This window comes from Tauraco erythrolophus, chromosome 4 (assembly GCF_009769465.1).
Source record: "Tauraco erythrolophus isolate bTauEry1 chromosome 4, bTauEry1.pri, whole genome shotgun sequence".
NCBI lineage: Eukaryota > Metazoa > Chordata > Aves > Musophagiformes > Musophagidae > Tauraco > Tauraco erythrolophus.
Genome location: NC_141468.1, coordinates 37,633,559 through 37,705,647, shown reverse-complemented (window position 1 = coordinate 37,705,647; position 72,089 = coordinate 37,633,559). Strand labels below are relative to the sequence as shown.

The 72,089-nt window shown below is 36.9% G+C and overlaps 1 protein-coding gene across 1 annotated transcript; it reads right to left on the bottom strand.

The window, feature by feature from the left end:
* Positions 1 to 33,575: 33,575 nt before the first annotated feature.
* SLC16A7 (solute carrier family 16 member 7) lies at positions 33,576 to 66,008 on the bottom strand. The gene is made up of 4 exons (XM_009977483.2): positions 65,795 to 66,008; positions 38,957 to 39,100; positions 36,513 to 37,319; positions 33,576 to 33,847 (listed from the first exon to the last, which is right to left on the bottom strand). The coding sequence occupies exons 1-4, from the start codon at positions 66,006 to 66,008 to the stop codon at positions 33,576 to 33,578; spliced, it is 1,437 nt and encodes a 478-aa protein (XP_009975785.1).
* Between the last annotated feature and the right edge of the window lie 6,081 nt (positions 66,009 to 72,089).

Genomic DNA, 72,089 nt, shown 5'->3' with positions numbered 1-72,089 from the left:
CACTCTCGAAGTAGAGAGAACCTCTCTAAAAAGTACTGGATTCAGATAAACCAAAACAGAGAACATCTTCAGATGTTTAAACTTTTAAAAGTTTATAGGGAACTGGAAAGTAAAGTGTGGTGGAGAAGTGATGGATCAGTATGATATGTCACCTTACTGCTGAGGGGACCAGACCCGTTCAGCCTGGAGAAGAGGAGGCTTTGAGAGGACCTAGCAGCACCTCCCTAGAGCCTATAAGAAGATGCTGAAGAAGACAGAGCAGAGGTCTTCACAGTGGTGCATGGCAGGAGAATGAGGGAAAATGTTGACAAATTGAAACAGGAGAGCTTGGGACTGGAAAAAATTTTCACCATAAGGACGGGCAGACGATAGAGCCAGTGGTCCAAGCAGGCCGTGAGGTCTCCAGCCTTTGAAGTTTTCACAGCATGACTGGATAAAGCCTTGAGCAACCTGTTCTTACGCCAGAGATGATGGTTAGGGTACCACAAAGCCTGTGGCTCCTGTGGGCTGAGATTGGTGGGGGCTGCCCATGAGGGCAGCAGGGCACGGATCCCACAGCCAGGGCCGGTCCCACCGCACTTGCCAGGAGCAGGGCAGCTGGTAGGAGCTGGAGCAGCCCCAGCCCTGGCATTGAGCACCTCCCTGGAGATGAGGATGGGCTGAGAATGGGCTGTGACATGAGTGGGTCCGGCTTGGCTGGGCTTAATGTCCAGCAGGATGAGGCTGCAGGGAGCTGAAGACAAGTCCTGCTGTGGCATCCTGGAGACAGGAACTGAGGGCATCAGGAGGCTGCACTGGTGTCCTGGGACCTGTGCAGGATGGAAGGAGCCCAGGGGCTGAGCAGGAGCAATCAAGGCGGTGGGTGCCCTCAGGGCCCACTACTGTCCCTGCTTTGAGAGGAAGATTGGACCACTGATCTTTCAGTCTCAATTATTATATGACTCTATGACCTGGGAATGGCCGCATAAAACCCTTTTCCTAAAACGAAATGTAAACAAACAAACAAACAAAAGAAATGTTTAAATACTGAACTTTGTAACTTTTAATAATCAAAGAACAGACTTAGCAAGTGAAGTCACTTTAAGCAGGGTATATTGACCATAACCTATTTGAATGGCAGTGACACAAATGGCAAAATATCATAAAATATCATAAAATGCATAAGAATGACTGAACAGACCTAGTAATGAAGAAGCAGTGCTGCCACTTAGAGAGCTAAAGCAAATATAATGAACACATTATAGATGTGTTAATTTGTATTATATTTGTAATATATTTGTATTAAAACCTCAGATGGAGTATGTTTCCAAAGTAGGAAATGTAATATTAGGAATCAGCCAAGTGATTGTGCATCTGGCAAGCTCAAGGTACAAAATTCCTAGAAATAATTGGAAGAACTAGTTATTCATACAGATAAATAACATAAAACTTAGTTCAGCAATAAAATTTTAGACTGTTGCTTGAAGCAATTAATCACAAAGCCCGATTCTATACACTGAAACTGGTTGAAAACTGGTTCATAATCATTTAGTGAGCACAATTTACAAAATTCAGTTAGCTGCATAAAACTGAAAAGGAAACAAAAATATTCACTATATTACTGATTAACTTCTAAGAAACTAATTATGGGAAAATGAAGAAGAGTTTTAAAGGAGCATCAAAACGAGTAAAGTGTTTACATGCAACACTGAGAACCTCTAATGATGCCAAACCCTCCAAAAAATAATGTAAATCATCTTTAACAAGACCACAAAAATGGCAGCATGTGTAAAAAGAAGTGTTCATGAGGATCCTAAAACTAAAATGACTACCTACAATGATGGGAATTTTGGTCTAGAACTATAAAAGTAGACAGACTATACAAAATTAAATGAAAAGAAACCATAATACATGAATTTAAAAGGCTATTTATGAGCAATTTAGTAACAACAGCAAAAGTAAGTAAAAATTTTTTGAAAGACGTTAGAAGAGTCTCATAGCAGACAGAAAAGCCAATAGATGACCAAGATACAGTACTCAGGAAAACAAAAACCTTTCATTGAAAATAAGTATAAACCAGAAATGTGTATAACGTTTTGCAACAGGTTGAACACGCTTAAAAATTTTCCTTCATGTAATCTATTCCCTGTTCCTCAGGGGTCAGTACTGGGACCAGTGCTATTTAACATCTTTGTTGGAGACATGGACAGTGGGATCGAGTGCACCCTCAGCAAGTTTGTAGACGACACCAAGTTGTGTGGTGTTGTGGACACGCTGGAGGGAAGGGATGCCATCCAGAGGGACCTTGACAGGCTGGAGAGGTGGGCCTGTGAGAACCTCATGAAGTTCAACAAAGCCAAGTGCAAAGTCCTGCACGTGGGTTGGGGCAATCCCAAGCACAAGTACAGGCTGGGTGGAGAATGGATTGAGAGCAGCCCTGAGGAAAAGGACTTGGGAGTGCTGGTGGATGAGAAGCTCAACATGAGCCGGCAATGTGCACTGGCAGCTCAGAAAGCCAACCGTATCCTGGGCTGCATCAAAAGGAGCGTGGCAAGCAGGTTGAGGGAAGTGATTCTGCCCCTCTACTCTGCTCTCGTGAGACCCCACTTGGAATATTGTGTTCAGCTCTGGAGTCCCCAACACAAGAAGTACATGGAGCTACTGGAACGAGTCCAGAGGAGGGCCACGAAGATGATCCGAGGGCTGGAACACCTCTGCTATGAAGACAGGCTGAGAGAGTTGGGGCTGTTCAGCCTGGAGAAGAGAAGGCTCTGGGGTGACCTTACAGCAGCTTTCCAGTACCTAAAGGGGGCCTACAAGAAAGCTGGAGAGGGATTTTTTACAAGGATGTGTAGTGATAGGACAAGGGGAAATGGTTTTAAACTGAAAGAGGGCAGATTTAGGTTAGATATAAGAAAGAAATTTTTCACTCTGAGAGTGGTGAGGCAGTGGAACAGGTTGTCCAGAGAAGTTGTGGATGCCCCATCCCTGGCAGTGTTCAAGGCCAGGTTGGATGAGTCTTTGGGCAACCTGGTGTAGTGGAGGGTTTCCCTGCCCATGGCAAGGGGGTTGGAACTAGATGATCTTTGAGGTCCCTTCCAACCCTAACCATTCTATGATTCTATGATTCTATTTTTATGTGATGAGTGGAGGATCTGTTTCAAATTGTAGTATGTACTATTTTAATAGAAATTAGTAACATTAATAGTAGCAATTGCTACAACCAGATTTTTTTTTTCCACAAAAAGCTAAAAGAATCCATTTTCAAACCACTAGCAGTCATTTGTAGTTAGTGGTGTGCGTACTCAGTTCATTAAGCTGGCTTCAGTACGAAAGAATGGCAGTCAACAAAAAGTGATGCGAGTTATCAAAGCGTTTAGGGGGCTTCTCAAAATTATAGTTCAATAAATCTGACTCATATACCAGAAAAGCTAGCTGAAAATATACATTTGACAATGGTCAGAAAGAATATTGGGAAATATGGACATGTGGCCTGAGTATGGCAGCTGTTCCTGTGTTTCTGTACGCTTCTCATGAAATTATCCATACTACTACTGAATTTTGCAGAGAAACATAAGAAAATCAGCAATACAAAAGATGTTAATGCATTCCAAATCATTAAAAATCACCCAACTTATTGTAACGGATCCTTTTTCACTGTCTGAAACACAGAGAAACTTCAGTCATTTAATGTACCTTGGATTTACACTGGCAGATATAGCAACTGGATTGGGAAAGTGATTGGATCATTTTGCATATAAATTTGAATTGCATTACCTGTCTGATGTTATAATGAAAGGAAAGAAAGTCAGAATAACCTTTTGTAAAAAGAAAATACAGTCATTTCCTTCAATTTTTATATCTACTATAGGCTTTAGAAGTATGATTTAGTCATTGTGATGTCCTCACGTGTCACTAGAGGAGAGAAAATTAAGTCTCTTATTTGCTAGTATTTCATATTTTATTCTTCTCTTTTTTATATAATCTCTGTCTTAAAGTACTTGAATAAAGTTTGGATATGTTCACCAAAAAAAAAATGTTTACCAAGATGAAATGAAAAAACATCTGTTGTTTCAGCAACAATTTTAGGTTCTCCCGTGATTTCAGTCAGGAGCATGGGGATACTTCGAGATCGCGATGTTACTTCATTTTCCAGGGAAGAACATGGTGGTAGTAGGTGTGAAAATGGAAGCTTTTTCAGAAAGAAGTAAGAAATCGTGACTGCAGAGTAAATTGCTAGAGACTGAATGACTGTTAACTGCGTTACCCAGTTGTTGATTTACATGTTGTAGACTTAAAATCAATTTTACAAGGAAGTCTAAGAGTCTGAGAGGAGATATATTTAATTTCTTTAAGAGTTTTTGCTTGCTCAAAGTATTTCTGTTTTCCCTTGAGGTGCTTACCAACAGGGAATATTTGTGACTAATATCCACTTTTCTTGAGAATGATTTTTTGACTCTATGTGCAAGAAGTACATACAACCCTTTTTCACATTTCAGCCTTTCATTAAACAAAGTTTCTTTCAAAAGCCCTGTTGGTCGTGCGGATCTCACAAATATTTAGGCATGGCTATATGGTCTACTGGACAGTGGGGGACAGAGATGGTGAGTTCTTGCATTCCTCTATATGCATGTAAAAATATAAGGGGGATTTTTACTTTTCCTATTACATTCAATTTTTACAATTGCGTATCAATTAACTAATTTATTTTATCAGCATAGCATGTAAGGTCATTATCAGTTCTTTCCTCAATTTATCTGCATGCTATATTGATTTCCATCCACTGTAATAGTATATCCTACATCAATTTATAATATTCAAATCTGTTGATGAAGATTTAATATTTAAAATTTGCATAGTTAGTAAAAACAATTATTTCTTTTCTAGGGTTTATTTAAATTATGGATTAGTTTGATAAAAAAATCAGATTAGATTTCTATCAATCAGCAATGAAAAAACTTGAGAAGGTAACTGCCTAATTGTTGATCTCAGTTTAAGCACTATTGTGCTTCTGTTACCTTTGTGAGGAGATGTGTTTTGCCAGTTACACTTTTTTTTTCTGCTTAGTAATTTACAGAGCTGTATCTTGTAACATATTCTGATTGAAAGTTCTAGGGTCTAAGGTCCAATGAAAATAAATCTGCTCACAAAAAAAAAAATATATGCTTTGGTTTAATAATAATTTTGAATACCCACACTATTTCAGAAGCCTGTCAAATTAGCGAAAAATGACAGATTGAATTTTCAACACTGATCTTGACATCTACACTTTACAGTTTGTGATGTCAAACTAAGTTGATAAAAGAATGTAGGATGAATTCTATATAAATCTTTTGAAATAAAAACAACTGTTATATGAGATTAACAATAACCTGCGATCTACAAACAGTAGTAAAGGAATATTTACCACAATTTTCTGAATTATTGGAAACCATAATTACTAGGGTGAAAAATTCAGGATTTATTCTATTTTGTTTTCAGCTTTAAAGCGTAACTTTTAAGCACGTGAATTGCAGTTCATGCATCTAATCTGAGGTCATTATCTGAAAAAAAAAAAAGACAGTCCTGTGTTTACAGCAGAGTGTCTACTTGACATGTACATAATATGAATCTTTATTGAAAGGAACAAAAAGATTAGTTAGATAACTTACTAAAGTCCAAAATTATCACTGAAACAAAACAGTATACAGTAGCTGCTTACATATAAAGTTGGTTTTGTGGATGATTTTGATCTGAGAATTCTCCAGATTTCTGCACATCTGGCTATGGTGCATGCACCTACAGGTTTGGACTTGACTTCTGCCTAAGCATCACTGAATTCTGAAGACTATAGGAATAACCCAAAGGTCACTTGAGTTGATCTATAGACAACTTTTCCACACGTCTAATGACACTAACAGGAATGAGGCCTTCACGAATGGAAGGCACAGGTTCTTACTATTACCTACGCTACACATCCTAGTGATTAAAGCCTCAAAGCAGTAAGTATATATTTACTTCCTTACTTGAAATTGAGAATTCTAAATTTATATTTGTCCCTCTTGTTTCCTACAAAATCTTTACTAGGCTGGACAGCCTCATCCTCTGGAAATAGCATGAAATGTGGTGGTTTAACGGTTAGGCTAATGACTGTCTTCAGTGCTGCTAGACACAAGTCCCTCAAGCACTTCTGCAATTTGTATTACATAGCTATTGAATGAAAAACAAAACAAAACAAAACCACAAAAAATCACACACACACAAAAAAACCACAAACCAAATAGCTGACCAAAATCCAAGACTCCCCTTGGTATGGAATGCATAATATAAAACTATAGACTCATATGCTTTTTTGTTCTCATCTTCTGTCTACAGGACAAGGATACTGCATCACAAGAGTTACACGAGAGAGATAAAACAGTTTTATTCCCCAGATAGTCCTTCTGCTGGAAGTTAAAAACTTTCCTAGGAAGCATATCTTTGAATTTCAGTTTCCCTTGGAACATTGAACCAAGGTATCGCTCTCCTTAATGATCTTTTAGATAACGGTATGAAAAAAAGTTAAGCTTCTTGTACCACTGCCATCAGAAAAACAATTAATTCAGCTGAATTCTGACTGACAATGCTCTGAAAGAATTTCAGGCTCCAGTTTCTAAACAGTAGTTTTTGCACTTGAGGTATGGTACTGAGTAGGGCTCAGTAGCCTGAGTCTGATGATAAAACCAGAATAGAAGGAGTAAGTTAAAGGCATAACATCTGTCTTGTTTGACTTAAAGGCATCTAAGTGTTTAACTGGATGTTGTCTAAGAAGATATTTGCATGGCTATCTTCTAATATGTAATCAGCTTTTCTTAAATGTAAGGGACAAAAAATGCGGGACAAAAAATTTGTACTACCTTAAGTGATAGGCTGCTCAAATTATTTCAGGAAAAAGATTTTTCTTTTCCATTTAATCCAGCACCAAGTGGAGATTATTTCATGTTCTGACCCAAAGGAAAAATGTTGTTTAATAACTGCTACTACTAATTCCTGCATCATGCATATTTTCCTAGAGGGTCTCCAATCCAAATCGAATGCCTCCACCTTTCCTTCCTTCCACACGTCATTTATAAGATCTGACAGGATCACAGCCCAGACTAATATGGCTGCAGGGCACGTAAATAAATATTTAACATCTACTAAACGACAGATTTTTTTTTTCTAATAACACTGAATTTTACAAATGCAAGTCAGAAGAGTCTGCAGATGCACCATAGCACTAAACGAGGTTCCATTGGAACTTACTAATGTTCTCTCCAAGTGGAAAAGCAAGCAAACATGGTCTTTAGAAGCTGGCCAAATCACACCATTTCCAGTGCTAACAGCTCTTATTACTGACAGGACAAACTACACCTGTACTCTGGAATGCCTCTGAAAGTCTCACTACTGCATGATCAGGATAATTTATCATTTTCTCTATTTTTCCTAAATAAAGAGCATGGAGAGATGATGAATTCATGTACAACAAAAAACTACAGTTATCCAGTATGTTTACATAACTTATTATTTCTGGATTAATAATCTGCTTATGACAAGTTTAATTTATATTTACATTTTCAATAGCCTCTTTCTTCTATATGTGAAAGATGTAAAGGGATACGATCTTGACTTTCTCTCCGTGAAGTTTACTGAAATTTCATTTTCATCTACAGGGAGCATCTACTAAGAAGGCAGGAGATACGTGCTTTACAGGGGAAAAAACATATATCGCTATTGTTTTTATTAATGGTGAATTAATTCCTAACGAATAACAGAAAAATTGTCATAAAAGATTGTCAGAAACAGAAGACACGTCTAAGAATATATCCCTTAAAAGAGACTCCTAATTTCCTTTGCAGATTTAAAAAATATTTTGCTGAGGCCAAGAATGTGCAGGTCAAATCACTGATCAGTCAGACTGGGAGCAGTGTTGGAGCAGACTGGGAGGGCGTAATGTTAAGGGGTTGCTGAATCCACACACAGTGGATCCTCCAGTAACTGGCTCAGACACTCCTTCTGTCCAGGAGCTGGGCCTGCATCCTCGCTCTTCCCAGTTGCCTCCTGCACTGCCTCCAGCACATGTGCACACGTATTGCAATGGCTTTAAACTGAAAGAGGGGAGATTTCTATTAGATACAAGGAAGAAATTTTTTGCATTGCGGGTGGTGAGGCACTGGAACAGGTTTTCCAGAGAAATTGTGGATGCCCCATCCCTGGAGGTGTTCAAGGCCAGGTTGAATGAGGCTTTGGGCAACCTGATGTAGTGGAGGGTTTCCCTGCCCATGGCAGGGGATTTGGAACTAGATGATCTTTGAGATTCCTTCCAACCCAAACCATTCTATGACTCTATGATTCTGTGATATACACACAGAGACAAACGGTTCTCTCAGTCAACCTCCGGATCCCATGGCCTATCCAGGTGCTGGCACCACAGACACATGGGCCCCCAGCTAATAGTCCACCCCTGGCACTGGCACTCAGCTCCTCCCTCTAAACAGGCACACACCCTAGAGAGCCCAGCACCCAGGAAAATCACTAGATACAGAGTTTAGTGAGAAGCCAGGACAGATCATGCTGGTCAGGGGCAGGCATGGCCAGATAGATGTCCATCCCAATGCCTGTTTTCGCAGGACTGGCTCCTTTTCTCCCCTTCTCTCTCTGTTTTCCCACATTTATTCCTCCTCAAACAACTGCTATCCTTCCCTTTTCCCACCTTCATTACTTCCCCTAAACATCTTATAGAAAGTCCTGTACAAGCCTGAAATACTCTTCCTTGCACCAACACAGCAAGCCCTGTACCCCTGGGCAATACTCCCATTCTGTGAGATGACCCAGAGATCCTCCTTGCTGACTTATGGTGTTGGGTGTCCCTTGGCCCGTGAGTCTACATCTTCCCTGGGATGACCCTGAGGCCAAGCCAGGACCTGTGTCTCTGACTGGGGCATTGGTGTCCCACCACCACCATATCTGTGTGCTCCTTCTTGACCATGGGGATGGGCCTTTCAGCATCCCATGCAATCAGACTGGTTAACGTAGGCAGAGTCTGCAGAAACACACGAAGAATGGTGGCACGAAATCTCCATATTTCTTCCACTCTTCCAAACTGAGAAAATTACAAGTATATCTGAATCTGTAAAGGTCTTATATAGGACTCTCTTTTTTAATAGATTTGAGATCTCTTTATCTTTCCACAAATTAAGTTGGCTGACAAATACAGAAGTATCCATGCCTTGCCCTTTACACCTGTTTTTTTAGATTAGTTAAAAGGAGAAATATAGTTTGCAAATGTAATATTCTGGTCCTGTCTTGAAAGTGATTTTTTCATCCCCATCAAATGCAACAGATGAGACTGCGTTTTCCAAAGTAAATCACAATCTTATATTGGAGAGTCTACGTGGAACCCCTCTGGGACATAAAAGAATGCTCCTAGAAATATTAACATTTTTTTATCCTCTATTTACATTTGCCTATTCCTTGAAGTATTAGATAAGAATAATTATTCTCTATAGCTTTTCTAGCTATGACTTTTTTTTTCCCAGTATTTGAGGTTTTTTTGAGTTTATTGAGATTTTGATAATCAACTTTTCACTTCTGGCTTATATGTTTACTTGTATGCTATGATATATATTGTAAACATATTCTGTTCTTACTAATAATTAAGGGTCAAAGGTATTAGATTCCAGTATATCAAATGTTTCAGAGGCTGATTAGAGTCAGTAGTAACAAATTTAAAAAAAAAAAAAAAAGTAAAAGAAGTAAAAAGAAAAAATATCTTCAAGTAAAATTGTAGATTTAAAATTAAACCGTTAGGTGAAAGAAGATGACGCATAAAGAAAAAGCCATTTTTGTATAAATATAGTTCACTAAAATTAAGGAAAGTAACCTCTTCACATCTGAGTTGGTTGATCTCTTATTCATTAATTAGCTAATAAAGGAGATTTTCTATTAAAAGTATTTTTGTGTAGAGCATGTTCTTTAGGATCTTATTGAGATCCAAGGTAGTGTCTATTATTCATACCAATCAAAAACAAAGGTCAGCTCCAAGGGGGCTGTTTAGGAAGACTTACATCTTTTTAAATAAGCAGTATACTACATTCATATACCATTCTGTAATAATTTCATAGAATCATAGAATCATAGAATGGTTAGGGTTGGAAGCAATCTCAAAGATCACCTAGTTTCAACCCCCCTGCCATGGGCAGGGAAACCCTCCACTACACCAGGTTGCCCAAAGACTCATCCAACCTGGCCTTGAACACTTCCAGGGATGGGGCATCTACAACTTCTCTGGGCAACCTGTTCCAGTGCCTCACCACTCTCAGAGTGAAAAATTTCTTCCTTATATCTAATCAAAATCTGCCCTTTTTCAGTTTAAATCCATTGCCCCTTGTCCTATCACTACATGGCCTTGTAAAAAGTCCCTCTCCAGCTTTCCTGTAGGCCCCCTTCAAGTGCTGGAAGGCTGCAATAAGATCACCCCAGAGCCTTCTCTTCTCCAGGCTGAACAGCCCCAACTCTCTCAGCCTGTCTTCACAGCAGAGGTGCTCCAGCCCTCTGATCATCTTTGTGGCCCTCCTCTGGACCCGCTGCAGCAGCTCCATGTCCTTCTTGTGTTGGGGACTCCAGAGCTGAACACAATATTCCAAGTGGGGTCTCACGAGAGCTGAGTAGGGGGACAGAATCACCTCCCTTGACCTGCTGGCCACACTTCTTTTGATACAGCCCAGGATACGGTTGGCTTTCTGAGCTGCCAGTGCACATTGCCGGCTCATGTTGAGCTTCTCATCCACCAGCACTCCCAAGTCCTTTTCCTCAGGGCTGCTCTCAATCCATTCTCCACCCAGCCTGTACTTGTGCTTGGGATTGTCACAATCCACATGCAGGACCCTGCACTTGGCTTTGTTGAACTTCATGAGGTTCTCACAGGCCCACCTCTCCAGCCTGTCAAGGTCCCTCTGGATGGCATCCCTTCCCTCCCACGTGTCCACAACACCACACAACTTGGTGTCATCTGCAAACTTGCTGAGGGTGCACTCGATCCCACTGTCCATGTCACCAACAAAGATGTTAAATAGCACTGGTCCCAGTACTGACCCCTGAGGAACACCACTCATCACTGGCCTCCACTTGGACATTGAACCGTTGACCACAACACTTTGAGTGTGACCATCCATCCAATTCCTTATCCACCGAGTGATCCATCCATCAAAACCATGTCTTTCCAGCTTAGAGACAAGATGTCGTGTGGGACAGTATCAAATGCTTTGGACAAGTCCAGGTAGACGATGTCAGTTGCTCTTCTCCTATCCAACAATGCTGTAACCTCATCATAGAAGGTCACCAAATTAGTCAGGCAGGATTTGCCCTTAGTGAGGCCATGTTGGCTGTCACCAATCACCTCCTTATTTCCCATGTGTCTTAGCATAGTCGCCAGGAGGATCTGCTCCATGATCTTGCCAGGCACAGAGATGAAACTGACTGGTCTGTAGTTCCCTGGGTTTTCTTTTTTCCCCTTTTTAAAAATGGGGGCTATGTTTCCCCTTTTTCAGTCAGTGGGAACTTCACCAGACTGCCACAATTTCTGAAATATGATGGATAGTGGCTTAGCAACTTCATCTGCCAACTTCCTCAGGACCCGCGGATGCATCTCATCAGATCCCATGGACTTGTCCACCTTCAGGTTCTTTAGATGGTCTTGAACCGATCTTCTCCTACAGTGGGCAGTTCTACATTGTCCCAGTCCATGCCTTTGCCTTCTGTGACTTCTGTGTGTCATTGAGAACCTGAGCCTTCTCCATATCCTGGGTAACCAGGTCCCCCGTTTCCTTCCGGTGAGGGCCTACGTTTTCCCTAGATCTCTTTTTATCACTGACATATCTATAGAAGTTTTTCTTATTGTCCTTGATGTCCCTGGCCAGATTTAACTCTATCAGGGCTTAACTCTATCAGGCTTTAACTCTATCAGATCAATTCCTTTCTGATTATTATGAAAGGAGAGTAAATTGCATTTTGTAAGTATATATTCCCTTAAGAGATATATGGATTAATTTGTGACTTATTTTTCCCTTTTGAATTTGATAAATTATGAGAGACAACTCAAAGACCAGTGATGGAAAGAGATTTTCAACTATTAACATAGGGATTCAAGTGCAGTACACAGACAGGAGATATCCTTGCTCTGTCTTCTTAAATCCCTCAATCCTTGCCCACTCTGTAGTCATTTACTTGTGTGAGTGACAAGTGAGAAGGAATTAGGAACAAGTGAAAATAAAAGCCTTTTTATTCCCTTTGAATATGTAAAAAAGGCTTACGCGAATTCTGTGATTTGGCTTTTATGATGTCCCACTGAAAGTGATGTTGTAAACTGGCCTAGGTATGCTATTCTTCTCAAATAAAATGACGGACAAATTTAAGCACCTATTATTGAATGTAAGTTCAACAAATCTACCACCACTTTAGCCTTCCTGCTGTCAGCATTAGCTCATCCTGTATCCATGCTCTACTTCTAAGAATGGTGCTTCCATAAGGCATAGCCTGTATCTCTGAGGGAGATAAATATGCCGTTTTTCTTCATGATAGGATACTTTGTTTCCACTAAACTTCTGATACAGTTATTCTTTATCCATTTAGTTTCCTAGCTCAATGAAAAGAAGAACAAACAAACAAACAAATGAGCAAAAAATAACTCAAATATCTCCACACCCTATAAAACATCACTGCTGAGAGAATAATTTCAGTGGGATAGAAGATCTGGAAAGAACTCTGTAGCAGAAGATGTAAAAGAAGAAACTGAGAAGAAAATCACAACTAGAAAACTAAAGATCTTAAGTTTGATTCTGATTTGAAGACATATATATGAGTTGATTCCTGTATTATTTTACTTTTTTTTTTAATTACTGACTTATACTTGGTTTAACAGAATCTTATTCTTACCAATGATGAGGAGGAAAGAATAATTACCATTATTTTCCTTTCATATCCAAGATATCATAGTAAAGAACAACACACGCTTGTAGAGTTGGGCAGACGAAGTTCAAAAATAAAGGAAAAAAAAAAAAAAAGAGAGACAGACAAGCATAGCAACATGACCAGGAGAGAAGGGAGAATATTTACAAATTGGAAAGGATTGAAATAGTCACACAGATTTCAGTCATTTCTTTAGTGACAAAGAGACTAGACATGGTGCCAAGCAGTTTTGGTTTTCTTTCTACTTCTCACCAAGGCTGACCCAATCTCACACTTAGTAATTACGTGTCTTTTATCACAAAAAAGTACATCTTTGAAGTGAGACGCCATGAGCCAATTAAGCAGATTAGTTTCAAAACACATTGGATGCAGCCGTTCTCATTTGTTGACCCTTGGAGAGCTGTGCTAATGACTTTGTCTCTAGATTATCAATGTATTAGCTCAATTACAGCTACTTTAGTTTTTAAAAATGTTATGAAACTGATTAGCATTTCCAGCCTAGTTGGAATAAGTGGGTTGAGTGTCCAGCTGTATCTTCTGTTGCTGAGTTTAAAAAACACAGAGGACAAAGACACAGTCAGTGGAGTGCCAGCTCCAAGTCCAGGTTTAAATGTTCATAATTTTGATTGCTTTAATTGGATTTATCAACAGAAATGTTCTCTGTAAACACTGTGTGGTTTAGCTAAGATATAGCCAGCAACACTGACAGAAAATGTATTTTTCTCTTACTAAGTAAGAGTGATGAATGAATTCTAGCTTGATTTATTTTTTAGAAAGTTTTTAATTTCTGTATATTTATTTTCAATAACGTTACGTATAAAGATAAGTACTTTAATTAATGTGAAAATATAGAAGCAAATGCAGTAGTCATTACTCTTCAGTAGTCCTATTTATGTCTTGTCTTGAATTTCAGAACTATTCATAACAAGGCAGGGTGTCCCCAGCTATCCCTTTTCCTGGTAAAGTTATGGCGAATAGTAGTAGTGTTTGCAAACAACTAGAACTTCAGTTCTGCTAATATTTCAACAGGAGTAAGTCATCATATGGTATCATAACTTTCTCTCAACCTGCTGAATATTAATATTGAATCTAGTTAAGGCCAAAAGAAAACTAAGAATTGAAACATGATGATCTTCAAAAGATACAGAAGCAATGTGAAAGTTATTATATTATTTCCTCTGCTTCCCACTAATGTTATAGGGAAAAAGACTCCTAGACCAGACTTCTTCTGTCACATTGCTGCTGGTGATCACTGTACTCCAAAATGCATTAGATCACTCCTGATGAGAGTAAAAACAGTTCAAGATGACTGACCTGTGCAAAACACTATCAAGATCAGAGTTCTGTAAAAAATAAATTTATGAATCTCAGCCTAATCTAGTTCTATCCCAGGGGTGAGCTGGATTTATGATAATACTGGATTTTACTCCTTGCTAAAATAATAATTCTTACAGGACTTTTCACTTTGATAAGTCTTTTGTTGATTTTTTGGTTGATGATGGATAAAAATAATTTTTGGTATTTTTTCAGTGAAACCTGAACAGTGTGAAAGAAAATTAAATTATACAGCAAGAAAAGAAGTGAGGGAGAGGGAGAGGGAAAGGGAGAGCGAGAAGTATTCCACAATCACAGAATGAAGGAAGAGACAGGCATCTTAAAAAGTAATTAATCTCACCTTATTTAGAGATCTGAGGACAGTAGAAATCCTCCTCTAGAATTAATGACAAGAAAGAGAAAAGTGATGTGTCAAATGTCTGAAGTATCAAATACAAGCAGTATATTAATAGAGAGTCATTTTTAAATAGTGTAAAACTAGTTTGTTAGCACAATGCATGTATAAATAACCATTAAGTTTATTGCATTTCTAGTGAAAATGTTGGATTTAGTTATTGAGCTCATGGAGACTAAGAGCTCCATTTGTTTTCTTGGAATGCTTTCTACTATGACTTCTCCAAAATTCATAAAACCTGTGGTGTAACCTTTGCTCTTTGTCTTGTTCATTGAGTGTAATTATTAGGTAGGAAAACACTCATCTAAAAAAAAAAAAAAGAAATATACTGTGCTTGTGCTGTGCAAAATTATAGTAATAGGGCTGATTTACATCAGACGAGGATTTGGGTTCTTAAAAGCTTTATTTAATCAAGTGTTATGGATACAGTTTTACTTGAATCTTATTTTACTTAACACATGCTTTCCCTTTTCTATATATATTCAATCAGTTTCACAGTTTAGACATGTCACACATCAAATCCTCTCATTTTTCCCCAAATTATTTGTGACAAATTCACAGCTCTTAGCACTAGGCTTGGAATGCTCTAGATGATATATGTCCTACATGGCGAGCTCCTCAAATGGTTAAATATCAGGTGACATAGCTCTTTTATATACCAGCCAAATCTGATTTAATTCTGGGAAGGTAATCTTATTTTTTAAACTATTTCTTGCATTTTGTCAACAATTTACTTTTCCCTCACAGTATTTAATACAAATATCTAGCAGAAATAAGTGAAGGACTTTCATGGAAAAACATATGCCACTGGGGTGCAAGAAAGCTATTGCTAGATGAGAGTCATGACGGTGATGTTTTCCATAATGCCATGGAAATAAAGAATCAGAACTGGAATATTACTGACTTTGCATTAAGTATTTACTGCAAAGCAATGGGCAGCACACTGGAAGATCAGATTAACGGAGGCATGCTGAAGGGTCAGAAAGACGTGGATGGCCATAAAATTGAAAATTCTCAGATCTTTGCATAAAGACTTGCTTCAGTACATTAACCTGGCCTTCGATGAGCTTTAAATACCTTTTTTTTTTTGTAGTGGGTACAATTTGTTGTACTTGAGTGTGCCTTTTCAAATTATTTTAAAAGACGTAGAGCCCCAACTGTATTTCTTACAGGAAGACTTGAATCACTCTTTAAAGGCTTAAACCTAAGTTTTTATTCTCCTCAGCTCAATATTAAGCTGCAGTTTTGAAGTCTGAGAAGGCCAAGGATGCCTTTCATTTCTTTTGTTAAAGTATGGATTTCATGAACAGAGCAGCAAGTATGCTTTTTGACTTTACATGACTTTGATTACCAGAAAGTTTCAGGGCCATTCCTTTAATCTTCTGAGAAGATTCTCTTGATGACTCAGATTACAAGGATAGATCTCATTTACTGATCAGTGCAAGCAGACTAAGTTTCTGACACTTTCATATATACTCTTTTTTTAATAATCTTCCTAACAGAAGAGCTTAAGGAGATGAAATATAAAATAGGCAGTTAATTATGAATATAGAGAAACTGCCTGAATTAAATGAGGATTGTTCCCTATGAGTAGGAAAGCTTTAAAAGTTGAAATATGAAACATTTTTTTAATAATTAATATTTTGAAACTGAAATGAATCAAATGGAAATTCAGCTGAAAGTTACCTGGAGAGCTCCACAAGAAGTGTATATGCAGTACAACAGACTCCTATGGACCCTCACACATACATGCTAGGGAAAATGAAAGTGAAGAGCTATAAAAGCTGTATTCAGTACAGGGATTTAAAATTATTTGATTGGGATGAGAAATTTTTTTTAGTGCTGAGTGAAAACTTGTCTGACCTTTTTTATAACTCTATTTTCATTAACTGTAAAAGAGACCATCTCTGAGAAGTATCTGCTTTCTGAACCAAATTATTTTCTTTCTGTTGTCTTTAGAGACATTTACAAGATATTGAACATTAAATGAAATGTGTATACAAATGTGATAAAACAATTTTTACAAATGTATACATATTTTTTTCCATTTATAATAAATATATAAATATGTGTGTATATATAAAGAAATTCCTGGGGATAAATTTAAAATTGCAATTCACTGCAGTCACAGTCAGTTTCCAGAACTGTTACTTGCCTATACAACTGACAGATTATAACAGTAGGATTTACCCATCGAAACATATGGCTGGTATTTCCGAAGCAGCTCCTGACATCTCCAGCTGAGAATCACTAACTTGTTTAAATCAGATTGCAATCAATAAACAAAACTGTTGGACAAGACTGAAGTTTGCAGAGTCCCATGTAGACTCTAGGTTTTCATATGTATTCAGAAATTCTGGTATAAATCCAATGCTAGGTTTTGATGCACATCAGAATGGATATGTTAGCTATTGCTCTGTGTTAAAAGATTAACTGTAGAACACCATAAACTAGCTTCTTAGAGGTTTGTTTGTTTCAACTCTTCTATAATGTGATGGAAATCATGTTTTAAATAAAAAGCTCCATTCAGAATTAAATCACAGCAGGCAGAAACTCTGCGTTGCACCTGTGAGTCACTGTCATGTAATGCAAGTGAAGGCAGGAGGCTGATTGTGATTTTCATCAGTTCACAAAGAGTTTCAGAAATGCTATTGTTAACTCAAGCGAAGAGACTGTTACACTTTGAGCTTCATAAATCAGACAATAGCTAAGAAACAAACAGAGCTGATCATGTCCTTCGCGGGTTGCACTTACTGTTTCCTTCCTCCTTTCTCCTTGTCTTTGTACTGTTGAAATGAAGACTTTAGAGAACAGCTCATTTCCTGATCCTGAGAATACACTGTCTTCTTCATTGTAGAGTCCCAACAGACAACTCGTTTATGACTGTCTCACAGCCACATGTACAGACATATGTGGTTTGGTAAAGCTGAAGCAATCACAGCATGTGGAGTTAGAAGACCTCCTCACTCTCTCCTCTCACCTTGTAGCCTTACTAATGAAGAGTCTGAAGCTATTCTGAAGTGCTAGTCCTCATTCCATAGGCTGCCTATGAGGACTCCTCACACACATCCTCTTCAAAGTTGCTCACCTCTGTACAGGGAGTTGTTGCTTTCAGGTGGATGGAAACAGCAAAATATGATGTGGATTACAGAGCTATTTGTTTGGTGGTGTTGATCAGCCAGGCTTAGGGATAGAAGATACAATAGAGATGATGTGGATGGTATAACCTAACCATTCTATGACTCTATGATTCTATCTTAGCAGAGATGTAAGTGATCTACTTGTTCATCTTGAAGCAAGTGGCTGCTGTGACATATATGTTTCAGTGAATTGCTATAATATAATATGTCTCAACCTGTCGTGCAGTAGCAGAACCATATTGCAGTAAGATTACTCCTACTCAGCAGCAATCATGTATATTTTCAGTTAGAGAGCATTTTGACAGACACAACAGTGCATTTGGAAAGCCCCTGTGAAAGGAAAAAGTGAGAGAAGAGCTAGCCAGATAAGGACCAGCTCCTAGGGAAAACAGAGCCTTTCCCCTTTGTTGCATCCTATCTCCAGATTGGGAACTATGACAGAGCATGCCTTATCTTGTGAAACGGAGGAAAAGATGCAGTGGGAAAACGACACCTTATACCACTTATCAGCATCTGACCTCTTCAACCACTGGTGACAAAAAGAAGCTGTGTTTCAACACAGCACCTAGGAATGCTCAAGGGAGTAGGAGGCTGTATGGACCTTCCCTTTGCTCCACACCCTCTGCAGGTCCACAAAACTGTATAAGGTTAAACAATTAATACAATGTAGGGATAACCAGCTGGACTTAGAGATGCTTGTTTTCATTGTAGAAAAGGAGATATGGTGACTGTGAGCAAGATGGTTTTTCATACAGATTAGATACTGTTCTTCAAACTCTGGCAGTGATTTATATTTTTAGCTTCACAGAGCTTTATAAGTTCTTTAGCACCTAATCTTTTAGCTGTTACAAATGTCCATATCTATTATTTCCTATGATAATAAAAGCCAGTTAGAAATAAACAGCTGAGTAGAGAAACAGTTGCCTTTAATTTAACATGTGGCTTTGAGTTTTGCTGATCTGTGAAGTTATTTCTAGGCCAGAGGTGTTAGAAAGTGAGTAGCTCTTTCTTCAGGGATGCTAGCAACCTCATGCTGAGAACTTATTGTCTGCAGTTCTGTAACAGGGGAAGTGGTCCTTCAGCTGCTACAAAAGTGACAAGGAAAGCAGTATGTGTTCTGAGAACAGAAAAATATTAGTAATCACTGATAATACACCTTGTTTTCACAGGTTTCACCTTTCTTTGCAAAGGTCTCTAGACATAATTTCTTGTATGCTTAGAAATATAGGAAAATAAGAGACAAATCAAGTCCAGAAAGTTGCTTCGAAATTTCCTAAAATAATCCATAGGACAGATATGAAACAAATTGCAGTAATCTTGCATTTTAATTTCTTTTTATTTATACTGTGACCCTATTTTAAAGAGAAAACTTTCTAAATATACAAACTTTTCCATAAAGTCTGTATCAAAAGAGAAAAGCTTTTCAGGAGCAGAAGACAGATTCCCAAATGTGGTATTTCTGAGTCTTCTTACATTGGAAGGTTTTTTGTGTTCCTTTCACCCCCGCCAAAGATACTTCCAGCATGGGATTGCTTATAATTTTCACAGTCACATGTGTTTGGTCAAAAAAATTATTCCAGAATGTAATTTTCCATACAGTGATCGAAAATGTTTTGACAGAGAAAGTCTCCTAAGGACAGGTATCCTAAAGTGGAAAAATCTACTCATAAAGTTTTTTGATTGGTTCCATGTGACGTTCTTAAGTTTTTTGGTAAAATCCATCAGAAAAAGAAGTCCCTAAATTAAAACTTTACATTTTTCCTGTGGATTATGCACAGAAACACAACTATCACAAAAAAAAAAAAAACACACAAACTGTTCAGCTTAAAAGTTTTGTGGTCATCCCTCGATAAGGTTTTGGGCAGTGAGGAAGAATCTGGACTGTGTTCAAAAGAGACACTTCCTAACATAACTCAGTGAGATGAGCCCCTGAACTGAGCACCTTGTAGAGCTGAAGCAAGGCATTGCTCAGATGTTGTGTATTGTGGGTGCTTAACGATTAGCTGGAGATTGTGCAAAAAGTGTGAGGCAAGCAATTTCCACCCCAGGCTCCACAGTCTGCTGTCTGGTTGGCACTCGGAGGAAGGTGAGAGATAGGTTATCGTGGAGGCCTCTCAGTGACAGTTTCTTCAGTAAACAGAAAACACGTTGTTGAGTCTGATGACATAGATGTGGGAATAAGTTATTAACTGATACGCAAAACGGAGTTGTAAATGTTTCCGAGGTGTTTCATGCTTGTTGTTAATGCCCTGCACCAACTGCGGAACTTAAAGCAGTCCTTTGGCTGTAAACTGCTGTGAAATTCTTGAGGTCAGTTAAGTATGTTGCACATTTGAGCCCCTGGGACTATATACTTCTGTTAACAGCCCACTTGCCACCCTCTGCCAGCTGCACTGAATCTCCAGGTTGCTGCTGCTGCTGTTGTTAAGGTAGAGTTTAAGAATGATTTAATTAATTAATTAATTAACTCGATAATTTTAAGACAAAATCTTGCTTGAACAAACATGAGTAGAACCCAGAATTAAGACCAATTAGTGACACTGTTACTTGTGGGAAAAATATTGCTAGAAAGATTAATTCTCTTGGAAAATAATTGCTACTTTGGGGCATTATTTCCTATTTTCAGTTACTTTTTGTCTACAGATCAAACTTCCACACCTCTGGGTTTGAGGATGGGAAGATGAATATCTAGTTCTGTGAGGCAGTCATTTTCAGTCAATTCCAACTATACCTCTGATGCAACAACTCCAGTGTCCATGTAAACATAAAACAACTAACTGTGGATTTTATTAATACCCAACAATAAAACCTTTTATTTGCAGTGGACATCAGCTGAGTAAAAAGGAAGAGGAAATTATCATTGCCAATCTACTTTATTTCAGTCTTTCAAAAGTAACGGATACCGTATCCTTTCAAACCTATGCATTTCTTATGATATTCTCCAAATACAGTTCCGTAGGATTTTTCTGGCATGCGGGTATGAGCAATTTCTTTTATTGATGTTCCTTCAGTTTGCATAAAATATTTGCTCTTGGAAGACACACAGTCCAGGTGCTAGAGTGCTGCCATGCGAAATGGAACAAAAGATTACCTGTCTCTGCGCCAGTAAAAATTATCTGCAGGACAGCAACTCACTTCTGAATCCCCAGTAGCTTTAGAAGAGGGAATCATGAGTTCATTCATGTCAGGCAGAAGAAAGAAGTGAGTCTGTCTCTCCATATGTCTGATGAATAATGTGATCATTGCTGAATCCTGTTGTTTCATAAATAGTATCCAACTCTACTTTTATTTCCATTCAAAAGATTCAAAATAAATGGAAAAGCTTTGGTTTGTAATTAAGGCAAAGAAACACTTCTATGAGGGGAAAAAACCCCCACCGGTTCAACCTCAGCCATTTTTCCCCAATTATTCAGCTCAGTGATTGAATTGAATAATTACACTGCCTAACTGCTACTCATCTATCATTCAGGCCAAACTGGAATTGCAGTTATTAATCAGAGTATATTATGATGGTTGGCAAAATGAATCACTGTTCCTCCAAAATAAACTCTGTCAGTGAAAACATGTACACGTGTGGCATTGTAGAAAATTTTGCCATTTCTTTTGGTACCTAGCTACAACTTTAAGGTTCTAAAGGACCGTTTCTGAAAATACCTGTTTTGTGGAAAATACAAGCACATACCAGCTATGGATATCCGAACCAGATTATGCAAGATAAACATTTTCTATTAGTATTCAGTTTATACTTATTTTAAGAGCAACTTTTAAGACTTTAAAGATGTTTGAATAACATGTTTTCCTAAATATTTCACATGGCTTTTGTGCTCAGAATTCAAATACCATATAAAGAGTTTTATTAAATGTTCTTGGGTTTTGTAGGTCTCCAGGAACTTTGATGAGGACAATAAAACCAAAATAGATTGTGCTGATGAACTTCTGCATGTCTTAAATCAAGAAACAAGGAAAGTGGCTTTAGCAAATTTCCCATTCCAATTTCACAGACATTAAAGGGTTCAAATAGATTGTATGCATTTCCAGCTTGCGAAAAAAGATACAAAGGGGAAGTAGGAAAGGGAACAGACTTGACCGGGACTGTATATAGTTGGTATAGAAGGCATCAAAACTCTTCTGCTATCACAATAAATCTGCAACAGTTTTATACAGAAAATACATATTGCTAGATTAATTGTAGTTACACAATTTCCAGGGGAAAAAGAAATTAATCGAATGTAGAAAAAAATAGGCATATCAAAAGAAAGAATGTTCATATGCTTTATAACAAAACGAAAGAAACCCTTGCATAGATACTACTGCTTAAAAGCACTCAAATTAAAATTGACAATTTCCAGATGTTAGCGTCTAATTCTATCTTTAATCGAAATTATATGTGCAAGATTTTGATATCTAGAAATGCTGAACAGTATCTCCTCCAGTCAGACATTTTGATTCAGTTTTTTCTTTATGGAGACTTGGCTATTTCCTGGAAATTTCTCAGACATGCTTTTTATGACATAAGATCTGAGAATTTTTTCTTTTCCAAATGGTTGGATTTATTTTTTTTTCCAGATTTGTTTTGCTTAGTGGTGTTGTTTAGGTGTAATTTGTTTAAAAGAAGATCCATGTCTAGTAGCTAAAATATATTAGTTTACATAATAAATATCTTTTTAGCATGGTCAACATGAGTGTAAAAAGTTAGGAAGAGAAGAGCACCTGGAAGAGGGGAAGTAACTTAATTACTTTCCAGGCCCATTTACTCTAAATTTTGACAAAATGTTAAAAGGAAAATAATTGAAGATTAATATTAGTTTTTTACAGCTTAATTTTCTTTCAGATATACTACTTTGAAAAATTGAGTTGAGGTAATTTTCAAATAAAACTTGGAATCTGCAATTCTAAAATTTTAAACTGAATTGAAGAAAATACAGTTCCAGATGTTTTAAGATCCATCGGTGCTAATGGATAAAAAGGGGGTTAAGTGTCCTTAAAATATCATTCTGCTTGATCGTTTCTGGATTTTTTCCAGGGAAATAATTTTTTATATATCTTGAGAGAAAAATGATGGAATTATAGATTAGCTAAAGAGTTCCTCTGTACAGAAAAGACTACAAGACAGAGGCCTCATGCTAGTCAAAGAAACAGCAGAATCATGTCTTTACATCTCAGGTTTGAGGTGAAAACATCATCACATTGTACAATAGGATCCTGTAGGAAGTTGCTGTATGGATCATCCGGCTCATAGATCCAAATCAAGTTTCTCAGCAATGCCCAGCACACAGACGACTCAATGTCCAGCACACAGGTGACACAGGGGGAGTTGTAGAAGCAACCCAGCTTTGTGTTGCATTGAGGCAGAGACGACCCACGGGGAGCTGTGTAGATCGCTCAGCCCTGAGTTGTCTGATGAGTCAGTGCTGCATTATACAAAGAAACAAAACTTGATTTGAGCCTTGAAATTCCCTCAGCAAAGAATATGCCCTGAGTCTCAATCCAACCATTGTCCAGTTGCTTGAGATAAGGTAAAGGGAAGCTGGAAGGTTTCTGCTTCAGCCGACAACTTTGCGTACTCAGACAACTTTGTGTATTCAGACAATCGATAAGGAGAAACTCCCTTTCACACCCCCAAAGACCCCCTCAGGCATGGTACCGACACAGTCACGTAAATCAGGGGATAAAAACCCTATGATTTGAGTTGGGAATCGGGAGCTGCTTCTCCAACTACACAGCTGGTCTGCGAGGAGATTCTTTCCCCCTTGATCGGGACGCCGGCCAAGGGAACTTCCCTGGGATTGAAAGCCCTTACCCGAGGGGGTAAGTGATTATTTAGCATGCTTTAAATCTAGTGTCTTGTGTGTGGTCTCTTTTGTGTGCTGCAATAGTGCATTCCGTGACTCTTTTGTGTGCTGTGATAGTGTATTGTAACAGTGTATATCTTGCTTTTAAATTGCAATAGTGCATTCCTGCATTGTACCCATAAAACCCTGCAATAGTGGCGTATTGAATCTGTAAGCGCAGTTAAAGTAAATCGTTATCTTGAACCTTACAGTTAAACCTGTAAGCGCGGTGCAAATAAACCGTTTGCTTGAACCTTGTAGTCGAGTCTCTTTTCGTCACAATTGCGATGAGAAAAAAACAGTTGTTTGAAAGGATGGATATATTCTAACCAAATATTTGTTACATCAAGGGATATACTTACAGTTTGGTGTCACCAGGCACCGGAAATTAGAAGCCATTTAATGAAAATTGAACTACCTATTCAGCTAGTGAATGTCAATCACCAACTATGTGTCTCTTGTCAATGCACTCCACATACCATCTATTTTCCTTTGGCTTATGATTCTGATTTTATATTTAAACCATAAACTTGGTATCTCTGATCTCTAGGGGATTGTCTTATCTCAATTTGAGAAGATGAACTGAAGTGTAACATGCTATGGCAAATGCATGCGTACCAGGGCGTATGAAGAGGAGGCATGAGGAAAAAGAAATGTTCACAAACATACTATTAGGAATATACTCATATCATATGAATTATAGTATATGCATATTATGTATCAGGAACTTTACTGAATGGCAATGCTTTTAAGTCTTGATCAGAGGAATAAAACTGTGGAAGTGATTATTGCTGAGCTGCACTGGTAAATGTAACCTATTAACTCAATTTGGGATAACCAGTAGAGTTAAAAGGGCTCATTACTAGAATAAAATACAATTTGTGGGAAAACATAGTAACAGCCGACCTTAGAGACAAACGACAGATTGAGGTCTCCATCTACCTTGCCACTGAACTATCAAAGTACAAACCCTCAGGAATAGGTATGATTTTTCTGAATTCATGTCTATTAATCAGCAATGTATTTCAGTCATGCATCCAGATTCAGTGAGGCAACACATCTTCAGGCATGCAAGTGCTATCAACAATGTCTTTGAGCAGGTTTAATATCATACATGGTTCATTGTGCCAGAGAGGTAATTTTACCACTATGTATTTTTACCTTTACTTTTATTTTTTGCTTGGTCAATGCTCGAAAAATGATTATTTATGAATATTACAAATACTCAAATATGCAAATATTACAGGAGTCTAGAATCTAAACAAAATCTAAATATACTCTGGTAGCTGAATCAACACTTCCATATCAAGAATATTATAGATAACATTCTTTGAAAATAGATTTCACAGTTATTAGAAATCTAAAAATAAAGACCATTTGCTTTCATAGACAAAGCTATTTCTTTCTGTTGTGGTTTAACCCAGCAGGCAGCTAAACACCACGCAGCTGTTTGCTCACTACCTCCTGCAGTGGAATAGGGGAGAGAATCAGAAAAAAAAGTGAAACTGATGAGTTCAGATAAAGACAGTTTAATAGGACAGAAAAGGAAGGGAAACTAATAATAATAATAATAATAATAAAAGAATATACAAAACAAATGATGCACAATGAAATTGTTCATCACCTACTGACTGATGCCCAGTCGGTACACGAGCAGTGGCTGCTACCCCCTGGCCAGCTCCTTCCAGTGTTGTTGTTCAGCATGACATCATATGGCATGGAATATCCCTTTTGTCAGTTGGGGCAGCTGTCCTGGCTGTGTCCCCACCCAACTTCTTGTGCACCCCCAGCCTCCTCACTGGCAGGGCAGTATGAAAAGTTGAAAAGTCCTTGACTTAGTGCAAGCACTGCTCAGCAACAACTAAATGTCAGTGTGTGAGCAACATTATTCTTGTCCTAGATCCAAAACACAGCACCGTACCAGCTACGAGGAAGAAAATTAACTCTATCCCAGTTGAAACCAGAATATTTTCTTATTTAATAGTTAATCTTCTACACCTTTATTTCTTAGGAGCATATTGCGCTTCTGTGTAAAAGATGTGTAGATAGTAGGGAAAGGATGTTAGTATCTCTAATATTATCTCTAATATCTCCTTAATATCTCTAATTTTAAATATCCAATCACATTCTATAAATAAACACCAATTTAACTGGGGCAAGCAATCATAACTTTAAGTCAATTGACAAATAATAGCATCTGGGAATGCTTAGAAAGATGAGAAGAAATGGAGCTATCTACATGCACTATTTCAAGCCATATGGATAAATTTCTCTTCTGTATGAAAATGAGTATTAGTGATAAATGAATGATATTGCATGTACATGAAATATAGAAAAACATACCAGTCAGAGTAATGGGGGAAAATCCTGGGTGTCCAGATGGTATTTGAGTAATGCATGAGATTAAATCATAATTATGGTGGAATTATGAATAGCAAGGGTCTGGTAGCATGTTCTGCTGCTAGTAGTATCTTTCCTACACAGGAAATCCTTCAGTTCCACTGCTGTGTGCAAGGAGAAGTGATTTTGAGATCTTAGCTACATTTGAATAGTGAATCAATTAATGAATATATGAATATTTGTACACTTTAAAAGTGCAAATAACTTATTATTAAAGAGTCTAAGAAAAACAGCACTTACATCCTTTCAGAAACTTCACATGGAAATTTTATTTTTTTTTCCAATTATCATACATATTTTCCATTGTAATTTTCCATAAATATATATGGACAAACTTGACATATTAGACACTAGTACAAGCCTGGAATAGAAGTTAAAGAGCAAGTACACATCTAAATACAATATAATGCAGTACATAAGCATTTTACAGGGTTAATATACATTATGAACAATGAATTTTGTCAAGTCAAAAAAAGGATTTGGCATCTAGAAAGAGAATTTTATCATTCACCCAGATCTCTTTGGAACATAAATATCACCTTCTAGCTAATAAATGATTTAAAAAAAAAAAAAAAGAAAAAAAAATCTAGCCCATATATTCAAGTAAAAACCATAGAGTATTGCAAAATACAAAAGAGAAGAAAAAAATTTGTTAGTTAACAACAAGGGCTACTGCATGTTTAATTATTGCATAGCAATACTGAGTTCTGTTGGTAGACTGCAGATGTGGTGAACTTTCCAAGTAGGCTATATGTGGAAAAAGCACCTACGTCACACTTCAGGAAGGATATTTATCTAAGTGCTTTATGTACCACTCTGAAACAAGCTCTCAATAACTTAAGGTAGAACTTTTAAAGAGTCAGAGAATGTAGACTTTTCACTGGCTTGCCTACTTGCAGATAAAATAAAAAAAAAAAATCAAACCTGGAAAAGATAAGAAAAACTGTCAGTGTTTTTAGAGTTTAGTATTCTGGAAAGTTTCTCATAACAATTTCACAGGAATATTGTTTATAGGGCCTTGAGTATCCTCATTTTCCACACTTTTTACAAGAATATCATGTCCCTCAATAGCTTATATGATCTTGTCATACATTCTACAATAGATGAAAACTCAGTCCACGTGTTACAATCTGTTCAGAGATTTTCCAGAGAAAAACCAACCAACCAGCCCCTCCACCAATAATGTAGGTTTTACAGTCTAACGAAAATGAAAATTCTCAGTGATCTTAAGCCACTTCGAACTGAATCATGGTTGAAATACCAGTGTTATGTAATATTGCTCTTTTCTGAATGAATTTCTATTATAAATAAAACCAGCAGAAACTGAAAAATAATAAACTATATTCTTGCAGAAAACCTTTGAATTTTTCCGTGATTTGCTGAAGTCTTTTATCTGCTTACAAATATGCTTCATTTATCAGGCACAGTATGCAACTTACTCTAAGACATTATATATATTTTATATATACATCAATATATATAATATATATAAATTAGAGGTTTATATATAGAGGAATACATATATACACACATATGCATATATATTCCCTTATATATAAATCTATATATACATTCCCAAAAGACATAAACTGTTTTCCCCGGAAATAACAAAAATGAAGATTATAAACTGCTGAAGGAAGGCTTGAAAGGAAATAGATAATTTCCTTAGGGGTTAAACAGATTTGTTCGGATATTTATTGAAATATATCCTCTATATTTTATAATCTACATTCAGAGTTTATGTTTGACTTCTCTTATTTACATAGGCTATTAAAATAATACATATTGTGCGTTAATTTAGGGACTGATTCATTAGGAATATTATGCAGGTATAGCTAAATTTACCAGTTGCAACAAATCCTACATTTGCTGTGTTATTTCTGATACTCCTGAGATTTGATATGGAGAAAATAAGGCGGAAGCCTCCACTGAAGCCACATCACCTACAATGTCTGATAAAGCTCTTTGACTTTGAAAGTGGTTTTTTATGTTGGCTTCAGTGGACTTTGTACTACATCTTAGAAGGCAAGAATGGCTTGCAGACTAAAACCACTAATATCTTTGAAGAAACAATCATCATCTCTGTTTTTGTAAAGAGCATATGAAGAACAATCATTACTCCTTGGCCCCAGTCCAACATTTTGTGACCATCTCCCTCAACTGCCTCACAAAAGGGAAGGCAAGCTAAAATTCTTTATTATTTCTAATAAAGACATTTTTTTATTTTTAAAGGAAGCAAAATGCAAAGTATTCTGTAATAATTTTTAAAACTATTTGGATGTATTAACTATGAAACATTAACTAATGTTTCAATTTAATTACTTCTACTAACTCACAAATGGAAAGAAAACAAAAAAAAAAAAAAAGAGAGGGCCAGCATCTCACAGAAAGGGCAGTACACTTAGGATATTTAAATGACACTGTGAGTTTTTATATCAGTTCAGTGATGTAAAAACTATGCTAGTATGGGTTAAATCTTTAGATTTAATAAAGCTATGCCAATTGATAGAAGAATTTGGCCATAAATACGCACCGCCTTAAAAATAGAACTGTAATTAGCTTCAAATATTTGGGAGACTTTCTAATAGTCTGTAGAGGTTTTACCATCATGGTTTTTGTTAGCAGTATTCTTCCAGGGTCGTGCAAGTCTCCAAACTTCAATTGAGAGGTAGATGATGAGAAAAATTTGAACTGCGAAACAACAACATGCAAATTATGTTGAAATTACATAGCAATGCTTATGCAAATTGTGATCAAAAAGGTGATAATACATGCAAACATTTTCTATATATATATATGCATAAATATCAGAAAAGCACCCACCCCAAAAAAAAATCTGAAGAGCCTTGTTAAAATTGATATGTCATCTCAGAAAATAATTATTTAAAAATTCCCCTTATATTCCTCTCTGTGAGTAGAAAAATAGTCATCTATAGAGAAACTAACAAAAGTTGCCTCAATTCAATTTTGTTATAGGAAAAAATTGTCAGTTATCAGTTACAGCAGGTTCATTTATAAAAGTGGTCACCGTCGTCGCTTAGTGAAACCTTGATGGCCGCCCCAAATCTGGCTGTATGTGATATCTGCAGCTTATTATGAATCTGAATAATATCTCCCTACTAATACCCACAACCATCCAGACCTGAAAGTAGCAAGTGAAAATGTTGCTTAGGCATTTGAGGAAAGAGAATGACAAGAAAGCGTTTAAAAAAAAATCACTACATGCCAGGCTCAAATTCTTTGTGTTACATCAAAATGGAGGGTGGGGGTGGAGAACCTTCAAGAGGAATGAGCTTTCTCTGGGAGGAACAGTTATGTACACAGTGCTAGATGTTTTTTAAGCACACTGGATGCTGATATGCAAAAAAAGACTATTAAGTGAATTCTGAATCATGATGTTAGTGAAATTGCTGCCATCCACTTCAGCAGTAAGTAAAGTTGAACTTCCTCTCATGAAAACAGCATAAATTAAAAAAAAAAAAACTATTTGAAGATAAAATAAGACTTCCCCTAACTCTGTCAAAACAGTTCACAAATCACACTCCTGAAATACAAGGGTTGTAGTCTGACTACTTATGGTACAGGATTTCATATAATAAGATGCTTCTGTAAACTTAATGGAAATACAGAACTGACAACATTTGCAACCACAGTTCAATGGTGAGAGGTGGGAGGGGTGAACTTTCGATAATTTCTTGAAAAAGTACTGAGAATTATTGGTTAGAATTCTTTCTCTGGAGTTGGAAAGGGTAACACAGAAGAACCCTCCAGCTACTAGAGAGTACAATGTCAAAGAACCCTAAAGATTAAAAGTACCTGGATGTCTACTTTGAAACTACTTGACACTTAAACTTGCTGTTAAATAGGAAAAATATTATTGATGTTATCCCCTTTCCTACTAATTTTAAAATTCTAGTATTATTTTTCTTGATTGATCAAACAAGAGCAAGATGATGGTTAGGCTCAGTGAAATTGTGGCAGAGCAATGAAGAGGATGAAGTATACATGAGCATAAATGAGATTAAAAGCAATTAAGGATCTGCTTGCATCAACTGACAGAGACTACAGATTCCATAGCGCATAACAGATGCATCTGGTAAGTCCTGAAGTTTGAGAGTATGTTTCTTGATTGCAGGGCAGAGGAACCTCTTAGTCCTGACCCTGAAGTTGTCCAGACTGGAGGCAAGGTAATCAAAAGAAACCAGGGGGATTTAGAGAAATGACATATATCCAGGTCCTATCCTGAAAGCAGAAAAGTAACGATTAAATTACTTGCAATACAAATTACAGCTCAGTGCAAGTAAGAGTGATATTCAGGGGTTTGAAGGCAAGTTATACTTATTTTGCTACTTTGCTGCTCTGTCTAGAATTGAGGGAATTTTTTATCATTATTACTTTTAGAAATAAGAGCTACATACACAAGGCAATTGCCCCTTTAGGACCTGTTATTTGGAAGACACAGTTTTTTTAATTCCAGGCAGTTTTTGCATAGATATGGTTCCAATTTTCTTCATTCATCTCTGAATTTTAACTTCCTTAATATTCAGTAATATCAAGAGTATTCTGATGTTTTTTATTTTGTTGCTAGCATTATCAGGAGAAGTAATGAAAGAGGTGTAAGGAAGTGTTTCACTTGACTCACTTCATACTTTATATTGCTCCAGTTGCCTACGACATCATTTTATCCCATGGGATTAAAAATTGCATATTGGTGAGCAGTGGTAAAGCAGCTCTTTCATTTCTACTATTTTTTAACATAATTCACCAGAGATGAAAGAATAGTAGCTCTGCAGAGGGTGTGTTTACATAAATTTTTATTTCCTCTGAGTGAGATAACTTTTGTTACTGGTGGTCAGATGTGTCTATTGCTTGAGGAATCTTGTTTTTCCCTTATTTCCTATGCCATGTTGCATCATATTCTGTGATCCTGCATAGAACAGGCAAGTTGCTTACATGTTTCCTGAGAGTCTTTTTTTATCATCTTTCTTCTGAGTCCTTTATTTCTTCAACAGCAACTTCTTACAGACTTAAGTCAAAATTTGACACTTGTTGTCTTCTACCCTATATTCTTAATCATGCTGTTTTTTGCAAAGAGATAATAAGCACCTAGAATTTCGCCTCAGTCATTTTGGTTCAGCCTCTGTATTCATCTCTTTTCAAATAATCTCTGCTTTTCTACCACTTGCTGTCAAGAGCAGAGTAATGTTACTGATGACTACGCTTTAGCTAAAATTTCAGTTCATCTTTCACAATCCAGTATTTATAACTGATATTCCTTGCTGTATGAAAGCTTAGTGTCTATGAAACTCCTAGTCACTTTCTTTTCTGGGCACATGGGTCCTTCACAGATCCTGGAATTCACCCTATATGTTTGTATAGCCCAAACCAGAGCAATGCTCTTACCTCCTGGCGTGCTGCCAGGGCTATGGTTTGGAAGGAGATGCAATGTATTTCTTTCTCCTCTGAAGATGGGGACTGGGAGAGTAACTAATTTTACTGGGACTAAAGCATTCTCCTTTACACAGTTCTGCTCTAATCTGAGCATGTAACCCATATTTTCTCCCAAAACTCTGAAATGCACATATTTTGTTTCTGATGTGTCTATAAAACTACAGGACTTGTGGAAGGTGTTTTGTTCTTCTGCATGTTAACTACGTAAAATCTAGGTATTAATTTCTGTATGCTGTAAGTAGATTCATGATGCTTCTCTCACAAAATGGTGCTGAGATAATGAAGAAGTTCAGCATTACTATGGAAGCTCATAGTATGTAAGATGACAACTCAGCAAAACAGAAGTACTACTAAAATTCTTAGAAGAATGAAAATGAAAATAATAATATTGAAAACTACTCTTTCTTAAAAGAACTGACATATTTACTAGATTTTACTATTAATTTTTTTCTTTCGCTATTGGCACGTCAAAGTGCTGTTTAACACAGCTAGCTGTCTGTCCAATATATTTTCAACTTTTTGAGATTTAAAAGAGGGCTAAAATGAATGATATTCTTTTTCCTGAATTGAATGTATGTGTATTCTGCATAAATAGTGCATAAATGTTTTATGAATCAGACCCTTAATTTTCACAATTTCTGAGGCATTTATATGCATCCCTCTAAAACGAATAGCACCTTTTCTCACCTGCAAATAGAACTGAAATATTTTCACTTAATACCTTCAGAACCATGCACTTTTTGCTTTCAAGTGCAATGTTAATTTCTGTAAAGTAAAATTGTAGACTTAATGCTTTCTTTTGCCTACAGGAAGAGGAACAATTGTGTACATTTTAATTGATATGAGTGTCTGTGTGAAATTGTAGACACAAGACCAAAAACCCTGCACAAAAACGATATGTCAATATAAAGCTTCCAGACTGGCACTGTCAATGTGCCTTGCAGCATTTTTGCTCAAACTGGTATTAAAAAAAAGAAGTAGCTTTTCACTAAATAGTGGGAAACGGAGGTGAGATCTGATATAAAGTTACCTATCTGCAAAGACCTGAAGTTAGACCTTAAATCTCCTCTCAGCAGACCATCAAACGACTAATGACTTGTCAATAAACCCAAGCATCTAATTTGAAGTCATTGCCATGAAACTGATTGAGGCCACAAAAGCCAAGGGTAAATATCCTTTTAACATAAGCAGGTTCTGAATCTAGTCCCTTTAGGAAGAAGACTTCACAGTTCAATCCAGTTCCTTCAGCCATACAGGAATAGGTAACCAAACAAACTAATTGCCACTATTGTCAGCAATGTAAAGCTTGATTTTAAATCCTTTTACATACAGGTAGATTTTATCTTAGTTTGAATCAGTGAGGTCTGAACGTACTTTGTGTTCAAATGTATATGTTGAAGTACAATGTAGTCAGGTATCACAGGAGGAAAAAACTTCTGGAATATATTGTAATTCAGCGGTTTATTGTATTTTAGAGGTGGCGCCCACCAATTGATCATCTTCTAGCCTTAACTTTTACATTCATATTGTAATTTTTTATACAGACATAATGTATCTTTTTGACCTAGTGGGCATACAAAAGAGAAAATGCTTCAGTGTGCTTCACTCAGGTACTTTGTCTCTTTTGAACAAAGCGTTGAGCTTATATTCTGTTTAATATTAGTGGTAAATACAGTTTGGGCAGATTATTTCAACAGACTTTAACAATACTCTAAAGATGAACACAAAGTATCTTCCCAAATAAAAGTAAGAGATACTTTTGCATTAGAAATACTATTAAAACAAAACCATTTGTCATTGGAAGGCTTTATGTATAGTCTGATTTACCTGACTCTTGACAGTCAAGAGTCATAGTTTGATGGACTCATTTGCATGGAAGTTCTACCTCTGTAATCTCAATTTTTGTATCACTGAAATAAATAAACTGTAGATAGTAATCTAACTTAGAGTCTTGCCATGGGGCAAAAATCTGTTCACATCCAATATTGTGACTGATCACTATTACCACAAAACCTGGCCTGTGTCTTGGAGACATATTTCTAATGGAAGTCATAAATGTTGCCTTCTGAGCTACATTGCAGATTAAATATTGGTTTCTCTTTCTGAAGGATCTTCAAGAGCTTTATCAGCTCTGCTGGCAGCATCTTCGTTCTCATTGTGTGTTAACGGTTCTGCTTCCTTCGAGTCAGCGTTCTTCTGTGCTTTCTGCTTCTCATCTTCTAACTTCTTTTCTTTTGCCAAAAGCCTGTAGTTAATGGCATTGCCAATGAACAACCAGATACTGGCCACAATCACAATCACTCCGCAGACGAAATACATATACTGGTATTCACCAGTAACATCCACTAACCAACCTGAAATACAAAGACAAGAAGAGAGAACAAGTTTTTAGAATAGAATACCCAATACAATCCAGATCTTTACATAGGAGAAATACCTACGTATCGACTGGTTTTGAAGTTGGAGCAGTAAAGCATTTTCAACACATTCAAATGGTCTGACATATACAGCAAAACTCTAACAAAACCTGTATTAGTCAAGGCAGCAATTATCATTGGAATCACTGACAGAGATAACACAATGAAGAACAAAGTACTTAAAGCTTAATGAATAATGACAGGCAGTTTTCCAGTTCTTTCATTTTTATTCTTTCATTGGCTTATTATTTTATTCACCTCCTAACTTTGTTTCCTATTGTTTTAGGGTGACTGTCTGACACTCACAGAGGCTGCATACAGACAATAGGATGAAGAGGTATGTGCCTTTTCAGGTTGCTGTCACTGTGCATCAACTGCTTGCTTTTCATTTTTACTTTCCTGTAACTGGTGAAAGAGATAGAACGGCTTGTCCCTTCAACCATCACGCTCAACCGCTGAGTTTTGAACTCTGTAACCTGTACCTAAAAATTACATCCACAGTTCTGATATTAATTTGATCATGACAAGGAAAATAAAATATAGCTGTTCTTCCACTTTACGAGACATTTTTTTCTAAATTTTCCCAACTGCCAAATCAACATTTTATGTATCCAACCATTTAGCTCTGAACTCTGCTATACTATCATTGAAATTCACAGGATAACCTGTACACTTCAATTTAGTATGTATTTAGATGCTTTTACTGAGTTGAAGCCATAATGCCAGCCTGTTCACCTGATACACAGTTACAAGCCATCAAATTATTTCAGTCTTCTCTTTCTTTCACAAGCCTAGTATTAGAAAAACTCAAACAGCACTGCAACCGCATAATTCACCTATTAGTAGAAATAGTGCAATTTACTGGGTTTTATTGATAAGCAGTCTCATAAAACTGATGATTAAAACTGAAATTCTGCACTATCATTACTTCAGCATAATATTTTAAAGGATGTGAACTAGTCAAAACTGGAATTTAGCTTTTCCATGTGCTCATCCCCCTTGTTGCCTCTATTTAACAAGCTAAATCAATTATTCATACAGTTATAGCACAAACGTATGCTTTTCCAAACTTCTGCAAAGCTTATATACCAAAAAATAAATAGCTATTTATGGAGCTATTGCTCCATAAATATTAGACTTAATATCTTTAGAGATAATATTAATATTGATCTCAGGACTTGACTGTAAAGGCTGGACTCCAGCAGTCACAGGCTCAGTCCCCCACTAGGTGGCACAGGAAGAATCTGTGTGAGGAGAATAGATTTTGTTCTACCATTACGCAAACCAATTTTATGTAAAAAGATGAGGGAAATATGGAATATCTTGAAGACTGCTAAACATCTACTTGTACAAACACTATTGTATTGAAGTGAGTGGAATTGTTCTGGCATATTTGAAATTTCAATATTGACAACGCTATTTTCACAAAAAGAGTGAGAGCGATCCTTAAAATACTTTGATGATTGTGAATGGTTTCAGGCACGTATAATCTTGCTGACTTTTGTGGTTCCGATTATGCTGGTATAGTACACGTTCACAAGGCTGGTAATCTTGTTATCTTTATATTTTCACATTGTTGGTCTTACATTGCAACATGCACACACACACATTTAACATACTTTTCAGTAAGATTTGAGCATCTATTTCTTTAGTCTCTTATATCATCAGAAACCTTAAGATTATAAAACTTACTAATATCGTTACTGAATACTGACTAAAAAGCTAGCAAACAGAAAATACTTTAGATAAGACTCTTCATTATTTTGATCCTAGAAATCCAAAAGTCACAAATATAGTCCAAGCTATATACCTAGGCTCCCTTTAAGCTCCCCTTACACTCAAAAGAAAGAAGTTGGCAATATTGCCATCTCTTAGTCAATGTAGGATGGTTCACACTCTGAATTGCCTTACACATAACAGCTGGCTGTAGAAATAGGCTAAAGGACTGGCTGAGGGTGAGCCTGTGGTGTGAAATCATGCCAGGGTGCAACTTTCTACGGCACTGTGCTAGAATTCCACCAAGCACACACCCTGCCTAGGCTACTGAGCATGGCCCTGTCCTTTCTGGCACCTCTCTACTGGTTTCTTCTCTCTAGAAATGCCAGTCCTCTCTGTTTAGGCAAGCTAAAATTGCTATTTTAAATTTATGCGGGTGCTCCTCTAGCTGCCATTAGGTTAGAGAAGCTATAAGTCACTGTGAGATCTTCACAAAAACTAACCAGTGGATTTAAACAATTCAAGAGAGTAAGAACAGTGTTGGCAAAGAGTAAATTGGAGCTGAATCCATGTAAATCAAGGATGTAAAGCTAGCATCACATGCTATCAGGAAAACACATTTATCACATGGATTTATGGGTTGATAGAGACACACTCTTAATCTATCTATTGCACATGCATGCAATGTATGCCTTTAGATTCTCATGTAGATCTGCAGCTGTAAAGTGCAAAGCTAATTGATGCAGTGCACTGCTGCTACAGTGCTTTCCTAGTCACACAGAAAATATTCAATAGCATTAAGAATAATATTTATATTAATTCAATGCTACATTTCAAGATTATGTGGTTATGTCTGAAAAAAAAATGGAATAAACAAGATTCTTACCTCCTAGAGGAGGGCCTATGAGCACAGGGCAACATTCCACAATGGTGACAAGTCCAACCGCACTGGAAAATCTAGCAGCCCCAACAAGGTCCATCAATGTCTCAAAAAGAACGCTGCTAACCATTCCAAATGCAAACCCAAAAAATACAGCATATATCACTAAGCCAGTGTAATTTGTTGCCAGAGGGCACAAGATATGACAGACACCATTGTACAAGACAGCAAAACTAAAAAAGTACTGAATCTTTGGCCGGATAAACTTGGAGTTTGCTACAAGTCCCATTGAAGGTCTAGCAAACATGTCTACAAAGGCTAAGATAGATAGCAAAAAAGCAGCAGAATATTCATCAATTCCCTTGTGCTTGGCATAAGGTGCCAAGAATACTATTGGAGCGAAGAAACCGATAAACATAATGACATTTCCTGACAAATAGATCAGAAACCCTCTGTGTTTGAAGAGAGACAGATCTAGATATTTATTCATAGTTTGCCAAAAAGATTTCTTGTTGTTTTTGTGCAAGGTAGAATCTCCTTTTTCAACATCTTTTTTAGCAGGAGAGACTGTTTTCGGTCCAACAGGTCTCATAAGTGACCCAGCCACACAGCAGTTCAAAAGAAGTCCTCCCAGAATGAGAAAGCTTCCTTTCCAGCCAAATGCATTAAACAGGAATTGATTGAGAGGTGCCAACGTGCTCAGAAACACTGGACTTCCAGCCATGGCCAATCCATTAGCAATGGGACGCTTCTTATAGAAGTACTTGCCAATCATGGTCAAGGCAGGCTGTAAGTTGAATGCTAAACCCAGACCTAAACAACATAAAAAAGACAGTATTATTGAAGGTCATGCACTAAAAAACATATCACACCTCTTTCAAGTTATTTTTAAAAAGACTAGTATCTAATCCAGTGATTCCCAATGAAGATAGAAATCAACTAGCATCAGAGAACAAAATACAGCTTCATTGCTATCCATGTGTGCTAATGCCATGGTGGCATTCTGCCATTTGTCCCTGTAGCACTGCAATAAAAGCCAAAACTCCTTGTTCTGCTTCAGCAATGACAGAGACAGGGGAATCACAGAGGAATGATGGCATCAGCGCCATGACTCACCATTTTTATATTTACTAAGCTATAATGCAATTCTCTCTTGGCTCATTTCACAAAAGTTATTAAATGTCACCTCAGCTACAATGAATGCAGGGTGCATTTAAATGCATAAATTTCCTCATTTCTTATTTCCAGCCCTGTTTAAGATCAAACTTGTGTACAAAAGTGAAGTTTAAAATGTCTAGTTAGTTTGGAGCACATTCAGCTCCACTTGCCCAGGTATGGAAGTCACTATTACAGGTGGAAGAATTGTAGAGGACATGCATCGGAGCAGATCACCCATCCACATCAGCTGAGTGTATAAGCTGAATCTCTATGCCTTCTCTCTGTATTAAGACATCTAGGCAATAAGATCTAAGTAGCTATGCATTATTTGCTGTATGGCACAGGAGAGAAGTTTTCTTCTCTGATAGGCCCTTTCCTGAACGTTGACTTTATTCTTTCAGTGACTCCCAAGTTTAGGATACGAAAAATAAGACCTTTAAGAAATAATAATTGAAAAAAGGACTCCTTTAGTCTCAACATAAAGAAAGATGAGCTTGAATATAGGAACAAGTATTATCTCATTCATTTATTACCTGTCAATATTTCACCTGCTTTCCTTATTCTAAGGAGGTAGGTTAAGAAAAAAACAATTTTTGATTAAGGAAGTTATTTAATTAACTGGCTTTATGGTCACTATAGTTCATTGCCTTAGGCAATATCCTGGCCTTTGATGATACATGAATAATTTCATTTGGGGATTGACCATGGGGGATTTCAAACAGAAAGTTATTGAACTGAAAGTTTTTATACTTATCTGTGAGAGTATATGTACATACAAACCTACAGAAAGCTGGTACCAGCTTTTACATTTTTACTAGAATTCTGCTAGCCTCTGCCACCCTGTTTGAAGTGTAATATGATTGAAAGCTAAAAGAATGAATGCGAAATTCTGCACAAATGACTGCAATAAGTGCTGTCATGAGCCAATCAATTTTTATACCATAATTACAGTGCAGTGTGGAACAGTACATACACACAGCATTTATTGAATAAAATAATCAGTTGTTCCTGAAATATCCTAAGAAATAATTTAACATCATACCAGCAAATTTAAAGGATTAGATAGTTCAGGGAGCTGAAATGAACTGATCTTACTACCTTCTTGGTTTGCATTTGTACAATGCCTTGCACAGTGGGTTCTTGATCAGTAAGGCTCATCGGTAGAACAGTATTAGAAATAATATAATATAACATAACATAACATAACATAACATAACATAACATAATATAATATAATATAATATAATATAATATAATATAATATAATAATCTCTTTTAAACAGGACTCTTACCTCCAACAACACCAATACATAGATAAAGTTCCAGGACACTATTGCAGAAAGAGGAAGCAATCATACCAAATGAACACAGGATACCTCCTGCTATCATCACAGGCCGGCTACCATACTTATTCACCAAAATGCTGCTTATGGGACCTGTTGGTAGAAAGAAAATACATTAACAAGTAACAGGTAACTCAATCATACATGTCTTTATGTTTTCCGTCCGGAAAATGTTTAGCTGTTTCTATACATATTTGTCTTACAAACACATTCTGAGTTTGCAGACACATGAGCCTGGATGTGGATATATTGCCTCCATGACAATATAAACATTGATTAGCCATGGAGATGGATCAAAAGATTAAAGACATCAGACAAGCAAGAGGGATTATTACAGTTCACAAGCAATCAATACTGAGATCGGTCAATGGAAGTTTTGAAAGTGCAAGGACTGAGGAATTTAAAGTATGAGACAGATATCAAAACTCCACAGAGCAGGAGGAATCTCCAGGCAAGCAAACTAATAATTGATCTCAATACTGTAGCATATCCTGGACCCCTACTTAAAACTATACATAGACTTAAAAATATGGTCAAATAAGAATGTAAATCTCTGGCCCCTGAGGCTCATTTTCCCTTAACTCATCCAGAAAGGTGTGTTAATGGGCAGCAAGAGGACTACAGGTTGTCTGGGCAAAATCTAAGATGTGGTTTAGCATGAAGACCTATAAACTTTGAAAATATTGCTACAAGTCCATTTTTCAGCTTCAGCTGCAATTCAGTTTATGGTGCAATTATGTCTGTACTAAACAAACAGCTAGTGTGCAATTTAGCATGACATGCATTATATGTTTTTTAAACGACCGTGACTAGAATAGATGGTGTGCTACATATCAAGATTAAGAGGTTGTCAAAGCTCTTTAGGTAAACCTGCGTACCATCTGACTGCACTATATTTGGCCCAGACCATTACGAATAGTCTTGCTTTTGCAACATCTAAACTTATCCAATTCAAAAATTCAAAAAAAAAACAGAAACAACCCCAAAAACTTAATAAAAAGCAAACAATTTCAAACTCAAGATAAAGCAGGCACCTGTCATAAAGTGGAATGCCAAGCTCTGCATCTGATTTCACTGGAAATCATTCATGTACTGGTAACAGTTTTGTCTCTCTCTTTATAAATAGTTAAAGGAATAAATACCAGAAACTTCATGATGTGAAAAAGCCAAATCTAATAAAATTTAAAAGTATATTTTCATAGGTACAGTGTTATTTTACACTCCACTGTTTGAATTACCTTAAATGTATTTAAATATTATTATGGATGTACTGTAAATGTTAATTACTACTTGCAAATCAAAACCAAAAGTCTTAAGCATATGCCAAATGATCAATTTTTAGCTTACTTCTTTAGGGAATAAGCTTCTACAACAGTGTTGCCCTGTGCCTGCCCATCTTTTCTAATAGCTTGTGAATCCAGAGGTCAGTTTGAAGTTAGCTTGACTGAAAAGCAAAGATTTGAGTGATGTTTAGATCTTACGTTTTATGCATTCATTAAAATAGCTTGGGTCACAAGGTGCCTAGGGCAGCATCTGTATAAAAAAGGAGGTCCCTGTCCAGGCAGCACAGACGCTGCCTACACATTCAGCTTTCCACCAGTAAAAACAATCTATCTTCTTGACCAGGCAGGTGTACCGTTCAAGGAAGATGGGGGCATAGAGGATAAACAGGGTAGCTATTTTACTGGGAAGGTAAAGGATGCTCAGGCTGAAGGCATTAGGGCTTATCTTACAGACACATAAACATAGAAGACCAGGCTCTGCTGCTCAGTGAACTGTAGTTTAAGCATAACCATATATTGAAACCAACAGACTTGAAAATCCACAGCATGGAATGGCTCACCAAATATACAATATCCTAGAGATATATTAAAGGACTTTAAATCACATATGAAGCACTAAAACATTTTGCTGACAGCTTATATTATGAGATATTTAACACTTCTTTATTTCCATTTGAGGGGAACCACTGAGCACAACAGTGACAAGGTGGGGTTTCTCCTTTCAGGCCACATGGAGAAACCAGTGAAACATGAAGGACAGATAAATTACGCTCCAAACACTTGCCAAATGCATCATCCTTCCTTCTCCTCTCTTAATAAACTTGTCCTCTCATAACTATGCTGAAGCATAACTTGAATCCCATTTTTTTTATTTATAGAGGTATATTTGAAAAATCAGCAGTCTGGCTCGAGTTTGAATTAGAAAGAAAGCCCTTTTGAAATATGTGAACAATACAAATATTTCCTCTGGGTCAAAAAAGCCCCTTTTAACTTGAACTTTTTGTTTAATTCAAAGCAAAAAGTTTCATCCCTATATCAATTAATATTTACATTAAAAAAAAAAATTAAAGGCAATTTTCTGGAAAAAAAATATTTTTACTTGTTAGCATTGCTAAACACAATAGCAGTATTTCACTCCAAAGATATCAAAATAATGACTTTAAAAATTATTTTCAAGTTCTTTTTCCTGTGATGAGATGGAAGTATTTACAAAGTTGTAAAAGAAAAAATTGTGTAGTATTTGTTAACATTCTGACCTCCCCTCAAATTACTGCTGTAATAAATGTTGCCTTGCTGTAGTCTTACTTAAAATGTTCCTTTGTTGAACCTTGGAAAAAAACGTAGAAAAGAGGCATCATAGTAGGTAGATATTTGATCATACAATTTACAGATTTATTCACTACAGGCAGCACCTTGAACTGTATCCTTACCTAAATACTTCAGTTATAATGTAGATAGACCTGTTAACAATCTCTTTCTTCTCATTAAACAGACAGCATGAAAAGCCAGAAGGATAGGTGTGAGACCAAATGAAGAAGATGAGGTAAATCATCTCATTATCTTATGAGAAGAGAGGAGTGGCATTAAAAAAGATTGTTGTGTGATATTGCTCTACTGTTAGCATTTTAAATAAAACCATGGCTCAAAAAGACCATATTGCACAGCACTGACAGTGCTCCAACCTTAATCAAGGACAAAGATAACCTCTGCTGTAATATTCACCCTGGAAGAGTACTGACTATAACAATCATATTCTTTAATAGTGTTCCATCAATCCTTCCTTCCTTCTCCTGTACAACAGGAAAATGAGCCAGATTCTTGTTTGTTTAGGGGTTTGAGGAAGAGTTTTCGGTTTAGTGTTTGGTTGGTTGTTTTTTTGCAGGAGCTGTCCAGAAATGGCAAGTTTCGTAGAACAGTCCTTTAGGGGAGATCATTTTGCAAACAGTTCCTTATTGGGAAGAAGAAAACTGGACCTTTGTGGATCTTAACTGTGGCAGTTAGGCCAGGACTGTAAGTTACAGCTTTTCAGATCAAAACATACAATGTTAGCCTCAACAACAAGACTCGTTAGCTAGAGGTCAAATATGGATGTATTAATTTAGGTAGGCAGCAGATGAAGACACCAGTGGAAAGACAAAGCGGTCTGATGGGTCTGAGCTCTGTACTTTCAAATGACCTGAATCTGGAATGTATTATGAATTTAAAATTCCTTTAAACATGATACTCTCTTTGAGATTTTTCCTTAAGTTAATGTTGTGCATTTACCACCACCATTCCATTTAATTTGGGATTTTCTTTTAGTATATTCCAGTATTTTGATTTAAAATTTGTGCATGTGGGAAATATTAATTGTTCTATAAGCCATAAGGTTAGTTAAACTTACTTCCTAAATTATCTAAGAACTTTTCCAATTGATGAGTTGATTAAACATTTTCTTAGGACATCTGCATCTATACTTGGTTTTGGAGTCTCATAAAATGATGCATATTCATACCTTAATGTATATGAATCTACATAAATTCCAGCTGTTTGCCTGCCATTGTACGTTTTATAGCCGTGCACGAATTTCATCTCACATCTAACAGCTTCTACAATTATTTAAGCAATGCTCACACGCCAGCATGTATTTATATTCCTTGCATATTTTTTTTTTTAGCAGAAGGAAGATTAAGCTGTTTAAGTATTGTAACACTGCCAAAATCATGCTATACATTAATGTACGTTAATGCACTAAAGGACTGCTGGATCTTTGAGTCTACTTTCTTGAAGCCTGAAGTAACTACGTAACAGATGTTAAGTCAGGAAACCCACAAGAATATTTACTCTGATCTCTCCCTTAGCACCTACAAACCATCAGCCACAAAAGACTATACAGTCCCTAAACCAAATTTAAGACCATTATCATAATATGCTAACAGTCTCCTGGCTGTATTTTTGTTTTACATCTTTCTGTTCGAGGCAAATGACCAGACTGTGAGAAGGAATAAGACAGCAACTGAAACCAGTGCCACTGAAGAACAGTTTCAGTAAGGACTGCAGCGGCACACAAATGCTTTAGAAGACAAGGAAAAATAACAACTTTTCACATTCTTCATTATATGTCAAGGGAAAGATGGCAAAAGTAATTTCAGCTATGTGAGCGGAGACTGGCTTATGCATTTGGGAGCTGTTTATGATGTTTTATACAAGGCCTATAATAATGTGACACCCATGTTCTGTTTCGATCGCTTAGCAGAAGATTCTCTTGCTCATCTTTCTGTGCAAAATGTGAGGACAAAGCTGCCTTCGCTGGTCTTCAGTGAATGCCAAGACCTCTCAGAAGAAATATATTGATTACAAATTAAATTGTTTCCTATAATAACACAGGTAGCAATAATCTGTATTGTCCTCTCACTTCCAAGCTAAACTTTTCAATCACCATTTAAATCTTCCTGATTCCACTAAGCCATACTTTGTAAATGAAAAGCAATAAAAAAGACTATATAACTGAGTAATAAGCAGATATTTGAAAAAATAATCACTTTTTCCCCCTTAAAAGATGCTTATTGTGTTAACATGGTTTTAACATAACTCTAACATTTAAGTTTCTTTTTAAAGAAATGTACTGCTTGCTTTTTTGGGGAAATGAACAGAGGGCTCAAACTATGCACTATAAATTTAATATTCTTTTCCATATAATTACATTCTCAGAGATACACACACTATATATATACACATCTATCCATTTATTTGCTTTTTTCAGCCCTAAGAAAATACACACTTCAAAAAATGATCTGACTCTGGAGACAATGCAACAACTTTATATCTAGTATCGCTAAGAGCTTAAAGGATGCAAACCAGATAACAATATTTCCATTTCATAATGCCTTTGAGGTATTAGTACAGACAGATCAGTTTTAAGGGCACGAAATAGAATAAAGGAAGATTTATTGGCATAAAATCCATATCTTGCTCAGCTTTCAGGTAGACTAACATTTATAAGTCCAAATGTATTAGGCACACTCCATTAATTTATAAGAGGAAGAGAACCTAGTACATTGAAAGTCTTGCTGTCTTTTCTTTTTTCCATCATTTATTTTCTTACCAAAATGAAAAAAAAAAAAAATTAACTTTAGACAGCTCTCCTGTAAATAGACACCATTTTCTGTAAGAGATGAAAAAATGTTCTGCAACTTAAATATATAACTAGTCAGAATGGTTACAACAGTAGGGATTGGTTTGTAGCAGTATAAAGCTGCCATAGTTGTCTTTTATGTCCGTAATGAGGTCAGCTTTGGGTCTAGTCTATATTTATATACACTGTAGGAATGAAAGTTTCTTTAAAAATTACATAATCTAGGGTTTAGTATTTAATTTATTTGCCCTGGTTTGATTTCTCACTGCTATAATACAGCGACGTAATTAAAGATCATTCACATCTGTAATTTGTTTCACATACAGCCAATGCAATTATTGTTTTCATTTTGCCACCTGCATTATTTTTAGTATGGAACTAGAGATGAACCTTCTTGACATAAAAGTAATTTTTAAAACATATATTGACAATGTCACACAGTGTTCATAGTGTCATTGATCCAAACCAACCCAAAATGTCTCAGGCTAAACAATGTGACATTTATTTAAACAAAGTGAATTGCTGGAAGAAGTTGAAAATAAATGTAATAATAATATTTTAAATTGCACTAATGCAATATTGTAGATTGCATCCTGTCAAGTCAGGTGATTTAAACACAAGTACATTGTCAGCCATCTGCTCTGCAGAGTCAATGCAGCTATATTTTTCACTTCTCTTTCCTACAAGGCTGGAAAAGCCTGAGGAGCTCCAAGAATTAACATTAGGATAAACTACTGACTACTATCAGTCAGACTTTTTTCTTTTTCTTCTTTTTCTTTTTCTTCTTTTTCTTTTTATTTTTCTCCTTTCCTTCTTCTCTTTTTTAAATTACTTTTTCTTTTCTTCTCTTTTTTTTTTTTCAAAATACAAAATCCACTTGCAAGGGTTGAATCACTTTGTTTGTAAAGAATCCTCAATATTTTGCTAAAGTAGAGCCTTATCTTTCACTTTACAACAACTCCTTCAACTTCAAATGCTTTAAGTAAGTATTTAGTACTGCTATTGGAATGTCATCTCTGGCATCCAAAGAAAAAGCAACTCAAAATTGATTCTGATCATGTTTAAAGCTTGTTCATTAAGTTGGAAAACACTTTAAAAATATGCTGCTTTTCTCAAGCAGGACTAAGTCATAATACTGAGCATTCTGTGACAGTCATATCTCCAGCTGTAAAAACTTTGCATAAATATCTTTAGTACTCTTGGATAGGAATTTAGAGAAGGCAGACAGAAAAATAATCAAAAAAGTATCAATGAATTTGGAAACATTAAAATGTAATGGAACTATTTTTGTGTTAGATTCTTTATTACGTTTCTGGGAACAGTAACCTCCATTTCTGACATATTCTATATGTTTGTGTAACAGCAACAAAGGTAACATGATTCAACAATTGTAAAGCTTTCTGTGTAGTTCCTCTGTGCATTTGGCAGTATTTTTTTTCCATTTCACAGAACATTTACAACTGGCTGCACTGATTCCATAAACCCAGATAATATAGCGACCTTGGCAGAAAGCAAAGAGAAAAAAATGCGCTTGCAATAAATATCACCAAAAAGAAACATGTAACATTGAGTTAGGATCTCTAAGCTATGACTTAAAATAGCTCAGTAGGCAAAAGCACAGTGTGCTGGGGAGTAAGCACTCAGTCGTTCAACCATCCATCACACTCTGCTCACCACTTCCCCTCCTCAAACTACATTTCCTCATTGTCGTTACTCTGAATGCACATATTCTCACTTGGGTCCTGAAGGATCCTTGAATTCTCTTAAGTTTCTATCTTTTGATCACTTTGATCATTAATTTGACCGTCAGATATTCCTTAGGACTTTTATAAGAAATACAGTAACCATGTGTGTAGTAACCCACAGGAGCCTGAGTGATGGCAGTGCCTCAACACACCGGCTGCTTCTTCAGGATTCTTTCCCCCAAAGATTACATCTGATAATTTTGAACTGATGTGCTCGGTTCAGTAATACATATGTCAAGTTGCAAGTATGAGCCGTCTTTTTCCTGAAATGTTCAGAAGAAATATAAATAAGTGATCAGTATTTGCTCTAAATGTATTACTTTTATGTAGAAATTAGAGATTCTTGCTCTCTCTGGGGCTTATTTGTGTTTGGTCTCTTTTTTTTCAGTGATACATCAGAGGCATGAAAGGCATTACATACTTTGATTAAAGCTGTTGATTGGCAACAGTTTTTTTTCTTGTTTACTAGGGTGCTAATGTGTATGGATTTATGGACCATGTAATTTAGAAAACTTATCTTCCAGTTAATAAGTTTCTCTATATCTATGAATTTAAAAAAGTTGGAAAATTGCCCAGTTTTTAATTAAGGAGTAGCCATGCCGATTATTATTTACATGGATACATACTGATGCTTAATATTAATTATCTTTTGCATGCTCTACTACAGAATTTTTTTCATGAAAGGCTAAAACACTTGATCACAAAGTAGAGACTTTAAGATGATTTATGACATTTCTTTGAAATTAGCAATATGAAACTTCATAGTATTTAATAAGAAATAAATGGGTGTAATCTATGAGCTGCTGAACACTCTGCAGTTTTCAGAAACATTTATGGTTATCAACTGTAAAAAAGTTCTCTCCAAAATTAATTGCCCGAATTTAGCATTGACATATGACACATTTATTGTGAAATGAAGTTAGATACAGAAAAATATTTCAGGGTTGTTTTTTTTAAACTTTGCTTATATTTTTATCTCTGTTACCTTCAGTATCACTGAGTAAAGTCAAGTCCATGCATAGGTATTAGCAAAACTAGTCTTTCCACTTGGAAAAAGGCAAGAAGTAAGAAAGAATAAAGGAAGGAACAAGCTACTGATGAGATGGAATCAAAGAATCTATAAGACAGATGTGTATAAATAGAGGAATTGTAACACCAGGCACATATTTTTCACAAAGTAGTCTGCATGCCTCTGTAATGGAGATCGCTGGAAATAGCATCAGATATGTGAATCGCAAACGGTCTTCTCAGAAAACTTTTCTTCTCAGAAAACCAATGCAAGCAGCTTATAACTTAAGCAGTAAATGTCATGTACGGTATCAATATAATCATAAAAAATTCAGCGGTCAATCCGAGGTACTTGGAAGAATTAATGAAAGTTTCTTGCAGAAGAAAAGACAATGAATTTTTAAAGCTTAGTATTTAACCACAATTAAGTCCTCAGGACTTCATAGGCTTGCATGAATCTAAATTTACTACAGTTTTTCATACCCAAAAAATGTGTTGTGGATTTCACCTAAATAATATTACTGCTGACACGCACAATGAACCTATACCATTAAAGGATACTTCTTCAAATGAAAAAACAAATAAGGATGTAATAATTTTTCCTCTCTGTAAGTACAGTAAAGATAATAATACTGATATACAAATAATAGTAAATATTGTTATCTACAACAATAGTTAATGTGATGAACTTCACTAAATTTATATTATTTTCAGAGTTTAACCAAGAATTTCAGGATGCATAACTGTAAGTATAGAAATGCTCCAATGAATATATTTAGTGGTTTTCTTCTAGAAGTCTCATCCTTGAAGTATTATCCATTCATTTCAGTAGCTGCTCCTTCTTTCTCTGTGGATGGTTCTAAGTGAAAAACAGTTCAATTTTGTGTTATCTGTGTTTGAGCATTTGTACTAAGAGAAGCATCATATTTCTGAAAAGATTAAAATAAATCCTATCTGTCTACTTTCAGGTAACAAAGGAAAATTGATACCAATCTGAAACAAAAGGTTCAGTTATAGCTATCCAGTATTTCTACTAGTTCTTCTATCTCAAAAATAATCCTACTAAAAAACTGTTAGGCCCGGACATAAAGACACATATTCATACAACACACACACACAAAGAAAAATCCACCACTCTTCCTCACCTGTTTGTTGGACTCCTAACAATATATATGTGTTGGTTTATTCCTGAGGTAAAAGAAAGTACTCATCCCATTTAGAAATATTTTTCACCTGTAAATATTTGAACTCACTAGTGAGTTCAAAGAACTTGAAAATTTGTAACTAAAGAAGACAGTGTTTAGTACTTTCGGCCTTGCAAAAACAGATTACAATTTTTAGCTATAAGCTTGTTTTTACAGCTTGCTAACTGCGTGAATCAGTTTGCCAAAGAAGTTCTGTATATTCTGCTGTTAAAAGGGGAAGACAATTGTCTGTGTTGTTGCATAAACTGAAAAGAAAGATAGAGGTTACGATATACCATTGTCACAACTACAATTACAGCAACTTGAAAATAACAGATACGTTGTCTCAGGGCTAATTGCTGGGAAGAAAAAAACAAAACAAACAAAACAAACAGTGCTTTCAAATATTTATTTTAATTTTTCATAGACATTTTCCTAAACCATGCTATTAGCTGGTTACAAATATTTCCTTTTTTTCTTTCTTCTTCTTTGAGCAATGATTGTCTTTCCTACAAATCTGCGCATGCACATGTGAACACAATATTCATAAATGTTCATTACTCATCACGTCCTATTTAATATTCCCTACTATCATTCATGATTTTTATATGCCTTTTTAAAAATCAATGGCTACTTTTCCTGGAAGCAGAACAATACTTTGTCGTTCGGAAGCCTAGCAGACATCATAGAGACCAAAAAGACATAGCAGACCTTGCAGAGGCTATTTAGTAGTCCTTATGAATGTAGGGTATATTCTCTGCAACTCCAATCATTACTTTTTTCAGATAATGCATTCACTGTGAAAAATTCAGCCAACTTCAGTTAAGATTAATATTGTCATTTGGATTTCTCTGTCTTCTACAAATTGCCCATCATATTAATGTTCACAAAATATCCCATTTTCACCCTGCACATCATCCTAGAGTTTATTTGTTTTCCTCCAGAACAATATTATATGTAACACAACTTGGAAACGATTCCTTATATATTTTGTTAGAGGCAATAATACGTAATTTCAGAGAAAGCACAAGATATATGGTTTTTCCTAGTTGCTCCTTTATCATATTCCTTTCTGGTCTCAATTTTGCATTGTATAATTAAACTTCAAATTGAAAATACTCAGTCTATTACCTATGATGTTTCTGTGGACTACTTACAGTGAATTATAGATCATGAGTGGATCATTAAATCTCATCTGCATAATCAGAATATATGCAATGAGAAGTATAAACCTGGATGTATTTATAATTTGGAGGTGTCCTGAGAAGTCATCATATTTAAATCACTGTCAATAACTTTGTAAGATTATTTCCAAATGCATTTGCTATTTAACACACATGTAACATTAAGCCTAAAATGTACAGAAAAATATTTCTAAAATATTTTATAATTATTTTCATAATAATTGTATTTTAATAATATCCAATAAAATGCATATGGTGACTTTCAATGGTAACAATTAGAAGCTTAGGAGTGGGAATTTCCCAAGATCGTTTACAGCCCGTAAATTAGATTGTTAGATCATATGGTAAACATACGTGAATATTTAGTTCACAACATACCTAGGAATGGGAAGATGGAGGGAAGAGGAGAAGGAAGAGGGAAGAAGGAAAAGGGAAGAGGGAAGAGAGAAGATGGAAGAGAAGGGAAGAGAAAGGGAAAAGGAAAGAGGAGGCGGTAGAGAATTTTTGTTTCGAAGATATAATTCAAAATGGGAATTGAGCATTCTCATTAGGTTTTGGCACCTAACGTATTTAGAGTGCAAGTGCAGATAATGGTAGTATATTAGTATAATAGGATCATATCAGGTACAGAATTTGCATTTTTCCTAGCATTTTGCAAAAGGGGAGACTGAGAAACTGAGGTGGCGGCATTTGATGTTGTTTAATGAACAACATTCAGTTGTTAATTAAAAGTGAGAAACCTTGGGGGGGGTTGTTTAGGGTTTTTTTTCCTATTTTCAGGCAAGTGAAAAAATAAGATGTATGTATATTGAGAAAATCTGTTTAATTATAGAATGATATGTAAAGGTAGCACTGAATATTTTGTCTTCCAAGTCAAAAAGACTAAAAGCAATATAAATGGTTAAATAGCTAGAAACATGCAGAAAAAAAAATCAAAAGTAGAATAATGAAGTCAAAAGTTATCATAAGATTATTCTCTTGATCAATAACAGTAACAAGATTTGTGACGCTTTCCATCTTTCAATGCATTTCTTTTTTTCAGCTGTGTCTGAATCAGTAGCCTTTATTACATCTTACAGGAAGTGGAACCTTTGGAGAGAACTTAGTGAACAGGTCCAGAATTTTGAAAGTCTTCCACCGGTTTAGATCAGAACATTTTCTAATTTACTTGAACATTAGACACTGAATAGCTTTTGAAAAATAATAATATTCCAGAAAATATTTACTGATTAATCGATAATTTAAGAATGAGTTCTAATCTCTTCTCTCCTTGTTCTTTTTTCCTTGCTTATCCCTAGCCTTTTACAGCAAAACACACATGCCTGAGAATAACACTTTATCCAATAAAACTGAAAGAGAAATCAGATACTTTTTTTTACATCTATACATTATCTGAGTAGATGTCAATTTGTCTTTGCATATTCCTATACCCACCTCACATACTTTTTGTCATTGGAGCTGAATTTATCATCAAGTTGACACTTTCAGATTTCAGTCTACGATCGAAAGAGCTTTACCTGATTGGTCTTTCAAAGTTTTAGATGTTTCTTGTGTATAGCCACATACCATTTCTTTTGTGGACTGGATCAACAAATACACTTTCCATGGGCTGTAATCCATGAGAAAAAATATTTCATAAAATATGATCAAGTAAGGAGGGAAAGAGTCATGAAAAATTAGTAGAGGAAGCCTGAGACTTAAGCAGCGGAAAAGGAATATATTATGAGGGAGTTAAGCAAAGGTCTTTATGGCATTTGTGTTTTGCCTGGACTAGAGAGGAAACAACATGTATAATGTTCTCTACAGAGTCCTTTCCCTTGTAGCAGCAGAGCACAATTCTCCATAGACTGGGTCTTCTGAAAGTGGGGGGATGGAGGAGTGGTGGAAGTCTAGATCAGGTCTGCTTGCATGTACAGAGAATATTTGAGCTCTGCTGTAAAAAGCAACATGAAGTGGCTTGATGACCTAGTGCCATCTTATTGCACTTGAAGATAATATTTGTGTGGCTTTTGAACCAGGCTTACTTTCTTACCTAGTGTGAAGAAGTAAAACAACCCACCACTGGCAGAAATCTTATTCTCCACCGAACGATGTCAAGCAGCTTACTACTAATGACTGCGATGCATCATAAATTCAAAATAAATTAGTGTCCATTAAAATATAGGCTTCTTATGATTTGTGTTACAGATGCTGCCTAAATATCATGCATTCCTCGAGCCACTTTTCATCTAAGGAGTTATGTTGATATTCTTCAGCCAGAACATATTAAAATAATTCAATGAAATATACCCGTTTCTGAAAAGATTTAACATGTGTGCCTGTGAGGAGAATATTATTTAGATTTACTAATGAAAGAACTATTTTCTTCCCAGAGGAAGAACTATGTTTCTCTAGTAAGTTTTAATACATCTTACTGAAAAGCAATTGGTTAGAGAGCTGACTGATCTAGGCAATATGAATACCTGAACACTTGTCAGGTAAATTTTTTATAACATCAGGACAAATGATCCAGAAGAAATTCTACAATACAAATTTGTTCTTGTCTTAATCCCATATGCCACTTCAGCTCTGTTTCTCTGAGCATAGGGTCAAGTGCTTTGCACTCAGGTTACTGTTTACATTTGAGTAAGTAAATACGAAAAGCTTCCAAATCACAATGGCAATGGTTTATATAACCTTGCACACTCTTTGCACAGGTATAAACTATGGCGCTGTGTGAACGACAAGAGAATCACTCCCACATGTACTATTTTTGCAACACGCTATTTGATTTTTAAGGAACCATACATAAAATTAGAACTAGCATTGTGTGAAACTCTCCTACGCTTTAAGATCCATTTTATTCCCAAGCTGAAATAAAAATTTCAAGTCTCAGAATTTTCAGTTGAATTAAAACTCTTCAAAGAAATCACTCTGAAATATCTCTAACATCTTCTGTCGTACAAATAAGCAAATTAGAAATATAACTATCTGGCATTCCCATGATCTAATTCTTCCTCTTAGCTTTTCAAAATAATCGCAAGTGTTTTGTTTCGGTCATTCTGTACTATATTGCATTTCATTACCAAAACATCATAAAAAAATCTGCAGATATACAGTTTGTTAATTTAGTATAAGCCAAGTTGCTGGACTGTGTTGCTCATTATTGCATATGCAGTCACATAACACACATTGGACCTTGCTCTGAGATTAACTGCCCCATCACATTCTGGGAGGCGTAGTCCTTCTGCAAGTCCAGCCTATAGCAGAGAGGAGTTTGTAAGGTTTTTTTGACAAACTTTTTTTCTTTTCTTTTTTAGATTTTCTGTAACTTTCTATGACATTAAAAATGTGTTAATAAAAAATGATTATTCAGGCCATCAGGCTCTTACAACCACCTCTAATGTTGACTACATTCTCTTCTCATGTGAGAATCATACAATTTCAGGTCACTACCTGAAAGTGTTTTGTTACATAGTTTGTGGCTTCAATGAATAATCAGAACAATCCTTACAGTCACAGTGCCTGATTCTCCACTCCTCAGTGCACTTTGCAGCACTGGAACTCTTTGGAATAAATTAAAATCGAAGTTAGGAGATTCATACTTAAGGTCAAATTGTGTGTATCCTTAGATTTTTATTTTTTATTTATGAAGCAGAGGTAAGCTTACCAACAAATAAGTCAAAAGTTTAATCAAACGATTACTTTAATAAAATTAATACTGTCAGTTTTGCTCAAATATTATAAATCTTCAAAGCTAATCTTCTATATTTTAGTTATATTTTATTTTGAGGAAAAGACGTGAATCATTTATGGGTTCAGCTCTTGGATCCCCAACACAAGAAGGACATGGATCTGTTGGAGTGGGTCCAGAGGAGGGCCACGAAGATGATCTGAGGGCTGGAGCACCTCTCCTATGAAGACAAGTTGAGAGAGTTGGGGCTGTTCAGTCTGGAGAAGAGAAGGCTCTGGGGAGATTTTATAGCAGCCTTCCAGTACTTAAAGGGGACCTACAAGAAAGCTGTAGAGGGACTTTTTACAAGGGTATGTAGTGATAGGACAAGGGGCAATGGCTTTAAACTGGAAGAGGGGAGATTTAGATTAGATATAAGGAAGAAATTTTTTACAATGAGGGTGGTGAAACACTGAAACAGGTTGCCCAGAGGAAGTGTGGATGCCTCATCCCTGGAGGTGCTCAAGGCCAGGATGGATGAGTCTTTGAGCAATCTGATCTAGCGGAAGGTGTCCCTGCCTGTGGCAGGGGGTATGGAACTAGATGATCTTTAAGATCCAAACCATTCTATGATTCTATGATAATGTCTTTTTAAGGTTGACATAAGTAAAAATGAGATTTTAATGAGTGCCTCTGGGAGCACTTAAGTCATCGAAGGTACACTGTCAAGAGATCTTGATGTTACAAACACCTATCATAGAATCATAGAATCATAGAATCGTTAGGGCTGGAAGGGACCTTCAAAGGTCATCTAGTCCAACCCCCCTGCAAGGAACAGGGATATCTCCAACTAGATCAGGTTGCTCAGGGCCTCATCCAACCGGGCCTTGAACGTCTCCAGGGATGGAGCATCCACCACCGATCTGGGCAACCTGTTCCAGTGTTCTACAACTCATGGTAAAAAATTTTTTCCTAATATCCAACCTGAATCTACCTCCCTCTATTTTAAAACCATTACCCCTTGTCCTATCACAACTGGCCCTCTTGAACAGCCTCTCCCCATCTTTCTTGTAGGCCCCCTTGAGGTACTGGAAGACCGCTATAAGGTCACCCCGGAGCCTCCTCTTCTCCAGGCTGAACAGCCCCAACTCTTTCAGCCTGTCCTCATAGGAAAGGTGCTCCAGCCCTCTTATCATCTTCGTGGCCCTCCTCTGGACCCTCTCCAACTGGTCCATGTCCTTCTTATGTTGGGGACTCCAGAACTGGACGCAATACTCCAAGTGAGGTCTCACGAGGGCAGAGTAGAGGGGGAGAATCACCTCCCTTGACCTGCTGGCCACGCTCCTCTTGATGCAGCCCAGGACGTGGTTGGCCTTCTGGGCCGCAAGAGCACATTGCCGGCTCATATTGAGCTTCTCGTCCACCAGTACTCCCAAGTCCTTCTCCTCAGGGCTGCTCACGATCCATTCTCCGCCCAGTCTGTATTTGTGCCTGGGATTGCCATGACCCAGATGTAGGACCTTGCACTTGGCCTGGTTAAACTTCATGAGGTTGGTACGGGCCCACCTCTCCAGCCTGTCGAGGTCCCTCTGGATGGCATCCCTCCCTTCCAGCGTGTCGACGGCACCACACAGCTTGGTGTCATCGGCGAACTTGCTGAGGGTGCACTCCATGCCACTGTCCACGTCACCGACAAAGATGTTGAAGAGGGCCGGGCCCAACACGGACCCCTGAGGGACGCCACTCATGACCGGTCTCCACATGGACATCGAGCCGTTGACCACTACTCTCTGAGTACGGCCATTGAGCCAATTCCTTATCCACCGAGTGGTCCATCCATCAAACCCATGCCTCTCTAGTTTAGAGAGAAGAATGTCGTGCGGGACAGTGTCAAAAGCTTTGCACAAGTCCAGGTAGATGACATCCGTTGGTCGACCCTTGTCCACCGATGTTGTCACCCCATCATAAAAGGCCACCAAGTTGGTCAGGCACGATCTGCCTTTGGTGAAGCCATGTTGGCTGTCACCCACCACCTCCTTGCTCTCCATGTGCCTTAGCATGGTTCCCAGGAGAATCTGCTCCATGACCTTGCCAGGCACAGAGGTGAGGCTGACCGGCCTGTAGTTGCCCGGGTCCTCCTTATTCCCCTTTTTAAAAATGGGGGTTATGTTCCCTCTCATTATCTCTATGGATAAACATATTTGCATAAATATATAAACATGGTTATATATTGACTTTAAGCACGTGAAAAATTTATTTTAACTTTAAACTTTATGAGATCACTGAAATATTTGAAATTAAGCACACATTGCAGGATTAGCACTGTGGTGCCCATACCTGGAATGGAGTTCCAGGCAGTTATTTTACCTGTCTTTGATAAGAACATAAAACCATCAGTGAAAACTGTCATTCATCACTATGTGTATCAGTGGATCTGTTGTAAGATTTCCTACTGACACCTTTTATTTTTTCCAGTGTTACTAGCCAAACTATGACTCTAGGACATTTGGCTATAAATTCAAAGATGACCTGTAGATTCACCATATGTTTCACATGACCTAAAGTTCTTTATCAATAATGTAGATATTTTACTTTAATTCTCTTATCTTACTGAAATTTGCTGGGCAGATGCCCATGTAAACTAACTAACTAACTAACTAACTAACTAACTAACTAACAATATAAATAAAAAAATCTTATGTCATACTACTTCTCACCAGCTTTAAAATCTTACATTCCTTAATTAAATGCTTCATGGTAACAGCCATAGAGTCTTGGTTACTTATGGATTGAATAGTTCCTGCACTTTGCTTATTTACTTGCTGCTCTGGAAATTACAACTATTCTGATTCCGCAAATAACAACAGGCTCAGCCACTTAATTACACACACTCAAAGTTTAGCAACATCACAATAAGGAGGGATTAATTCTGCCATTTGAGTATATGCCAATAATTCAAACAATTTAGAGCAGAACTGCTCTAGAAGCTTTTCTGAGTGAAATTTGACTTCTAAGGACACAAGATTACTGCCCTTCTATAGAGGGTCAAACAGGACACCCGCTGCCTTCTTTTCTGCCAGTCCTACCTTGAAAGCCATTGCAGAGTTCTTGGGAAGTCCTGACATTAAGTTATATTCTATGATGTAGAAAATAACAAGAAGATAAAAGGTAAGACACATCTGCAAATCTGGAAGCAGCATGTGTGGTACAGACAAGCTCATTCTTGTAAAAGAAGAAATAATTTCAGTCAAGCAATTTCTGTCCCTGGAAAATCAAAGGAGCCCTCCATAGGAGAGCGGCATGAGTAAGGTTTGTACCATGATAAAATTGGTATTGCTAGCTGATACTGATAGGGAAGTGTTTGGGGATCTTGCTACAAAGAGGCTGGAAGTGTATTCAACTTTCAAATCATTCACAGAACAGAAGAAATTATAACAGATCTATAGATTTCTATCAGCTTATAATCACCTACAGAAGAATGTAAACTTGGTAAATTATTAGCTAAACCAGCTATTCTCTCGGTTGTGTTTTTTTCTTAGCTGGTGATGGAAGAAAGGGAATTATAGGTATGAGGAAAGTCACTGCAAGATTTGAGAAGATTTACAAGCTAATAAGTAATCTTAAAATTACCAGGTATTTTTAATAGCATCAAAACTAGTACAATAGAGTCAGTGTCACTGAAACGTGGGAGAATTACAATCCATGCAACATAAAAGAGGAAGATTAAAGAAGAAAATCAAACTTTAACCAGAACAAGCTCAAAATCACTAACCATGGGTGCGTATCTCTAACAGGAACATTCTTATATTTCAAGGTCTCTGGGGAGTGAAATATAATGTATTAATATAGGGCAACAATCACTATAGGGCAACAATCACTATAGGGCAACAATCACGTAGGGTAGCATCACCTCAGATTTGTGCAAAATGTACATCTGAACTCTTCTTCTAGATTTCTTTAGCACTCAAAAGACAGAGAAGTCTTTCTGAAACATGATTCATTTGATGTGTTTTGTACATTTAACTTAGGAAGGATGAATTAGAAATTTTGATTTTTATTGACTGACAACAGAAGATGTATAGACTATTGGATCAGATGTAGGCGCCCATGCTGAGGAAAACTAAACACATGAATCCGGTCCCTATAATATCGATTTATGATTGTCAAAAAGCTCTAAGGGTAGCACTACTTCCTTCAAAATTTTGTAACGGGCAAAGCACTTAACAATAAGTGTTTCAAAGCAGTATACATAGAAAACCAAACAGGGCACATGTTCCCATCATCAATGGGAAAGTGTTGCAAGAAGTGTTTGAACTAGATGAAGAAATCAATATCTTCTTTCACAATACAGTCTCCTATTTTAATCACATTCTTTCATTTGGTTCTCTGGTCATAGTATACATTCCGGGGTGATCTTATAGCAGCCTTCCAGTACCTAAAGGGGGCCTACAGGAAAGCTGGAGAGGGACTTTTTATAAGGATATATAGTGACAGGACAAGGGGTAATGGCTTTAAACTGAAAGAGGGGAGATTTAGATTAGATATAAGGAAGAAATTTTTTACATTGAGGGTGGTGAGGCACTGCAACAGGTTGCCCAGAGAAGTTGTGGATGCCCCATCCCTGGAGGTGTTCAAGGTCAGGTTGGATGAGGCTTTGGGCAACCTGGTTCCTGGTGTAGTGGAAGGTGTCCCTGTACATGGCAGATGAGTTGGAACTAGATGAACTTTGAGGTCACTTCCAAGCCAAACCATTCTATGATTCTATGATTCATTGAAACAAAAGTCAGGTAAAACTGCAGTGAAGATGCTTACTTGTTTCATAGAATCATAGAATCATCTGGTTGGAAGAGACCTTCAAGATCATTGAGTCCAATCATTCACCCTGCACTGTCAGGGTCCCTAAACCATGATACTCAACACCAAATCCACACGGTTTTTAAACACCTCCAGGGATGGGGACTCCACCACCTCCCTGGGCAGCCTGTTCCAATACTTCACAACCCTCTCTGTAAAGAAATTCTTCCTGATATCTAACCTAAATTTCCCCTGGCGCAACTTGAGGCCATTCCCTCTCATCCTGTCATTCATAACATGGGAGAAGAGACCGACCCCCATCTCCCTACAACTTCCTTTCAGGTAATTGTAGAGAGCAATAAGGTCCCCCCTGAGCCTCCTCTTCTCCAGACTAAACGGTCCCAGCTCCCTCAGCTGCTCCTCACAGGACAAGTTCTCTAAACCTTCACTAGTTTTGTTGCCCTTCTCTGAACCCACTCCAGCACCTCAACATCCTTCCTGAAGCGAGGGGCCCAAAACTGGACACAATACTCCAGGTGTGGCCTCACCAGTGCTGAGTACAGGGGAACAATCACTTCCCTGCTCCTGCTGGCCACACTGTTTTTGATACATGTCAGGATTCCATTGGCTTTCTTGGCTGCTTGGGCACACTGCTGGCTCATGTTCAATCGGCTGTCGACCAGCACTCCCAGGTCCTTCTCTGCTGTGCAGCTTTCCAGCCACACTTCCCCAAGCCTGTAACGCTGCAGGGGGCTGTTGTGGCCCAAGTGCAGGACCCGGCACTTGGTCTTGTTGAATTTCATACAGTTGGCCTCAGCCCATCGATCCAGATTGTTTCTTGACAATTAAAAAAAAAAACCTGATGAAATTTGTGGAAAAGAAAGGTAAGCTTTTCTTTTGCTTCTATGCATCAGTGAAATATATTACCTACTAAAGCTGCAGTTGTTTGTGCTCTTTGACATGTGTTCTTAACAGAATATCACTGTTAGATGAAAAGGTTCTGACTGATCAAAAACTTGTTGCAAGGTATATATGTTTATTTATATATGTGATCTCTGCAAAAATCTTCAAAACTAGTTAATCAATTAAAAGAGTGTTTAAAGTAATCATAAAAGACAATTTAAAACCACCTCATTCTTTGATTTCTGTACTTCCCCTGGTGTCAGTGTAAATCTGTCACTAAGCCCCTGGACCACTTACCTCTGTTTATGACTATAGATCTACACATCTTTATGTATCACAATAAAAATCTCAGCTGTTGCCATTTGATACTGGCTTTGGTTATCTTCTAAACATATCAGTATGACTGTTTCCCTTGAATATACCCTTCAAAATAAACAAGGGAATAGTTCTTAGAGATTCCAAAACAATGGACCAGTAAAATTCTATAATAAGTTCTTTGTAAAGTGCTGGGTTTATTATTTCATTTGAAGTGCTAGTGTGACTACAATGGTATACACAGCGTGCGTAGATAGACTTTTCCTTCCCTACAGTACTTCTCTGGTATCTGCTTAAATACCTCATGATTCCCAGTTGTGCTAGACCATTGTTTCATTACCTTTGAATTACATGACACACATCACAAATACAACCATGGTACAATCCAGTGATATGAAAAACTATATGGGAACTAATCCAACGTTATTAGTACACACAAAACTAGCGTTCTTTCATCGAAGTTTTACAAGTTCTATGAACATATCAAAGGCCTAAGTTTGTCCCTTGATATCGTTCTTAAACAAACCTAAAGATTTAGTTCCTTAGAAAATGTATTTTATGATGTATGTTATTTATTATTGTTTGACTTTGACTCATTACTTGAAACTGAGTGGGAGAGAAAAAAAAGAATATTCTTTGCAGATAAAAAAGCTGTAAATATTGATTAGTTAACTTATAGAAATTCCTGGCTATACAACCAAATGAAGAACAAGACAAATACAAAGCCTCAAATAGGAAAGGAATGTTTAACTAACGTTCATTATGTAAGCCACATTGCCTACTTGTACGTAAATAAGAACTGTTTTAGTAAAGGGCTTGAGTTAATTGAATTAAAGTTATGGCAAATATTTTTATGATATGCATCAAATCATTACGAATAATCTATGGTTTGGATACTGAAAGAGCTTGGTAGAAGCACAGTGGGAATTCTTTGTTGCGTAATGTCTTTCCAACGATTATTCAAAATTAACATAAGTATTCAATACAAGACAAAAAACCCTTATTTCTCTCAGAGGCAGTGTGTCCTTAACTTTGAGATTGGCTTCTTGAGCGTGCCTTAATAGATCCCATTAAAAACTGTTTCCTGAAAACTTGGCAAAATTAGACCCCCAAAAGGCACTGAATATTTAACAATGAGATCTCTCTGTTAAATAGATAGATTTGTTAAATCTAAACTATCTATCATAGATCTGTTAAATAGATCAGCCAAATAATAACACGTTGCAGAGTAAAAAGCAGTTTGCACCAGTAGATAAAATGACAAACCTGTTTGAAAAAAATGTATAAAACCATCTACAACAGATCTACCTTTTTTCACCTTTCTTCCCACGACCATTTTAAAGAGTGTTTTCTAAACATTAGGAAAGGTCTGTCTTTAAAACAGTCATTGCTACCACAGAACACTGCCCTACAAGGTACAGTTTTACTAAAACTCAAAGCCTTCCAAGAAACATAAGAAGTGGCTGTAATATCGTTCAGAGGCTTTATCAGGCTTCCTTATCATTCAGGTGCTCTTTTAAAAACTGAACCACTCTAAACTTTTTTTTTTTTACTCTTTATGCCTCTTTTTTGTACTTATTGCCATTTGTTAGTAAGATTCAAAATGCTCTGTTCTTGCGTCACCTCATTATTACTTCTTTTCCTTTATCAGTGAGTCTCAAATTAACACGACATAGATGTTTTACATATATTTTAGGCTAAATGTGAAGTATTCCCTCATGCCCATGAGGCATTCAGAAAGCTGATAAGTTCTGCTTTCAAGGACACTCTAAATGAGGTTATTAAAATTCAACACTTTGCATATTCTGATGGGGAAAAACATTTTTCCCTGACAACAAAGGACATAGGTCAATTTAAGAAAGCTTCTCAATCTCCTTATCCATGGCCACTGAATTCCTTGTGCCAGTATTTGTAAAATCAAAACAAGAAAATATTACCAGGGAGAGAGAAAAGTGTAGGAGCCTAGGTCCTGTCCAAAAGTAAAAATCCATAACCATCTGTTGTTTGTGTTACATGGATTTCGCAACTGTCATCTCCACTGTGCACGCCATTTCATCTTCACAGCAATATCACCAAAACACCCACTGAGATAAAATCACAAATATTTTGAACATACCATATGATATGTTATTTTCCAAATTAATATTTAACAAAGTCAAAATGAGAACGTGTCTATAGGTTACTTTTGTGTTGCCACCTGAAAAATCCTTTAAGGATTTGCTATTATTTGGAAATACTTAACCTTAAACTTGAGTAATTTAAGAAATACAGAAGAGAGAGAGAAAGCTATTAAATGCTGCATTTTTTAATTATAAGTGTGTTTTGAAAAATGGTAATGGCCAATACTTACACTTACATAGCATCTTTCTTCAAAAGGGATCCAAAGGTACTTTTTAAATAATTTACCTAGAAACATAATCTAGAATTTAAATAGACTTTTCTTTTTTGAACTTCAGACCAGCAAGACTATCTCACATTTCACAACTGGGTACGGCTTAGAGGATTTATCAGCTCTCAAGCTAATATCTATAACCCAATATCACACCCAAAAAGTTATTTTAAAATAAACAAAACACCAAAAAGAAAACAAAAAAAAAATTCAAACTGAAATTGTCCTTGAATAAATGACAGAAAAGAGTTAAAGACAAGTGAGTAAACCAACTGCTTTTTCCCTAAGGAAATCTAAAACTCAAGGTCAGCTGTGTCTGAAATCACCAGACCTGTCACATGGCTTTCATAGCTGCCACTAAGGCTCCTATCAAACCTACACTGAAAGCAGTGAAAACATTTTTACTGAAAACAGATCGAGCTCCGATAAGAAGCTCTCTAATCACCTTTGTCTGGTTAACACTGTACAAAGTGAGAGGTGAAGTTCTGAAAAAGAGAAGAATGAACTGAGACAACTTGACGTCAAATATATTTGATCTTTTTCTTAAATTCCTCAATTCCTCTGTGTGTTAGAACATAAATATGGCTCTGTAAGTGTATGAATACATATATAGTTTAGGTATATAAGAATACACGCATGCAAATGCATTTAATATACATATGTGTTCATTCACATGCAGAAACACAGGTTGCTCTGTCAGGATAACTCAACTAATTCCATTTTATCCCAGGTTCTGTCTTCCCGTAACAAAAGTTTGGTGGTCTCAGTCACGGTCCCTCGGGTGTTGGAGTCCATCACAAAACCATCACCCTTAATTTAATACAATTGACAGTCTCTGCTCAAGAGAGGCAGAAGAAGGAGTTGCCATGGAGATGGAACTGTTGCTCTTCTCCAGAGGATGCTTTTTTCAGGCGCAGGCTGAACAGTAGAGGCTGGGCAATACCTGTAACCTTAATCATATCACAGGATCTGGCTTTTTAAGATGGCTTTTTAGTAAACTGTAAAAAACATCCAGGAGATGAAGGGGGAAAGAGAGAGCTTAAGGAAAAAAAAAAAAAAAAACCAACAAACCAACAAAACCCAACAAAAAAAATACGAAAGCGCATATTATGCCAAATTGAGAGAGGAAAAGTGTTTCATATTGATTTGATTTATCAGATTTGTCACCTCTGCTTAGTGCTTTCCTAACGGGGTGAATGCTGTGCTTGACCTATTTGCTGGAATTAACCAGGACTGCAGGAGACCATATGGATTGCCAGATGGTTTGCTATAATTTAATGCCATTTATTCTAAGTATGAAGTAAGTGATAAACATAATTAACATTCTTTTAGCTCCTTACTGGATGACTTTTATTAGTTTCTTTTTTTTTTTTTTTTACGTCAAGCATTGAAAGGTAAGTTAATACCTTGTTACTGAAACACAGATGCCAGCTAATTACTGCAAGAGGCTGCAGCCTCCAAAGCAAAGAGTGTCTGCACAGACTCTAACTTATTCACTGACCTCACTGTGATGATTAATAGGTTGAATGCTACTCTCTAATGAGGATGACAGATCTTAGATGTTTTCAGGTTACATTAATTAGTAGTATGATGAACAGAGTGTTCATCGCAGATGCACATATCATGCTTTGTAGTAAACAGCATACCTTGTATTCATGGTCTGAAGGTGTATTTCACATTACAGTACATCAAATGCTAAGGAATCAAACCACCTTCAGACAGTAAAAACAATGAAGTGATTTCCTTCAGAAATGTTTTCCCTGATTGTTATTTCATATTCTGCCAGTGATTGTCTAAATGGCCTATTTTTAGGAAGGCTAAAAAGGCTTCTAGAGAAGCTGTGACTTCAAAGAGCGTTTACATCAGGCAGGATCATTATTCTCAGCATTTTAAAACCATGAGTCTATAACAAGATATCCAAGCAACTTTGCCTACTGTTCCTGTGCTGATAATCTTCATAGTGACTGGGTAGGTGTTAGTAGAATGAATAGTAAACCATTTTTGTAATTTTTAATGTCAATGTACTAGTGAAGTTAGTATGCTGGTACTCAGAACAGTAAAAGAAATATCAGAGAAAAGGCAGAAGTATGGAATGCTTTATATTTTACATTAAAAGTTGTGCACATTTAACATCGCAGGTAAAAATGCCCACAGCTAAACATTCTGTGGTTTGCATCTGTACTGTTAATAAAACTTAGGTGAACTTTGAGATGAGAGAAACAGCATAAATTATATATTATTCAAAGATTAAAACCGAAGAACAGCACCTGCGCTATAAAGCAAACCTGCCCTCTGATTAGAAAATACGGTGAAAAAGAGTTCAGGTCAAAAGTCAGAGCATAAGGAAAGCAGAAACAAACTCCAGCTTTTTAATACTGGTACACTTTCCTTGTTGTAGATGGGTCCAGCACTTGTTCAGGGCCTCCAAAGTGTACATTCCACAGGGCAAGTGCTGATGCTACATATGCATCCTTAAGAAGCAACTACATTAGAGGGGACCTAAACGTGAGAGAGGACATACCTGCCCTTTTATCCCACTCTTTAAAGAGTTACTTCTTCACCTGGTGAATTTTGGGGAATCACTTGGTTATTGTTGCAAGTCCTATAAAATCCTTTATGAGTCTCTACTAGAGAATGAATATATGAATAAATATGGGATCAAAATATCTGAAGAGCAAGCTTTTATTGATATCGACACCACTTGTCAAAACATCTTTATCAGGTCTTTGTCTCTGCTAGTATTTGTAAAAAGGATTCATTTTTCCATCCTCTTACGTGAAAAACATTTACCTGAGGTGCTTAAGCTAATGCTGTGTGGCCTGCAGGTTCATTTTTATAGTCAGGGGAGAAAAACAGGTACTTAGAGAGAGAGCAACTCGGGTAGTCTGAATTCCTCTCTGTAGGCACCTACCTCTCTTCCCTGACTGCTAAAGGAGATAGGGTCATTCAGGTGTCAAAACTTAGGTGGGCTGAAATCAGAAATAAAAAAATACCATGCTAAAAACAAGACTTCATTCTTCCTTCAATAGATTGTTCACTGGACTTGATAATACCATACTTTACTATTATTCAGATACCACTTCTGACAAATATCGGAGTGATGCTCTTCAGTGATAAAGATATTGAATCTCAATGTGCTATAGGCACAATGTTTTCAGTTTCTATATATATACATTTATACATACGCACATATACATACATATACATATATATAAATGCATGCATTTAATTTTTCCATCATTGCAAGCTGTCTGAGATGTTCCAAGTGGTTACCTCATAACATCCAAAGAAAGGGCAATGCCAGATTCACTGCCTGAAAGAACCTCTTATTTGGACCTCTGGACTGCCTGAAAAAGTGTTTTGTTTAAGTAGCAGCTAGCTTCCACCAATACTTTAAAAAAAAATAAATCTGAAAGAATGAAGAAATCAAGTAGAATTTAACAGTTAGTCTTTGAAGTTGATAGACAAAAAACCTGCCAAAGCAAGTTTGACATCTAGTACTTAAACATGGCTTTGTACTTTAAAATCCTTTTCCATCTGTCTTGTTCTTTACTTGCTTGCTCGCAAGAAAAAAGATATCAAAGAATTTATGTTCACTGTTCATTTCAGTCCCAAGAATAAAACTGTCTGTATCTTAGCTGTCTGAGAGATGGCATGTATGAAACATGGCTCTTGGCCTAAATGGAAAGTAGAATTTTATTTCAGGACAAATAGGGACAAGATATAAAACTCCTGTCTACAAAGGAATACCTGTGCCTGACTAATGAACCCTCATTGCCATATTAATTTCCTGTGTTTAGGCCCTATCATCTGATCTACGGAGAGATCTCACCAAGGCAGTGGAAACTGAGCAAATGCACTCCCAGTCCCAAGAGAAGTTACTTGGGCATTGTTTTGTTGGAAAATGTAGTTCTCAGAAACTGTGAATTTAGGGCAAATTGCAAAATAGAATTAGATAGAGGAACAAACAAAAAGCCCTAAGTGGAAAGCAAAAAGGAAGAGAATATAAAATATTTTAAAGGCAAAGTAAGCATGACTTTAATGATGTGGTCACCAATACTCTGTGATAAAGTATGATGCAAAAAACCCCATGTAATTTGGTAAATTCTTTAGGTAATAATGGTAAAATCAGGTAGTAACTAACTGTAAAATGCTTTAAGACCATAGAAAATAAACAAAACAACTATGATATTTTAAAATTTCACAAATGTCTTACCTCCTGCATACATGACAGCCAACATTATTGATGATATCCAAGCTATCTCACTATATGATGTGTGGAAGATTTCCTGTATTTCTTTGAAGAATACTGTGATGGCTTTGGGGAATGCATAGGAAAATCCAATGGAGATAAAAGCCCCAAAGACCACAACCCACCCCCAACCTCCATCTGGAGGCGGGTACTGGGGCGCTGTTGTCATTGGTGGCATTTTTGGTCTCTGTGTTTTCTCCAACTAGGCTGAAAAAGAAGAGAAGAAACAAGGTTTTAAACAGTTTTCTTTTTCTCTTTATCAAACTGCACTACTCTGTCGTCATCTGCAGGGATGATAAAGCAGAGATCAATTTCCAGATTTCATTGGACCACAGAGTGTGAGTATCTGTTTTTAGAAGCAAAATCTGTTTCGCAAAAAATCTTACGCAGCAAGAAGATTTGCAATATCCTACTCAATATGTGGCAACTATTACAAATCACTGCCCTCAGACACTGAAGTTCTATTTGCAATTAGTCACTGATTGGAAAATGACGTGTTTGTGTGGGTTAATTTATGTAGCTCTGCTATCTACAGTGTGGATTTAGCACAGGAATGAAACAGAAAGAAAAACCTGGAAATTGAACTTATAGGAAAAAACGGGAAAAAGTTACAGTAAATTATCGCTAAATGTCATTTTGCTAGTAAATTTACCAGTACCTCAGCAGAATTATCAGCAACAACAGCAAGGAATAAATTCATTACACGTTTTTTATCACATGCTGTCATTATCCAATTTTTGACCATTGTTGATATCTCTTGTTTATCTCATGAGAACATCTAAAAAGCGTGTTCTAAGCAGAGATTTAAAATTTCCTGTGTATCCATAAAATACATACAAATATTGCAATTCCATATTGTACTTTTATTTTTAAATTTTTCGTCTTCATATTAGATGGCATTGCTATTACTTGCAGGAACTATGTGGAGTTTGATGAGACTATTTTTGCTATGTTTCCACATGTCAAAAGGCATCAGGAAGCCTTTCACTAATAACCCCACAAACTTTCCACAGCTATTCTCTAATTTAGAATTTACCATAATAGATGCCACCAGAGTGCTACCTTATAGAGGTTCTGAGAGGTGCAACCAACACATTCAGGCAGCTCAGTAAATCACAGGTAATCCACATAAAACTCCTAAGGCTTGAAATAATTTTTTATACTGTTATTATCATCCTGATATCTAAAAATGTAAAGTTTCTACATTCTGCATAACTCTTTCAGAAAACATGCAGTAGCGAGAATCCTACACAATTTAGTAATTCTGGGATTTTTTGCCACTATAAAATCCCCTTATTATTAAACAGAGAACTGGAGTCCGCTGTGTTTTTTTCTGTGTAATTCAACCTACACAGACAGCATGAACTGAAAATTCCTCCCTCCTCCCTGTTTCTTTCTTGGCATTTAGGCAACTTATTACTCTTGATTGGTCTCCTGCCATACCGGTATTGAAAGCTGTGGATGATAACAGTGTGTAGGTTGCTGTTATGCTTATGATTATCAGCAAGTCTCTATGTGATTTCTTCCGTGCCACTTAGGGCGTATTCCAATTTCTCATAGCAAACTGCATTAGCAGTGGGAGTGATATGATTAACCTTAACAAAAACTAAAAAACGAACTGCATCAGCTTATATTAATCTCTTGGGATAGTGCCTGGAGTACTTTCGGGGTAAACTTCACGTAGCACTGCATTCAATACATGCCACAAAACCAGCCATGAGCAAAGATTACCTAGCACTAGGCTAGCCCTGTGATAAAAACCCACTGTACTTCTGATTCTCCACTTTACTGAAGCTCATTGTAGACATCACCCTGATATTGGCAGACCTCCAGGGGGAAGCTAAATCAACCACCAAAACATCTAACTTCTATGCAAGGTTGCAAAAGCCCAGGTAGTTTGACTTCTGCACCATATCATACAGATTTGCTGCTGGCAGCAATAGATATCTATTACTCTGTACGCAGCACATATAAATCTTTTTATACGTATGTCCAGAAGGAACCCCTGGCATGTACTTTGTTTCTGCTTATCCGAATCTCACCTCAATACTAGTCTACTGACATACACCAGTGAGGAAAAACCTGGATCTGCCACTAGAAGTAGCTGGACAAGTAGAGATAATTCTAGTTGCTGAGGCTTAACTTTGGCAAAGCAGTTAAATATCGGCTTGATTTTGCTGAATCAGGGCTTGTTAGAAGGAAGAGTATCTCAGAAAGTCCACTGTATCTTACAACACACATAGAGGTGATCAATTGCCTTCAAAAGTACAAAAATTCAAATTGGCATGAAAAGTAGAACCTTATTTCTGTGCGTTGAGTGAGAGTAAACAACAGTTTGCTATCTGTCCCCAAAAGTTGTTGTTCTGCTCATCTGAGTAAACTTTTGGCTATTTCCTATAAAAAAAGGTTAACTATTGTTTTCTTACACTTCAAAGGTTTGAGCATATTTGTTTTCATATTTCATATTCATATGACAACACTTCTATCTCTATTATAAATTTTAGTAATACCACACAACATCGAGGGATCACTCTCCATAAAAATGGAAAATAATTATCAATTTATTGAGGAAGCACTCCTTTTCCGAAAAATAATACACAACCACTTTGAAAAATCACTGCCACCACATTAGTCAGAAGAATGCTGAAGGTTCCTGAATGTCACTAAGGCATCAGCACTTTGGAAGGATCCCATTATATCCGCCTCTTTAGGGCAGCAGAACAGGCTCTGACGGTTCAGTGCTTTCTTCCTTTCAAAAACTTCACGGTGAACTAAGAGGATATGAGGGAGATGAGCAAAGGGGCATTGGCTGCTCCTGTGCCCCAGCCTAGAGGCAAACTGCTGCAAAGCCCACTGCGTGGCCAGCGTGTAGTGCTGCTGCGGAAAGAGGCTGTCTGCTACAGTATGCTGGACATTACATTGTCACAAAGAAGAGTCTGGATCATTGTATCTCACACCTCCTGTTTATTCCACAGGGTAGAGTTATTAATAGCTTTCCTGATGTTCCTTTATGATCGTGATAGCCAATTTTAGCTCCGGTTAATAAAAGGTGAAAAGGAAAAAAAAAAGGATAAATATACGTTCCCACCAAAACGAAAAAAGTATTCATTTTGTCAGAAACGTTAAGTCCAACATTTCAAACATCCCATAACTTCTCAGGAGCTAAAGAAACTTTCTCGTGTAAAATTGGCACTTAATATCCCTGAAAGTGAACTCCTCCTAAAGCAGTCCAGCACATTAATATACCTGGCTGTAATCTAAGCCTAACTGTCACGATTTGGATAGTATAGGTAGTACCTGGACAAGTGCAAAATCCATGAGCAATAAAAATAAAACAGCATTTTAGATAAGTGGATATAAATGCTGACAAGGGAAGAGGCAGAAGAGGAAGGAATGAAGCAGTGATAAGCAAAATGCCTTTTCAGAGCTATTGGAGCTTATTATGGGCTGTGAAGGATAAAAAGAAAAATGAGAGAAAACATAAAAACAGGCATGCGTGATGATGTCCATGTGAAGGACACAGGACCAGACTGAAAAAAAAAACAACAAACAAAAAGGCAGTACTTGAGTAAATAAAGGTCACCACCAGTGTTTTTAGTCTGTCATGTGGATTTCATCATGTGCTTAAAACCAGTGAGTAAGCACTGCTCATACCTATGCTTTTATAGGCAAGCAGTGGGTGAGGAACACTGCCTGCCCTCTGCCCAGGGAAGCAGCAGGGGAATGAATAGTGACTGACGCGCGTCCTGAGAGAAGCCATCAATCTCCCTTCTCTCTGTCAGACACAGAGAGGTTGCTCAGCCTTGCCATACCCTGAGTCAGACTCTGCACAAGGATTTTCTCCTAAGCTCCTTCTAGTTCCCCTGTATAAATCCCATTTATGTAAGCAGTGAAGAAGAACATAGCTTACCATAATAAGAGCTGTATGTGTCTGCTAACAAATAATGGGAGAGAAACAGAGCAAAAGAACACTTTTAAAACATCTAATATGCAAAATTTTTTACTATATAGGTCTCAGCACCTTTGAACTTAATTGAGCAAATGAGAACTAGTAAACGAAAGAGAGAACGGGAGGGAAGGAAGGAGGGAGGATGGGAGGAAAGGAGGGAAGAAAGGAAGAAAAAAGAGGAAAAAAGAGAGAAAGCAGCAAGCAATCAACAAGGTCAAGCGAAGAGCAAATGCTACAGACAGATAATGTATCTTGATATCATGCGCTGTAAATTCAGTCAGTCACGATCAACCTGTTCAGACCACTCTTGTACCAATGCTTCATTAATATTCTGCAGCTGCCAGCTGCCAGAATCAGCTATCAATACAACAGCTTGTCAAAGACTCTTCTGAGAAGGGGTTATGTTGTTCTCTTGTTTACAGAGACTCCGATTTTACTGGGAGCTTTCGTGGGTTTTTTTTCCGCAACATTAGAGTAACGGTTCACTTTTCTGCTTGCATTTCGTCTGCCTTGTCCTCAGTGTGCCCCATCACCACTTGACTCAGCAGCCAGTTGTCCCAGAGTAAAAGAGCTGGTATGTGTAAAATCTGTCCCAGTTGCTGTAGGATAGTAGGAACATTTGGCACGTGTGTACCGCATTCCAGTTCCACACAGTAAGACAAGGACCACAAAAATTTCGCAAACTGGAGCAAATTCAGTCTTATAACATCCCTGTGGGGTGACTGAGAAGTATTATCCACTTTCAGACATGGGAAACAAATGTAACAATAGGCTAAATAACCTGACTAAGTCTTGTCCCACATCAGTGGCAGAGCTGAGATGTGGACTGAGGTCCAAGTAAGCTGTGAGTTATGGCTGAGATTTCTGAGTATATGTGTGGTTTAGAAGCTCCTTAAGCAGCAAATGCAGATTAATTGTACTGCTTAATACTTGAGTTAGGAGCACAGGTGGGGTACAATGTTTGCTTTGTAGGTTTGAATAGTCTGTTGCTCTAACTTACGCCTAATGAATGTTAATTACATTACATTTGAAATCAATGACTTTGTGGTAGCAATAGTAAAATAATGAGCTATATAAGAATTATACTCTTATAAAAGGTCCTTGCTTAAAAGCTGTGAAAAATTCAATTTTCTTATTTTTATTAAGAGCTCTTTAATGAGTTCCAAGCAGGATGGTAGGATAGCAGGTATCACCTCATCAAATGGCATTGCCTCACCAACTCCTACAAGCTATTGTCATCATCTTGTGAGCAATATTCAGTATTTGTTAAAAAAAAAAAAAAAAAAAAAAAATCTAGTTTGCTTTGTGAGATGGTTTTGCTCTGACTTGGGGTTTTGTTGTGGAGAAAGGAAGGCTGCAGAAAGGCTCCGACTGAAGGGAACCTGTTCTCTGCTTTTAGCTCTAACTAGTCAGTTCTGGAGGCAAAGTAGCACCTAATGAGCTCTGGTACCCAGCCTTAAAGAATTGGCTAATCGTCCTGAAAGAGGAAAATAGTCTACATTTTGTCTGAATGTCTGTATTCGGAGACTGAGGGGTATGCGATAAATGAACCCGGGTGGATGAAAGATACACTCAGAATCTGACTTTCCTGCACTTTTTCCACTATGGTCTAACCTGCAGGACAAATACACCCTGTGTGAGATCAAAACTGGTAAAATGTGCCTGGACTATCTAACACTTTAGAAAGTTGCTGGTCTTTTTAAAGTTTGTCCAATAGGCTTGAATCAAAGGGCCCTGTCTGTGAATGCTTTCCAGACTTTTTATGACAATAAAATATATTATATATATAGTGTATTATATTAAATTGTATTTACGGGGCTTAAGTTAGGATTTATTATTTTTTGCTAAAAGTCTAAGCAAATCTTAAAAGAACCCTAAATCACCAATCTTACTTAATTTTAAAGCATATTTAACTTCAGTCTGTAAGAGCACAATATCCAACAATATTAAAATATATTACTGTAGGTATTTAAAGTAGATATATCTTACTGATATATCTTACTGAGAAAAGACAAACGTTTGTTTTTTTTTCTTGAAGAGGAGATGAAGGAATTAGTTCTGAATATTCACATCTATGAAACAAACATGGAATTATACAACCCATCCATAATTTACAGTTATGAATCAATATTGTAGTACACTTGTCATCCCACTGAAGCAGCAACAAGGACAACTGTGTGCTTGAACACTGTGTGGGAAAGTAATAGCCCCTTGAACATCCAAAGCAGGCACATTAGTATCATTCTTGCAAATGCTTAGGTTAGCAGAAGCAGGCTCTGTGGAGAGAAGCAGAAGGGAGGGAAAGACACA

What these genes read in the sequence shown, in the direction of transcription:
- SLC16A7 (XM_009977483.2), bottom strand. Translation starts at nt 66,008, where the DNA reads ATGCCACCAATGACAACAGCGCCCCAGTACCCGCCTCCAGATGGAGGT. An exon ending in ATGTATTGGTGTTGTTGGAG is followed by an intron (nt 37,320 to 38,956) that starts GTAAGAGTCCTG and finishes TATGTTGTTTAG; the next exon opens with GTCTGGGTTTAGCATTCAAC. An exon ending in CATAGGCCCTCCTCTAGGAG is followed by an intron (nt 33,848 to 36,512) that starts GTAAGAATCTTG and finishes TTTGTATTTCAG; the next exon opens with GTTGGTTAGTGGATGTTACT.